This window comes from Pyrus communis, chromosome 15, assembly GCF_041283825.1.
Source record: "Pyrus communis isolate YQ-2024b chromosome 15, ASM4128382v1, whole genome shotgun sequence".
NCBI lineage: Eukaryota > Viridiplantae > Streptophyta > Magnoliopsida > Rosales > Rosaceae > Pyrus > Pyrus communis.
Genome location: NC_142579.1, coordinates 22,016,894 through 22,088,982, shown reverse-complemented (window position 1 = coordinate 22,088,982; position 72,089 = coordinate 22,016,894). Strand labels below are relative to the sequence as shown.

The window sequence follows — 72,089 nt, the reverse complement described above, 5'->3', positions numbered from 1 at the left end:
TGAATGTTGGGTTCACACTACTCATGACCCGATTACTGGTATTGAGATGGATAAGCGAGAAATGTGGAGTAAAATTATGAAAGCATTTTGCGATGTACATGGAAAAGACGCCAGAAGTAGTCAAGGTCTTCAAGGTCGTTGGAAAAAAACTCAACGCCTCCTTTATTTGTTGGAAAAACGCCATCTATCATGCTTCCGGTAATTTGCATAGTGGGATAAGTTTAGCGGATCAGGTGACAATATTTTTATTTATTTATATGCATTCCACCCGTATCAGTATTTTAATTTATTTATTTGTGTTACACCCGCATTTTATAATACTGTCTTATCCGACATTTATAGACACTACAAGCACAAGCATTCTACAATGCGAAGAACCAGAACAAATCATTTAACAGATGGGAATGTTGGCAAATTGTCAAAGATTGCCCCAGATACAATATTGTGTCAACCGGTCCATAAATTGTCATGCACGACATAGGTCTATACAATTTGCCAGAGGCAGACACGGCCAAACAAGAAGGCGACACATTTGAAGAGACATAAGTGACGCCTGAAGAATTGCCGAAGACCTAACCGACTCGTCAGTCCCTTGGGCCTCAAGGTAAAAAGGCATCAAAGAAAAAAGGTAGTTCTTCCAAAAATTACTACACTAAATATATGGATGAACTTGCTCACCAATGTGAACTGAACATAGCGCGAGAAGAGGCTAAAGATGAGGAAAAAGCTGCTGCTATGGCAGCAATATTAGCAGCTACTAAGAGACGTGATGCGGCGTCTGAGAGACAAAGAGAAATAGTTAATCGAGAGAACAAGATAATTAGAGAAGCACTTAATCGAGAAAATGAGATGCTTAGAGAAAAAAGGATGGCTCAAGAAGATCGTGACAGTATGAACTAGCCTCTAGTAGGACTGTCTCCAAATTCAAAATATTTTTAGACTTCAGAAAAAAGAGATGTGGTATGAATGAGGCGTGCAAGAGATGCGAAAACAAGTTGAGGGGGTTCTAGCTACACAGATCCTAACAACGAAGATCCTAGCACCACATATCCTAGCTCCACAGACTTTGTATAATTTCGTATTTATTTTTAGTACTTTATGTAATTTCATCTTTATTTTTAGTACTTTATGTAATTTATTATTTATTTTTATTAATAGATGTAATTTCTTATTTATTATTACTACTTTGTGTAATTTCTTATTTATTTTTAAAAATTTATGTAATTTCAAATTTATTTTTGGAACTTTATTTAAACACATCAAATAAGATAGCGACATGAGGCACGTCGGGTTTGGTTGAAAATCTTAGCAGAAATCTATTAACAAAATAGTACGTTCGAATAATGACACGTGGCGTGACGAGATTAGTTAAAAATCTTATCCAAAATAAAAACTATTTTTTTATTTATTATTTTAAAAAAAATTAATAATATTTTAAATGGGCTGGGTGCCAGCGCATTTTGTAAGGGTGGAGATCGTTTATGCCATCACATTTTTTAGACTTTGTGCCAACGCATTTTTTAGGGGTGGAGATGCATTTGGCCTATTACTGTTTATTAGGGTCTATCACTGTTCACTGAGTGGATTAAATAGGCTGGGTGCTGACGCATTTTTTTAGGGGTGGAGTTGCTCCGAAAGAAGGTTTCAGCTTTTTGGCTCAGAAGATCCCGATATATCGCAGTAGAGAGAGAAGAAGATTGAGAGATGAGTCGATGGCTTGGGTCACGGCAACGAGAGGGAGGATAACTCTTGAGTCTTTGAGAAACAAAGAGAAAAGTTAAGTGAATGAGCTTTCTCAAATGTGTTTAATATTTTACCCTATTTCTTCTTTTTTATTTTGGCAATTCTATTCACTGTTGGAAATGTGAGGAACCACTTTTGTCACCGAGAATACATATATGTGACCCACCTTGAAATTCCTCACATATCATATTTCATTAAGGCGCTATTGTTCCCTGCCATATATTTTAGTAAGGAGTTCAAAAAATTTGTGCCTCCACTTTTTCATCAAAACAATTATAGGTGACGCTTATGATATTCGTCACTTAATTCTAGAATATGTGACGTATGTATCGTCATTTAAGTGTTCTCTAATTTCTTTCCTAGCAAACTAGTCATGTGTGACGTATCTAAACAATTTGTCACATATAGAAAAAATTTGTGACAAATTTTTGGGCACCACATAAAATTTGGTCACATGTTCTATGTTTTCTTGTAGTGATTTATTCTCTCAACAAGCTCATTACAACAAGATGGATAAAGGTTCGTATCAAGACAACCAAGGGTGAACGTACCTTCAACCATTATGACCATGGGCTCATGCCTCGCTCTTTCAAAATGGGGGATTAGGTACTGAAGGAAAGGCTATTTATAAGAAGACATACATATTACAAATGTTTTGACCTTCAACCGTTTGGGATCCTTTGTAACACAAGCCATTTAGCAAATATTTCACAAAGAGGGAATTCAGATAATATCGTCTTAGTCTTTTACATTCCTAACACTGGAACACTTGGTCCACGTTGACCTACCTCTATACTCTTAACTCAGAGCTTCAACATACGTATTTAGTTTCACACATAGTGAATGAAACTAAAGTAGTACAACCAACATGATTCATATATCCAAACAATGAATTTCTTCATGCATAGCAAAACATTCAAAAGCAATACGCATGTCATCAATATCACTCATGTCATAAACATTCTCAAGAAGATGAGCTCTATCATTCGGTTCAAAATCCCGAAGGCTCTTCCAGTGTATCTCCAGAGTCTATGGTCGGAAGGATTTCTTGTTCGGCGGGCGGTTTGGAAGAGGCGTACAAAAAAAAAAAAAAAAAAAAAAAAAGGAAAATGGTGCAGTGAACTGTGCTATAGATGGAAGGTGCATGTTTCTTAATTTTGGGGAAGCATGGACATTCAGCTTGCCATGGAATTTACATGGGCTTTAGACCCTTTAATTTGTTTATCTCTTCTTTCGGATTCCAGCCCAGTCTTAAACCCTTTTCTATATTGACTTTGGACCTAGCAGATAAAACAAAGAAGGTTTTGGGCTGCCACTTTGGTCCCTCGGTTACTCAACAAAAACCAAGCCATCTTCCTCGGCTATATATCCTTCTTGGAGACTTGTGGGGATTCCTATTGAATGCTACTACATCTTGATACTTAGAAGTTTCACAATTACTCAGTGATTTGAGTTTTGCAAGTCCCCAGCCAAGAAGCTTTCTTCACTCAGGAACTTGGGAAGCATTGTTTGTACCATACTTGACCAATTCGAAAACTACTGAGCACTGATCAACTTCATACCTTCAGAGACCCACTGAAAGGTTCATGCTAAGGCATCCTTACCGAAGCACAAGAGTTTCTCTCCCACATTGATCGCAGACGAAAGCCGGACTCTTCTCAACTATAAAAGAAGATCATTCTCCTACTATGAAGCCCTAATGTCATTATTAAACTTAAACTCACCATTAAAACTCACGAATGATGATTATGCTTGAACCTGTGTATTGTATATACTCTTCACTATTAATGAAAACTCCTTTATCCCATGGACATAACCCAATTTAGAGTGAACCACGTACATCTTGTGTTTGCTTACCTATCCCTATCTCTTTACATATTATCCTCACTATATGACCGGAGCAAACCTTGCAAAGTCACAAATTTGACACTTTACGTTAATTTTGTGCATCAACATACGGCATTGTTAAACTTTATTAGTATGCAATATTGGTCAAACCACTCCATAAAAGTTGACCCATAAGAGCAATACATTCAGTACAGGATAACATCATCTCATATATACACATTTAAAAAACCGAACAATCTAGCCATATAAAAGATTAGTTTATTAGCTATCTTTAATCATGCAAACAAGATGCACCACTTCTGGGCATGAACTTCAAATATAAATTTGTGTGCCATTATCTTTTACACAAAATAATAATAATTATAATTAAAAAAATTAAAAAATTAAAAAAATTAAAAAAAAAAAAACTTGCAAGACCAATTAGAAATCTATGGAAACTTTCCAGACTTCAAGCATAAAGCTAAAACGGAACGAACCAAACGAAAAGTTCTTATAATCACTCATTTCCGGCTAAATCAAAGTGAGAAATTAATTTAAAAAGGATCAAAGATCACTGCACTCAGTGTTAATTCAGAGTATATATACATACAGTCAAGTTCCTGATAGATTTGGAGATTTTATCATTAATAGCCTAAACTTGACCCTTATTTTCATAAATGTCAGGTTTTATAAAAAATTTCAAATATGACAGAACACTCATGCAAAAGTACCCAAATACCGTCAAAATTTGACCCTCAAATGCAAAAGCTGCTCTCTGTGTTGTGTCATTAAATGCGAAGCCATTGTTCTACCATCCAGGGAAGAATTTCATGCTGAAAAAAAAAACCCAGAACCTTGTAGGATTCATAATATTTCTTATTTATTTTTAAGAACAGTTAAAATACAAACTACAATTGAGCTAAAATTGTGAAAAGGATATGGATTTGTTTATCAGATGAAAAGTTCTTCATAGGTGTTGCTCAAATGAAAATAGTGTTTGATGTCTTGAGATGAAATTGATTTTTCCACTTTTGTGCTTTCAAAGGGAAAGGTAGAGATACATGTTTATAAAAGGAGAATCAATGATCTTGATTAAGAGTATATTATCAGTAAAAATAATTACAATTGAAACAAAATAAATAGGAATTTTGAGAGAGAGAAGTTGAAGACAATTCAATAAATGTGGGCAAAGCATCGCTTTATAAAATTGTATCCATGGTAATTTCAAGAAGACGACCTTTGAATTTGGAAGTTTGCTTGGCAATTGGTGTGCGACTTCACTGTTTTCTCCTCCCTCTTTGGGTTTTGGTTTTGGGTGTAATTGGGTTAAATTATGAGGGTGTTTGTGTCTGTTTAAATGATTTTTTTTTCCTATATTTGAAAGTTTTGATAAAAACTAACATTTTTGAAATTAAGGATTAAATTTTGGTTATTAATGATAATAATATGTAATCAAATCATCAATCATGGAAAACAAGTACGAAATAAATCAAACCCTAAATTCTTATGGAAAATCATAAGAGTTCTTAACCATGCTCTATACCACATGTAAACATAAAACTAGATAAAGTCATAAGACCCAATTCATGAGCCAAGATCTTGAATTCCATGATTTTCACAAACGATTAATGCGGAATACGTAAATTATATACCTCAATAATTAGCCATCAAATGTCATCTACAATCTCTATCTTGAGTCATCCGTAGAAGAGCCGTCGGTATGGAGATAATTAGGTTTTCTCTCTCTAGCCTTATTTGCACGTTGAAACCCCAATACTTGTTATTCATTCATATACACATTATATAGGTATGTGCACTATTATTGGCAAAAAGTGGACCCATTTCCTAATGAAGCCCATCATCAATTATCACCCATCACAATAATAAAATAGAAAATGTTATAAACATTGTATTAATAAAAAATGTTATAAACATTATATTAAAGTATGATTGTGTAAATCCTAAATTAGATTTGATACTAGTTATTCTTCCCTATTAGGACTTGTATTCCTTGGAGGAGAAGGATTCTTCCTCCCTTATTACTATAAATAAAAGCATTGCATAGGGAGAATAACACATCTTCTACATAACCCTACAAACACATCTCTCTCCCTCCTCTCTCTCTCTCTCTCTCTCTGTGTCATGCCCCCTCTCTCCCTTGTTAGATTAAAATAAGCCACAACATGTTCCTACCATTGCACTTACGAATCTGATGTGGAAGTTTTCTGCACCAAACTAGTTCATCAATATCATTACGCAAATAAGCCACAACATGTTCCTACCATTGCGCTTACAAAACTGATGTGGAAGTTTTCTGCAACAAACTAGTTCATCAATATCATTACGCAATCAAGTTCTTCCAAAACAACGTATTTTATCTCAATATTTTTGCAACCCTTATAGCATGAACATTCACCATAATGCATGACCCAACTTTACATTTTTAAAATTTTAGATTCTACATAAATTGTGTATACATTATATCCATTATTGTTGAATTATGTGAATTGCATTAAATACATGTCCATGCATTGAATTATATGTTGAATATGCATGAAATTAAATTAATTATAATCTAGAATTAATAAAGAAAAAAATTAGAGTTTTCAAAAAACCTATCCCATCGCCATCATGCCGCGCGCCGCTGGCTTCAGGCGAGTCGCATCGAGCCACCAGCACCAAGCCTGCAACCTACACGGCTGCACCAAACCACAAGACCACAAGCTCCAAGTATGAAACCCAAAACCCGGACGCCTTCCATGGCATCCCCACCATCACAAGTGGGCTAGCAGCCCAACCTTGCCCCTGGGTCATCGTCCCGACCACCTGAAGATCGTCTCCCAATGAATTTTGATTGAGATTCTTCGAATCTCATCAGATTTTTTTTTTGAAATTTTGATTTCAATTTCTAAGGTTTTTGGTTGAAACGTTGAGATTTCCCTATCTTCATTCACATTCGTGATCCCCATTGATTCACGAACTCATCCCCAAGGTTTTTCTCTAGAAAGATGGTCGCCTGAAGCGGTGGCGTTGGTCCTCTTCTCCTGGGAATAAACCCAGTAACGACTGGTATGTTTGGATACCCATGGCTTCTTAGGCCAAACTATGACCTTGGCCCCACAATGCAAAACAAAACAAAAAAAAAACAAAGTTTTTTTCTCCTTCTGGGCTCATTTGCAGTAAGCCACTGCATTGGCTCAGTCCATGTGACACCAGCCCATAAGGCTACGGTGTCCCCATGCACGGCACCACACCAGATCCTAGCTCGTAGCCGATGACTTGGTGCACGTGCACCGTGATACACCTAATCACAGCCTCTCATGGTTATGATGTTCTAATGTGCTGCGACGCATAAGATTACGTCCCCCAGGTATACATATGCTACGAAGCACTAGAGCACACCTCTGTATAAGGCTTGCAGCCCTAGCATGCTCCTCGCCGCACCAAACTATAGCTCTTTTTGTGCCTTTGTTCTTAGGCCTGCTACCCGTACCTATCTCAACCCAATTTTTAGGCCTAGGCCACAAGGCCATAACTAATCAGCCCACTCGCGGGCTTTGGCCCATTGTTTTTGGGCCCTTAGTTTTAATTGCCTATTTTTTTAGGCACTTTGGGTTTTATAATTTTTCACCCATACTTTAATTTTGGCCCGAAGTCCAAATAATTAATTCAATTATAATTATAGACACTGAAGATCCATTTGCATATTTCTTGTTGCATATTTCTATATATATTTGTGTTTGTTTGTAGGAACATATGAACTTGAAGTTCATAATTCTTTCGAAATCCAAAGTTTTTCGAAACATGCCTTGTTTGAAAACCTGTAGTTTTCCTTAAAAACATCACTCATGAAAACCCGAAGCTTTTTCATGCAAACTTTAAACCAACAAAATGTCTATTAGAACTTGAATGTTCTACTACTATGTGAATGGATTGATTTATCTCTATTATATTAACCACATTGTTGTCCATTTATTTTTGCGACAAGGACATGTTGAATTTGAACAAACTCGACTTCACCGCATTAAAGGTCTTTAGAAGAAACTGCCTCAAGTGGGTCCAAGTTGTGAAGTTCCACCTCACCGCAAAGATGCGTCCCGCTATTGAAGATGAGACAGATAACCCAGTTGGCGAAGATGAGAAAGCTATTGCTATGATCTTCATCCAAAGACACATTCATGATGCACTTCAAACCAAGTAATTTACTGAGGAATATCAACGAGCACTTTGGGTCACTTTAGCTGATTGCTTCGATCACCAAAAAGACATCTTCTTGCCTGAAGCAAGACATTACTGGTAGCATCTGTGCTTCCAAGACTTTAAGTCTGTGAATGAATATAATTCTAAAGTTTGTCAAATCCGATCACTTTTCAAGTTCTATAACAAGAACTTGACCGAAGAGGATCTCCTAGATAAGACATATTCGACCTTCTTTGCTACAAATATTGTCCTGCAGCAATAATATAGGGCTCAAAAGTTCACTAAGTTTTCATATTTGATTTCCGTTTTACTTCTCGCTGAAAAACAGAATTAGTTGTTAATGAAGAATCATCAAACTTGACCTACCGGGGCAACTGTTGTGCCTGAAGCACATCATAGAACAAACCAACTCTCAAAATGCCAATATTGGCATGGCAGGGGTGGCTAGAAGCCACCCCATCAATGTAAATAGAGCCAAAGCCCATCTAAGGAAAGAAACAGAGCCTAGAAGCGTTATAACCTCGCTCTCAAGATCCTAAACTTCAAGAATAAGGGCAAAGTACCTGACACCATGGATACAAATATGTGCTACCAATGTGGTTTAAAAGACCATTGGTTTCATGTTTGCTATGCTCCCCCGAAGGTTGTAGCTGGATATCATTCTCGACATAAGAAGTTTGAATCAATGCAAGTGGATGAACTAGAGAGTACCAAGATGGAGGATTCTGATTTTCAAGAGGCAATTACCCCTATGGAAGATTAGAATATTAGACATGAACTATTTTTAGTTGAATGTTAGACCCTTGGGTGCAAATTCCCTTAAGTGGTCGAAACCCACCTTGTTTTTTGGTTTAAGTTTGAACAATTTTCCTTTATGTTTGGATTATTTGTTGGTGATTTGTTTTTGGATATTAAGTGTTTTTTTTAATTACCATCCTCAAATACTTAAATTATTTTGAATGGATATTTGTTTTTTAGAACTTTTATGCATGTGACCAATTCAAATTAATTGTTATTTCTAAATATTAGTAGTAGAAAAGTTAGTTGTCTGGCAGATCTTGCAACCACGCACACCGTTTTCCGTGAACGCATCCAGTTCACTAACTTCGTACCTAAGAATGCACCTCTGACAACCTTCTCAGGCCCATCCAACATGATCAAAGGATACGTAAGGCACATATAATGTTGTCCAGTGGCACTATCTTGACCATTGAAGAGGCATTTTATTCTCTACGTTCTAGACGAACGTTGTTGAGTTTCAAGGACATTCAAGACAATAATTACCATGGTGAAACTTATGTAGAAAGTGAAGTTGAATTCCTATGCATCACTTCCTACGAATATGGCCAAAAGCGTATTCTAGAGAAGATTAAGTGTATCCTGAGTGGTCTATTTACTAAAAGCATACGCCCTATACAGAGCCACTATGTGGCTAGCCCTACCTCAAGGACCACACACGAACTTACATTTTAGCATAATCGTTTGGGACACCCTGGACGAATGGCAATGCGATGTATCCTCAAATCATCACACGGGCATTCACTAACCCAAAATTTAGGTTCGATTCAAGGAATCGTATGTCAAACTTGCTCTATAAGAAAGCTTATCATTAAGCCTTCTTATGACAAGATTCGCTCGAATCCTCCTACTTTTTTTTACAAAGGATTCAGGGGGACATTTGTGGACTGATTCACCCTCCCTACAACCAATTTAGATATTTTATGGTATTGGTTGATGCTTCCACACATTGGTCGCACATGTGCTTGTTGTTCATAAGGAACGATGCCTTTTCCAAACTGTTGGCTCAGTTATCAAGCTAAGGGCTTACCATCCTGATCATCCAATCAAATATATTCGATATGATAATGCTGGAGAATTCACATCTAAAACTTTTGATGACTATTGCATATCAGTTATGGTTGAAGTTGAACATCCAGTACCCCATGTTCACACCCAGAACTACCTAACGAAGGCATTCATTAAGCATTTACAAATGATTGCTCGATTGTTGGTCATACGTACTAAATTCCTGATCGCTGCTTGAGGCAATGCAATATTGCATGCAACCATGTTGGTCCGCATGAGGTCTGTTGCTACATAACCATATAGTGCCCTTCAGCTGGTTACCAGATACGAACTCGTCATATCGTATCTGCACGTTTTTGGTTGTGCGGTCTATGTGCCGATTTCACGCCCTTACGTACAGAAATGGGGCATCAGCGAATGATAGGAATATATGTCGAATATGATTCTCCTTTGATTATTTGTTACTTAGAACCTTTGATAAGCGGTCTTTTTACCGCTCATTTCGCAAATGACTTACATTGACTGGATCAAATATTTTCAAACCCCGGAACATACTCTCCATTTAGCTGAGGCATTCATTCTACGATTCGAAGCAATTTGGAAGAATGTGGTATAATAGTCTGAGTGAGTATTTGACTAGTCAGGGATATGTGAACAGCGAACTATGCCCTTGTGTGTTCATTAAAAAGTCACATTTCGATTTTGCGATTGTTGCAGTTTATGTCGATGACATAAGCCTCATCGGAACTCCTGAAGACCTCGAGAGAATTGCCGTGCACCTAAGGTTGGAATTTAAGATGAAAGATCTAGGAAAAACTCAATATTATCTCGGTCTCGAGATAGAGCACCGTTCGGATGGAATCTTAGTACATTAATCGAACTACACCCAGAAGGTGTTGCGCCGCTTTAACAAGGATAAAGTGAAGCCTTCGAGTACTCGTATGGTCGTTCGGTAACTTGATGCAAAATAAGATCACTTCCGTCCAAAGGAGGATGATGAAGAGATTTTGGAACCCGAAGTTCCTTATCTAAGTACAATAGGCGCTTTATTGTACTTAGCTCAATGCACTAGACCCGGCATCTCATTCGATGTTAATCTTTTGGCAAGAAACAGTAATGCACCAACATGCAGACACTGGATTGGTGTTAAAGACATCTTCCGTTACGTAAGGGTACTACGAATCTAGGCTTATTCTATCCTTACAAATCCTTGAGTGATGCCGCACCCCCTATCTTGAGTCAATTCCTGCCTTGTTGGTTATGCCGACTCAAGTTACTTATCTGACCCACACAAGGCGCGTTCTCAAACGGGTTATGCCTTTACCATTGGAGGCATCGTAATATCTTGAAGGTCAACTAAACAAACCTTAGTTACCACTTCGTCTAAACATGCTGAAATTCTCGCCTTACACGAAGCTACTCAGGAATGCTTCTGGCTGAGAGTAGTTATGGGCCATATTCAAAGCTCATGCAATCTTTACCGCATCGTTGACGTCTCGACGACAATTTATGAAGATAATGCAGCATGCATCGAACAGCTCAAGAATGGTTACATCAAACGAAACAACACCAAGCACATTGCACGGAAGTTCTTCTTCTCACATCAACAACAAGAGTATCAGAAGATTGAAGTCACGCAAATCCTTTTACAAGACAACCTGGTGAACCTATTCACCAAATCACTATCGAATGCAATGTTTCAAAAACTTGTTCAAGGAATAGGAATGCGTAAATTTTCTGAGTTGTAACATTGTTAGTTCTTTTTTAGAATTATTGTCAAACTCAGAAGGAGTATCCTGAAGTATATTTGCTTGATCTTAATGTAACGAGGTTTTGACAAGGCACCTACCTTAGGTTGATCATATCTCTGATGACATCTTGTAGACGTTTCTTGACTTTGTATTACTCTCGCATTTTTTCTTGGACTATGGGTTTTGTCCCTACTTAGGTTTTACCGTAGCCATTGGGTTTTTTTTGTGAGACTTAGTTCCATATGCAAGTTCCTACTTTACTTTGAGACTAGCATGTTCCCAAAATCAGTGCCAATAGTCAACTTCCTTAACTCTACATGATGCCGAATCTACTTGAGTATTTACACACTCAAGGAGGAGTGTTATAAACATTGTATTAAAGTGTGATTGTGTAAATCCCAGATTTGATTTGATACTAGTTATTCTTCCCTATTTGGACTTCTATTCCTTGGAGCAGAAGGATTCTTCCCTCTTTTATTACTATAAATAAAGGCACTGTGTAGGGGAATAACACATCCTCTACACAACCCTACAAACACATCTCTTTCCCTACTCTTTTTCTCTATTGTGCCGCCTCTATCCCTTGTCAAATTAAAATAAGCCACAACAGAAAACCTATTCCCATGATTTGACCAATGAAATTGCTTCCAAAACAACATTCAGTAAACCGAATATATCACACATAAACCATGTCATGTGGACCACATTAGAATATTGAAATATGCTTACATTCTGCAAATGCTCGATCTCACAAGAACCCTGATTGTTGTCTCGTTTGAAGATTCAGACTCAATGGCGAAGCTACCTTAGAACTAAGGTAGGCCTGGGTCGAGTCTAAAATTTTCTAGGCTCAAGCCTACTATGAAATTTTCTCTTACAAGTCTCTACTACAATCTAGCCTTTGAATTTGGCGAATATAATACCACTATCAACTTGAGTTTAATTGTATTGGTCAATTCAAATCAATTTCAGTCCAACAAAGAAATACAATGGCTTTAGTTATTGGCATCAAAGATTCAAAACTAACGTTCTCTAGTGATATTAGTTAATTTGTTCTTTCTTTTTTACTTATAGGATATGAAAAAATTTCTCATCGCTTGCTGACTATTATTTTGCTTAATTTCTCATCTTCCTCTGTTATATAATCTATGAAATTGAGTGAGAAAAAAAGATTCAGGTGTCCAAATTAGCACAACAAAACCCTTCAAATTCTCTCATACTTTATGTTTCTAAAAAGATGTTCTCTTGGTCACACATGGAGAAAAGTAATTTATTGTCACTCAACCTTGAATCTGATGTCAAGAATAAATTTAAATGGATCTGCTTCTAATGTTTTATTCTCAACCTTTGATATCAAATTCAATCGTAGACTCACTCTGTAACCTATATCCTTAATCATCAGAGTGACCAAAAGAATGAGAATATGTTTCTATATATTCCAATTATCAAAATGAAATTTCCTTTATCCAATCTAAATTGTGCCCCTTGTAACATAAATTCTTGGCTTGCCATTGTTCAGAGTCTCAACCAAAAGAGACAATGAAGACAAATAGCACAGCAAGGAGACAGAGTTGCCGCAGAGGATTCCAACGTGACAACTATCTCGGAAGCCGGCACTAAATTAAATACCCAATTTCTCAGGGTTTTTAAAGTTTTTTGCTGAATTTCTACTTCCCGAGTTTTAAATATTAAAAAAAATATATAATAATGTTAAGAAAATTAAATTTGTAGACAAAATTTGCAAACTAAATTATTTTTCACCAATAACAATGAGCACGTTTATCAACATTTAAGTAATAATTCAATCATCAACTTCTATATCATTTAATTTAGCAAATTTCGTTTAAAAATTTAATCTCACTACCCTAAAAATATTTCATTCCGCTAGCTTTGAATTTGAACAACCACTCCCTCAATCATCCAGCCTTATGGGCTTTATCGTGTACCCAAGTGCATATGCTGGTGGTGGTGATGGCTACGAAGGTAGCGGTTATCGCGACGGCAGTTGTTGTGGCTACAGAGAGAGGAGGTGAGGACGTCATACTTTCTATGATCAAGGTTCCGTGTAAATATGGAGAAGCAGATGAGGAGAGAAGATGAGCGTGAGGAAAGAGAGAGAATAGTGGGATAAATTTTCATTTGTTTTCGTTTTTTTTTAGTTAGTGCAATGTCGGTACAGTCTGGTGGCCTGTGGCACCCAAGAAACTCCCTTTTGGTGAAGTAAATATTCAAATTATAATTTACTAATGCGTGTCATGTAACTGTAAATTTTCATGCATTCCTACGGACAAAAACGTGTATGTCATGCAAATGCAATGTAATATTACACAAGTGCATGCATGTATGTACTACAATGGTGGCAGAATTCCTTCAATATTAAAACTGTACTGTTGGGTAGCATGTATGTACTACAATGGTGGCAGAATTCCTTTAATATTAAAAACTGTACTGTTGAGTAGGTAGGACATAGCTTCTTTGATCGTTTGATGAGTACCGTAAGCAAGTAGGTAGCTTATGGAGTTGGTGCTTCCTTGGGTTAGGGCATCAAAGACCAGACAACGCCAAGTTCTCCAAGTGGGTTGAAACTTGGAGGGAGCCATGCGGTGACTTGGGAAAATAATTTATATTGAACGAGTTCATCGTCACCACGTAGCGTTTTTTGTTTAATAATATAATATCAAGTACAAATTTTTTTCCACATAATAATATATTAAATTTGTTTGTAATACTATATAATAATGAACTCATTTCATGTAAGTTGCACTCAAAATTGAGCCACTAGTAGAACCCGTTCATAATGTTGGGGACGGAGAAGGTTCCATGGGCTCCACTATAAATGCGGCCAGACACAACTTTTCAGCACCGAAAGAAAACCCCCCATTTTCCAATGGCTTTTTAACCAAAATAGTCCCTTAGATTTGCATAACATATCACTTTGGTAAACTTGAAGCGTTCAAAACTTCTTCAATACTCAATGAAATCGAGTGATTCAAAAATGAAAATCATACTTCTCGACGAGACAAAGAGAATGGTACCTTTAACGATAGCTAAATCACTGTGGTTTGGCCGAAAAACGGCTCAAAAATGGTTGTCTTGGTCCCGAGTTAGCCACTTTCGAACCATTTTCCGGCCAAACCACAGCGAATTAGCCATCTAGAAAGGTACCATTTTCTTTGTCTCATTGAGAATCATTTTGAATCACGCGATTTTGTTGAGTATTGAAGAAGTTATGAACGTTTAAATTTACCTAATTTCCGGTAAGTTTTCCAGCTTTCCCTCGGATCAGTCACCTTTCAGGCCATTTTCCAATCATCTCTGGCAACTGTTGGGATTCCAAATATGTATAATCTTGTTCTACATTTTCCTATCTTCATTTTGATATATTCTGGGTTGAATTTGGTTAAGAAACGATTGAGTTACGAAGTTTTGAAAATTGCCCAAACTTCTGGCCAAGAGCTCCGGGACACTTGACGGAGTTTTTAACAGAATGACCAAAATAATGGATGGTGGACAATCTCAGGGACCATTTCTATTGATTTTCAATCTCAGAGACCAAAATGATGTGTTATACAAATCTCAAAGACTATTTTAGCTAAAAATCATTTTCCAACCTTCCCGAGTCCTGCCGTCTCCTCGCTAGTGACTCAATCACTTACTCCTTTTTTTCCTTTTCTTTTCTTTTTTTCATTTCTTTTATTTATTTAAAAATATAATTAGGTTAACTTGAAAAAGATATGAGGAAAAAGAATTGTAAATTGGTGGCTGACGTCAAATATTCCCTCTAAAGAAGCCATATTTGAACATTTTTAAAATATGAAAGTAAAATTTGTGGTGGTGGTGTCGAAGTGGATCCCACCCACTCCCAAGATAGGAGAAGGAGGCAATGCTGATTCATGCTCAAGTGGATGGAATTCTATAAAGAATCAACATAGAACTAAAATATCTCAATATAATTTAAATTACAGTTTACTAATATTTTTTTACACTTGTAAGTTCATGATTTCAAATTTAACTAATTTAATTATGTTAATGAGTTGAATACTTAATTAGTGTGTTAACTTACTGAGTGGCTTATCTCAAAGTATCCGCACTTTAAAATAGAATAAGATCATGTGTTATTAACTCTTTTTATTAAATTTTCCAAATATAGAGTGTCAATGCATTGGAGGAGCAAACATTAAACTCAAACTTCATATTTGAGTGTTAACAATTTGGTTATGTGCACTGCATTGGACTCAAAACTCAAATCTCATTTTTCTAGATTGAATAACATTTTTACTGGTTAGCATAAGCTTCACCTTGCGCTCAAATCTCATATTGAAATCCAAATTTGAGTCTCACTTTGCCTTAATACTCAAATATAAGTTTTAAGTCTCACATGTATTGGAGATGTTTTGCCTTCTATTTAGACTCAAATATAAAATATCACGTATAATATGACATTATTTCATAGGGAAATTCGTCTATGCTACGTAGTATTAAATGTTAAGGGCATTGGATGACACATCGCAACCCGGAATGTGGTGGGGGCCTGGGCCGGGATGTGACAGTTTGGTATCAGAGCCAATCCCTAGCCGAAAGTGTGCCGACAAGGACGTCGGGCGCCTAAGGGGGGTGGATTGTTACATCCCACATTGCCTAGGGGAGTGGATCTTGTAAGTCTTATATGTATATTCTCATCTCTACCTAGCACAAAACCTTTTGGGAGCTCACTGGCTTCGAGTTCTTTAGGAACTCTGAAGTTAAGCAAGTTCGCGTGAGAGCAATCCCAGGATGGGTGACCCCTGGAAAGTTTTCGTGTGAGTTCCCAGAAAAAAAAATCGTGATGGTGTGGTAGGGGCCGAAAGCGGACAAAATCGTATTACGATGGAGTCGAGTCCGGGATGTGGTGGGGGCTCGGGTCAGGATGTGACATTGGATGACCGAAATTGTTTTTTAATTTTAAACAACAATATTATTGAAATTAAAGTGTGGAGAAGGGACTAAGCCTCACAATGGACTAGTAATAATGTGGTTCAAATTCGCGTTTGGTGAGAATCAAAATTAAGACCTCTCACTTACAAGTGATAAAAAAAAAACTCTATTAGATTATTGCTTTTTATTCGTCTTATGATTTTAAGTCATCCAATACTCGCATCATTTAAGGCTACATAGCACCAAAGTGAAACTCTATATCATTATAATTTTATGTTTATTATTAAGGGATGTGATATCCACATACCTCATTTTACTTCTCACACACCTCTTGATAATTTTTGTCCGTTGATCTTCTTCAATTCATTCGATCTAACGGTCGAAAATTAAAAAAATGTGTGAAAAGTAAAATGATGTACGTGGATATCATATCCTTATTATTAATATAGTAAATAATAAGACAGCCAAAATCGACGCTGACATGGTCCGTCTATCTTGGCTTGCCATTGGGTGAAAGAGACGCACAAACTGCAAGTCTTGTAAGCAGTGGGTCCCCCCAAACACAACCCTTTTGATTCCTTCTCCATCTCTACAGTTTAGTTTCTGAGTTTCTCTCTCTGCATCCATTCCATTAAAATTACCAAATATATTTGATTTCTCTCTACTATAGGTGCATTATTGCTCATATCATTAAGTATGGTATTTGCTTGGTATACAACTCATTATTTGACACATGTTAAGTAAGTTAATTTTTTTTTTTTAAAATTAGAAAATGTTTATTTACTATTAAAGTGAACTAGAGTTAGTTGAAATGACATATGTCGGATGATGAGCTGTATGGTAAGCATGCACCATAGTTATAATGATGAGCAAAATGTTTCCATAATATAAGTGTTTTGATTTTTTTTCAAATATTCAACTACTTATATTATAACAATTAGTATACCAGATCGCATTCCCCACCCACCCTACGCCCAAATAGCTTACTTTAATTTTTTTAATGCCTTGTTCCTTACCATCCTAAAGTAGTGGTAATACTCATATTGCGTTAAATTATTTAAAATTTAAAATTTTATGTAATAGATAAATCAAATTAAACTCATTCAGAAGTAATCAATAGTTTCACTCGTCATTTTTATAGTTTGTGTTTCAACATTCATGTTTTACTGTTCATGTTTTACTGCAACAGTTCCACCCTTGTAAGTAGATAAATTAAATTAAAATCACCCTATTAAATTTTACCCTTCATTTTTCACTACAATAGTTCCACTCTCGTCACTTGTATAGTTTGACACATGTATTATCTGGTAACATAATATGCTAGATTAAGGGTGGGCATTTTAAATAGAAAACTAAAACCAAAACATGAACCAAATTGGACCGTACCTAACGGTTCGGTTTTGCAATTGCAAAACGGAACTGCAATGTAGGAAACGATTAGGTTTTGGTTTTGGCTTTTGAAAACCGCACAGCAAATGTTAATAAACATTTAATTAAATGTCCATGTTAAATGTTCTGTTTTAATTGGTTGTTTGTTATGAGTCCATACGATGTGTTATGAGTCTATACACATCGTATGAACTAAATCACACTAGAATATTATTATTCGTACTTTCTTTCTTTAGCCTTCGACATAATATCATCACCCATCAGTTGGGGTGGGCACTTGAATGCATTGTCCTACACTAGACATGTAATCAAAGGGTAAATGTTCCACACAAAGGACGTTGAGAAATCGACACAAAATGCATTGTAAATTGGATCATCAGGCACTTGAATGCATTATCCCACACTAGATTTGTAACCTTTAGGAGCACTCTCTGTGATGTCCAGATTGGGAGATGCTTATTAATATGTTATAATTTATGATGTCTTTCATTCCAAGTTCTGATATATGATCCTACTAGAAATTATTGTTCTTTTAGATGAGTTTGCTACACTTGATCTTAGCCAAAAGGCCAAGAAAGTTATTCTTCTTTGTTGATTGCATTCATGTAAAGCTTGAGGTAACAAGCATTTCAAATATTAAATTGTACATTTTTGCTTAAAAATTGAACAGAAATCATTTGAAACTACACCGAACCGAACAGAACTACAAAAAGTTTTGGTTTCAGTTTCGGTTTCATTCAAAACCGCACTTAAACCGAGCCGTGCCCATCCCTATGCTAGGCTGTCTATCAAGTAGTTAAGTAATGTTTATGAGCACATTGACTTGCGATTTTAAAAATCATGCGCAATGATAATGTTGTGTCGGAATTAAGGCTCTCATTTCTTTTCTTTTTTTCCTTAAGTGATTGTTGTAGTATAGAATAAAATAAAATAAAAATCTTTTGTCTACTATTTTTGTAATGTTAGGAGATTTTGTGGTTTCAAGATCTAGGCTTTGAGTTGAATGCTCCAAGAGGACCTGAGAATGTAGGAGTTTTTTTTTTTTTTTTTTTTTTTTTTTTTTTCCCTCCACCTTTATTTGCGACAAATGAAACTAAAAAAAAGTGTGGGTGCCACTCCAACTCCGTAATTCAATACCCGGCTCTGATCAACTAACATTATGTTTGGATGAGGGAAATAAACATGGAATTTTGGTAAAAGTTAGAATTTATAAATTGATAGGCACAAATTCTTTTGTTTGGATTCATAAACATAGAAATTTAGAATTTCCGTGTGGAAAAAAAACTTGGAATTTGGGACCTCCAAATCCCAAGTTCAAATTCCATGTAAATAGGTGTCATTTCTCAATTTCTATGATTGAGAGTTTAAAAATAACGAATTCCGTATTCAATAACATTGTTATTTTAGGTTAACCAAACAAGAAAATTTACAAATTCTAGAAAATAAAATATCGTCATTTTTAAATTTCTTAGTAATCTTAAATTTCTTCAACCAAACATAAAAGGAACTAGTTGAATCCATTCATTTTTCATTCCCGATTAATGACTGTCCAATTCGAAATGAGTAAGCATGTTGACGCTTCTAAATTCTTGACAATCTGCAATTCAAACTATTTTATTTTCTCTGCACTCACACGTTACATAAACTTGCATAGGTTAAACATGTAAGTGCTTAAATTCTAACCTTCTATGCACGAGATGAATTGTATTCGTGAATATTATGAGTCTCTTCAACCCACTATCGCTCCAAGATTTCGCTAATTATATTAGTGGAGCAAAGAGAGGTTGAAATCAAAGGAGAGACCTAGAAGGGTTGGTAAAATTCAAGGGTAGTAATTAATGGGTAGTAGGGTTTGGTCTAACTCATTATATGCAGGCTTTGTTTCGGGGTTGTTTCCCCATTGTTTTTTTGGTACCGTGAGAGTTTCTCTCGGCTTTCCATGTTCTCTTTGGGCTTTGCCCTGTTAATATAAATATTTATTTAACAAAAAAAAAAAAAAATCTGAAAATAGAAGCCAAATTGGATACAAAAACTACACAAAATTGTAAAAACAAGAAGAAGATATAAATACCATTAATTATTTATATATTTATTAATGTCACACAAACTCTCAATTTTCTCTCTCTTTTTTAACTCTATAAACAGTAACAACAACAAAGAAGAAGAGAGAAATCCTCCGTCGGAGATCATCAAAAACTCGCCGGACATGGATTCCGGGAAAACCCCCAAAGAGATGAAACTAGGGATATTACAGAAGAGAGAGAGAGTATATAGCCGCGTCGGATTCACCAACAAAAAATTGGCGGAAGGGGGAAAATTCCTCAGGGGAACAAGTTGAGTAGCTTTCTCTCCGTTCCGACGGCGTAAGAGTACGGGTGTTGATCTTCGAACCCACTCTCGAAGCACGTGGTGACGCCGGACTCATCCGAGTTCATGGACGGGGTTCCGGGTCGTCGGGTCTCCGGTTTGGGCATGGGTTTGAAAGACGGGGTCGGGGTCAACCGGAGATCCAGATCCGCGTGTTGCTGGAGCTGAAGTAACTTGGTGAAGGACTCGTCGGCCGCGGCGGATCGCTTGCGTTTCGGCGAGGAGGCCCTGGCGGACCGGGAGCTGGTGAACCGGGAGGAGGAACCGGAGTTGTGACTCAGATCTCGAAGCCTCCACATCTCCGTAGAGATAGTGACGCCGCCGACATCGGCCTCGGAGGCCTCGTCGGGAGTGGACGCTCCGCCGAGGAGCTCGGGAATCGGCCGGAGCGTACCGCCGCGGAGGACGGTCTCAACGGCAGCCTGGCAAACGTGCCAGTTGCCGGTCCAGAGCAGCCCAACTGCTCCGTTGACCGGGTTGATCGTACGGCCGCAGGCTTCAAATAACAGGGACTGAAACAGAACTGAAAACAAACAAAAATCAGAAACAAAAAAATGGGAAAACTAGTCGTGAAAACGAAGGGTACAATCGGAATAATCACGAACCCGGACGTTGGGAATCGGGGACGGCGGAGATGAAGGACATGAGGCCGGCACGGCCGAAGAACTTGGCGACGAAGACAGTGGCGTGGCCTTGGGCTTCGGGGGTTTCGATCCACTGGAGGCAGGGGCGGAGCATGCAGGAGTCGCTGCAGCCCTTTCGGAGAACTCGACAGCCGTTGCAACTCATGATAACAATCCTTGTTGTTGTGGAAATGAATCAGTCAGAATTACATGAGATTGCTTTCAGTCCAAGCAAAGGAAGGAGAGAGAGAGAGAGAGCGCAGGGGAAAATTAAGCTAAGCTGGCCAAGGAGGCCTGGGGAGGGTGATATAAATAGAGGAGAGAGACGGAGATGGGTGTGTTGAGAAGTGGGAGTGTTTGGGTCTGGGTGTGGAGACTGGAGAGAGAGATGAGGAGATTCCAAGGAGTTGGGCGAGAGCGGCTCCGTGTTTCCGCGCAGGATGTTCCTCCACCGTTGGATTCTTTGCTTTTGACTGTGGGAACACTGGATAGTGGAATGTGGATTATATTTGATGGGATTGGATATGGGGTAATAGCTACAAGCTGCTTTCCTTTTCATCTCATTTATTTTGCCCCTTTGTGGCCCTTTGCTCCCTGGCTTTTCGTTTTTTAATCTTCCACTTGCATTGGAGGGTTGCGTTGCGTCACTCACAAAATAAATCAAATCATATAAGAATGTATGGTAAATTTGGTTTAGATGCTTTCGTTTTGGAGTGAACTTAGGAAGATCACATCTTTATATTATATTTGGGTACAATATGAAGTCACAAGTGATGTATATTACAAATATTTAAGAAAATAAATTCATTAGTTGATGTGACATATATACATAAGAAGTCTTTAAGAAAAAATATCGAATTAGTTGTTGGGCTCACACCACATCAAACTTTAACGATCTAAATTGTCCCTTTTGCAAGTTGCATCATATAGATCATCCTTACAAAATATTAGCCAAATCGGAAATGTTTGAGGTATTTAATTGAGTTCAAGGATATTGATCAACACTTTGTTCTCTAATAAATATTAAAATTTCATCATGATAATTAAATAGGCAAATTGTTGCAGATTGAATTGAATGTTTTTCAAGGATGATTTATGATTGAGACTTACGAAATAGACGGTTTGGATCGTTAAAATTTGATGTAGAGTGGGCTGCACAATGAGTCCCCACTTTTTTTTTAATAGAGATTCCTTCTCTTAAATGGCTTGTATATACATAACTTTCCACATCATATAATACACAAATATGATACTAAAACATAGTCTTTCTAACATTTTTCTTTGTTTTAACAGTTACAGTGTGGTCATCTTCCACTCGTTATTGTCAACATACACAACTAAAAGAAAATTGCTCAGCTTTTTACTTGCAAAACATAGTTTTAGTCATTACCTATGAATCATACAAATAATTGTAAATTGCATTTTTCAATCAGAAAGCAAGACATTTTACTCAGAAAGCGAGACATTTTATACAAACACACAAATAACTAGCTTAAAACATAAAATAAAAGTTTAGATTGCATGTCAAATTATGATTTGCAATCAGAAAGCAAGACATTTTACTCAAATCTTTATAATATTATTTATATATATATATATATATATATATAAGCATATGTAGGGCTAATATTTAAGCATACTAATACTATAGCCATTCGTTGGTAAGGGAAAATGATTATATATTGCCTATCTATAAAGTAATACTATATGGCATTTGACAGTGGGGAGGGGAAAGGTCCAATAAGGGAATATGGTAATGTTTTATAAAGGGATTAACCATTGAGGGCTTTGCTTAGGATTTCGAGGAGTTTTTGAAAGCTTAAATGAGTGAAAGAATAATGGGGATGAGGTTCTGAGCCTGAGGTGCAATCAAATTTAACCATGTAAGCCATTGCCTGGGTGGGGGTGGTATGGGGGACAAGTCAGCACTCAGGGTTCGTCTTCATTTTTTATTTTTAATTATGTTTTTTTATTGATTAATGTTGGAAATACATATATATTGTCCATATTTTGTGTCACGCTACCAAACATGGAGTAACATGGAAGGAGGTGCATATGTTTTAGATTCTCTCAAGATTTTTTAACCTTTTCTTTCATCCACATTTTTAAAAGTCATGTTGTTCTTATTTAACCTAATATAATTAATCAAGCGGATTTGGGCATCGCTAATTAAGTATTTTATGGAAGCACATCGATTGTCTCAACAATAAACTTACGCATAACGATAGAGTGTGAAAATGCCCCATAAATTGATATAAATGCTGAGAAAAAAACACCAAATTTTATGCATGTTCACTTTTCTCTTTAGGTTGAATATTGATCGTTCATGATGTTTATATCATCGCTCCAATTTTCCTTAAATATTAAGTTCATCACACTGTCATTTTTAGGTGTAGAGTTTTATCTTAAAGAACCTAATTACTCAAGGCTTACACTTATTCCATAATTTATAATAATTACGAATAAATAATCAAAACAAACTTTCAATTTTGTATGTTCACTTATATGTTGTCTTGTAATTCACTTTTGTTCTCTTGGAATCGCGGTGCCTTCTTACATCATCGCCGCAGCCTCTAAAAAGGAACAGCATCATATATAATAATAATTCTCTCCTTAAAATATTAAGAATAAAAATGGTTCATTTCATTTGGAAGAAGAAAGCATCTAATTGACTTGTGAATGACGGAAAATTTAGTCCTTCACGGTTTAAACAAGTAGTTACAATACTTGGGATTATAAAAGCTGAATAATGCAAGAGTTCCGCTTCTTTAATTACTCTGAGTTGGTTGTGTTCCAGAACAGGATCTCACGACAGTGTTAGTGATAAAATAATATACAATTAATATCACTTAGATATTTTGTGAGAAAATCAATACCTAGCAATAGGTGGTTAAGTTAGAACAATATCGATGATATTGATGGTAGACATGCATGGACCTACAATGTCATATCCCGACTCAGGCCCCCACCACATACCAGGCTCGACTCTACCGTAGCACAATATTGTCTGCTTTGGACCACTACCACGCCCTCACGGTTTTGTTTCTAAGAACTCACACGAGGATCTCACGTCAGTGTTAGTGATAAAATAATATACAATTAATATATGAAAATTTTCACCCCTAGTATCACTTAGACATTTTGTGAGAAAACCAATACCTAGTAATAGGTGGTTAAGTTGGAACAATATCGATGATATTGATGGTAGGCATGCATGGACCTACAATGTCACATCCCGACTCGGGCCCCCACCACATCCCGGCTCGACTCCACCGTAGCACGATATTGTCTGCTTTGGGCCCCTACCATGCCCTCACGGTTTTGTTTCTAGGAACTCACATGAGAGCTTCCCAGTAGGTCACCTATCATGGGATTGCTTTGGGCCCCTACCATGCCCTCACGGTTTTGTTTCTAGGAACTCACATGAGAGCTTCCCAGTAGGTCACCTATCATGGGATTGCTCTCGTGCACTACTCGCTTAACTTCGGAGTTCCGATGGAACCTGAAACTAGTGAGCTCCCAAAATGCCTTGTGCTAAGTAGAGATGAGAATATACATATAGGCTTATAGGATTCACTCCCTTGGGCGATGTGGGATCTTACAATCCACCCCCCTTAGGGGCCCGACGTCCTCGTCGGCACATTTTCAACCAAGGATTGGCTCTGATACCAAATTGTCGCATCCCGACTCGGGCCCCCACCACATCCCCAGCTCGACTCTACCGTAGCACGATATTGTCCGCTTTGGGCCCCGACCACGCCCTCACGGTTTTGTTTCTAGAAACTCACACGAGAACTTCCTAATGGGTCACCTATGATGGGATTGCTCTCACGCAAACTTGCTTAACTTTGGAGTTCCTACGGAGCCTGAAGCCAATGAGCTCCTAAAAGGCCTCGTGCTAGGTAGAGATGGGAATATACATATAAGGCTTATAGGATTCACTCCCCTAGGTGATGTGGGATGTTACAATCCACCCCCTTAGGGGCCCCACTTCTTCGTCGACACACATCCGGCCAAGGTTGGCTCTGATACCAAATTGTCACATCCCCGGCTCGACTCTACCGTAGCATGATATTGTCCGCTTTGGGCCCCTACCACGCCCTCATGATTTTGTTTCTAGGAACTCACAAGAGAACTTTCCAGTTGGTCACCCATCATGGGATGGCTCTCGAGCGCTACTCGCTTAACTTCGGAGTTCTGATGGAACTCGAAGCCAGTGAGCTCTCAAAAGGCCTCGTGCTAGGTAAAGATGGGAAAATACATATAAGGCTTACAGGATCCACTCCCCTAAACGATGTGGGATCTTACAGTGTGATGGTGGGTGGTGAAACTCACCGAAACGGCGAAATCGCCGTCAATACTCCATGGGTCAGCTACACAGTTTTACATGGTTTTGGACCTAAAACCCTTCAATCTTGGGTGAGAAAGGTAGTGGGGAGGTAGTGGAAGAGATTGCAAGAAGTAAATGGTGGTTGTTCAACAGAAAAATTGCAAAAAGGGGCCGAAATCAAACCAGGTTGAAACCGGGTTTTGTTGGGGCTGCACAGGTCAACAGGCCCACAGGTCCCAGGATCAAAACTTGGCCCTGATACCAAATTGTCACATCTGGACCCGAGCCCCCATCACATCCCGGGCTCGACTTCACCATAGCACGATATTGTCCACTTTGGCCTCTACCACGCCCTCACGGTTCTGTTTCTAGGAACTCACATGAGAAATTCCCAGTGGGTCACCCATCATGGGATTGCTCTCGTGCGCTACTCGCTTAACTTCAGAGTTCTGATGGAACCCGAAGCCAGTGAGCTCCCAAAAGGCCTCATGCTAGGTAGAGATAAGAATATACATATAAGGCTTATAGGATCCACTCCTCTGGGCGATGTGGGATCTTACATACAAAGCTTATCAAGTTGCACGCTCGTCTTTCTAAAATCTTGGCATTAACTTGAGACATAACGAACCCTCGTATCCATAACAAAACTTTCCAGTAGAATTAATATTTTTTTGTTTTTTTTATAATTGGTCAAATTCAACGAAAAAAAATTTGGCTCCTTTAGATTGAGTTCCTCCTCAATATACATTGTGACTTGTTTTACGAAATTTTATATTTATGATTGGAACCGTTCATATTATAAATCACTTATAAAGCTTATTTTTGTAAAAATCAATTTAAAATGAGATCGATTAGTTAGTCAACTACAACAAATAGATAAACGACTCGTAATGCTTTTATCTTATTTGACCATTTGTTTTGGAAATTATTATTAGCACTCCAAAAATCTCATTATATATTCCTCACAAGTATATTTTTCTTTTTAATTATAGAATGTTTGGAGTGCAAAATGAAATTTTTGAAATTTCAATAACAATTTCTTTTGTTTTTATACAGTTTAATGATTAAAAGATTTCATATTTCATTTTTATTAATTATTTGTAAAAATGATATTTACATAGTCCTTTATAATATGAATAATTTTGATCATATATAAGCATAAAATTTCATGAATCATAACCACGGCATCTTAAGAAGGAACCCCTCCTCATCACCAGAGCAGCAAAGTTAATTCTAAATTTCAAATTACAACTAAATTCGCCCATAAGAAAAGTGCAAAAACTTTCATTGAGACTTGGATACACGGTACGGGGAAAATTTTCATTATGATCGGAACACAAGTAGTATATCACATGTTTCTATAAGTATTAGAAAATTGTATTTTTTAAGTTATTAACTTTTTAATGCATACATCTCACTATTTTTATAATAATATATGATATACCATCTCATATTCTGATTACACTGAAAAATTTCTTCATCCCATAGCTTTGGTCCTTTGGGCATCACAACAGCACAAACCACAATTTATTTAGTATCTTTATGGCACAAAATCCAGTTCTAGTTACCAACAAAATGATCAATTTAATTTTGTCCTGAATCGAGATACGTATCTTTTTATGAAACATTTTTCTGCACAAAATATCTGCAGTGTTCTTGAAAACTCTGCATAACTGAGCTGGTAATTAATAAATAGTCCATTATGAATATAAAATTATTAGAAAGATTATATTTTCAAACCATGTTTGCGAATCGTGTAATACAGTAAGTGATGTGTACATTTTTTTATTAATTATCTAATTGAATGTAATCATGATAAAAAAATATGATATTTTTGTCATTTAATATTATGATCTAATGATATTCTTTCACTTGTAAGTAAGAGATTTTAAGTTCGATACTCGCCAAAATCGAATTTGAACCATATTTTTGTTAATCCATTGTGAAGCTAAACTCATTATTTCCTTTAACCTAGATAATATTATTTATAAAAAAATAAAAAAATGATATTTCTATCATTACTATGATGAATAAGAGTATGATTAGCCTAAAAAAGTGGCACCAGATGGTTCTAGTAGTACTGCAGGCATAAGGCAACTGCACAAGGCATGCATTTTCCATAAGGAACTACCTAAACGACCAACGGAGGCGGATTTTCTACCTTCCCATTTCCAGTAACTTTCCGTGTATTCTTGTTTGTGTGGTAAAGGTTAAGTCACGTTAACATTTTATATTACTATTCATTTTTGTCTTATTATCTTTATAAAAAAAAATTATAAAATATTAACATGGCTTAATCGTGACCACACAAAACAAAAGGGCACGAAAAATGGAAGGGCAAAGAATCTGCCTCCATAAGGAATACCCTTTACACCATATAAATACATTTTTTGAACAAACGATATTATCTACACTAAGAGAGAGGAGGTGAGCATACCCTCACAATAGGCGAACAATAATGTGATTCAAATTCATCTTTGGTAAAAATCGAACCTAAAACCTCATTTACAAGTAAAAATAAATACCACTAAACTCTTTACTAAGTAGCACCATATACGGATACTGAGATGTTCATTACACCTACAATTTCCGACCGATATTGCATTGCATCAAAGGAATGAAATTTAAGTACTAGTGTTTGATGACGTCAATTGTTGGGACACATCTCAAAAAGCGTTTGATTTATTTGGTTTCTCTCAATCTCCAATTGATCTTACTCGGTGTAAGAATGGTTTTAATCAAAACGTTTTGTCGAAGTGCATTGCATCATAGGAGACGAACAATAAATGGTGCTCAAGTCACTCGTCTTGTCAAACTCCTCTCACAAACAAACCGCTAGCCTCACTTAATGTGATTACTGACATAATCAAACGATCCTGATGAAATGCTTTGCATAATTAGTGAAAATAAAAGGTATAGATGGCCGATAACAAATTATTCATAACATCTCATAAAAATATAAAATTTTTCTCACTCAATGTATAAGAACTGTCTTAGTGAACAAACCTCGTGGGGCGGTTTCTCTCACGCCAAAGGTATCAATCATCAATGACAGTCACCTATAGCTGGAAAAATTTGGAGGCTGGGGCACACGAGATGTCTTAATTTAAACACTGCTTGATAAACGAGTCATTCTTTCTTTAATAAGTGTTAAAAGAAAGGAAGCGATTAAGAAAAGTGAAACAAAAATGAGAGCGTCTTAAACAGTGATTTCAGATATAAATCCATCCAATCGTTATTGGTAAGGGTGAAAGAAAGCGCTGTTGAAAAGAGAAGAATTAGGAGGAAATAGTAGGAGTGTCCTACTCTGGTGAGACGTGGCGTTCTTATCCCTAGCGCCAGGCACGTCGCCCTCCAACTTGCAGGTGCTGACAATTTTCAACCAAACCACAACGTGTTCAAACACAAGATTATCACAAATAAATAAAAGCAATCACTTCATATTTTGCCTTTGTAACGTGAGATAACTTGTTTAAAACGAAGGAAAATGATTCTGGTCGGATTCTTTTTTTTACGAATTCTAAAGATCTGACAAATATATTCGTTTATCATATATCGTGCTATCAATTTTCATTAGGTACTATTTATAATTAAATTTTAAATAATTTCTGATCGCACGATATACGATGAACAGATACAATTGCTGGATCCTTAGGATTCTCAGAAAATGAATCTGACGAGGATCCTTTTCCGAAAATGAATTCACTATTTCATAGAATCTCAATTTAATAATATATTATTATTGTATATACAATTTTACACTTTATAATATATTACTGATTTAAAACGTTAAAATCTTACACTTAACAATATATTATTAGTCTGAAACATCTCATTACAATAAATGCGTACTACGTAATCTATCTATATAAAATGTGTTGTTTTGGGCAATTGATTGACTTTCCTCCTCTCCTGAGCCATGCGCATGGAATAGGAGGTCACTTTCGAGCCTGACGTATATTACTCCTGCACTGCAACATTGCAAACAACACACGTAACTCAAGCCTTGAGGAAGCAAAGGCTTGACCCAAAACAAAGCAAACAAAAATAAGAGGAGGTAGAGGTTAGCGAGAAGGTTAACAGGTTATGCTACTTTTTAACAAGTCAAGAAAATTATTATACCTGAATGTCAATGTGATGGTATTTGGTCACATATGAAAGTTCTGCATTTCACGATGCACTTTTGTATTTATGTATCACTTGATCCTATCTATGTAAGTACAAACTTTAATGAAATGACTAGACTCCTTTGGATGGAGGTCAGACATCGGATACAAAATAATTTTAGCGTAACAAATTATCGTGCAATTTAATTTACCATGTGACGGTGATGTTATCTTAAAATAATGTCCCGTTTGCATGAATTCTTTTTCTCTCCTATGAGTCGAAAGAATCTACATGTTAATTTGGGTACCTGAAATTAAACCCTTTTAACTCAAATTAGACTTTTGGTGGTATAAGACATTTTGAGTTATCGACTTAAAGATATAACAGCAAATTCAAGCTTATGCTACCATGCATTTGATAATTTAATATTTGTCATCAGTTTATGAAAACTTAATGCATTGGGTTCTTTAAATTTGGATTTTGGAGAAATGTTTGAGCGTAAAGGCTACAACATTATGTGATACCATTAAGATTAGGATTAAAGGAGCCAATTAACCTTTTTCTTATTGTTTTATCCATGCGAAAGCAATGGCGGGTCCAGAAATTTAGACGTTGGGAATCTTAATGTTAAAGGTCCAAGTTTTTTGATAGAAACATTGCACGAACCATGTTGAACTTATGCCAATAGATATTGACATATGTTGAAGCAATATGATGATCGTTATCAAGAGAATTTGCTGGGTGCTCTCGACGCAAATTGTTGAGTACTGCCAAGATATGTCTAGCATGTATTACATCAAATGCTTGGTGTGCACAAAAAGAACTCATATCAAATATTCGAAGGGTTTTCAAAAATCCTCACAAGTATATTTTTTGGACACCGGATGATCCTAAAACCATCTTGGTCCCAATATGCATCTACTAATGTGCGAAAATGAGAAGAATGAATTGAACAGAAGATCTTACATATGGTAAATGCCTTTAATAATTTGAGTTACAAACTCTTTGACTTCACGTATTCACAATAAGTAAGAAACTACAAACTACTAAACGCCTGCTGCCACAATTAAAAGGCATTAAAATTCATATGTTCAGTAGAATCACAAAAAAATTGACACGTGGTAAAGAAAGTATTTCAGTCGGAAACAGCATACTAAATCATTTAGTTACTATAACATTCTTAATCTTCATTTGTTCAACAATTGCTAGCTGAACTTATGCTGCCATGCATTTGGTAATTTTATATTTAGAAAATTTCATTTTAATCCTTAAAAAGGATGAGTTTTAGACTATAATCTTGTGCAAGATTAAAATCCAATTTTAGTCCCTAGTACATTTAATCATCTCATTTATTAGTTATATTTTGATGTTTTATTTTAATGTACTAATTACATTTAAATTTAATTTTTATTTCATTCATCATAATATATTTTAATGTCTACATTTAGGCAATTCATTTTTTATAATATATGTTCCGATAACAATTTGTATGTTCTTCATTTAGGTACATTAATACATTTGAATATTTCGGTATATCCATTGATATAAACATATAGGTACATTAATTCAGTATAATACATTTCGGTATGTACATTTTGGTACACACATTTGAGTATTGACTTTTAGCAATTACTATATTTTGGTACATACATTTTGGTACGTACATTGTGGTACATACATTTCGGTATTGACATTTAGGTACATTAATTCAATATAATACATTTCAGTACATACATTTAGGTTCATTATAATATATTTCGGTACAAAAAAGTCAATTTTATATATTTCGGCATAATCATTTTTGTACACTTATGTATTTATATATTTTTGTATCACAAATTTCTTTTAATATTTTCTCATTTATGTTCATTTATAATTAAAGAATTAAAAATGTGCATATTAATAAAATTAAAATTTAATGTGGAGAGATTAAATAAAAATACACATTAAATAACAAAAATTGAATACACATTTTGATAAAAGTACATTTTAAGGAATTATATTGAATATGTAATCTAGCACCAGATTTTTTTTAAATTTTAATCTTTTGTAAGGACTAATGTTGAAAAACCCCTTTTATATTTTTCATCAGTTTATGAAAACTTAATGCATTGGGTTCTTTAAATTTGGATTTTGGAGAAATGTTTGAGGGCAAAAGGCTACAACATTATGTGATACTATTAAGATTAGGATTAGAGGAGCCAATTAACCTTTTTTTTTAATTGTTTTATCCAGGCGAAAGAATTGGCAGATTCAGAAATTTGGACATTAAGGATCTTAGTGTTAAAGGTCTAAGTTTTTTAATAAAAATATTGCGCGAACCATGTAGCACATATGTCAACAGATATTGACATATGCCTAAGCAATATGATGATTGTTATTGAGATAATTTGCTGGGTGCTCTCGATACAATCTGTTGAGTACTGCTGAGATAAGCCTAACATACATTACATCAAACGCTAAATGGACACAAAAAGGACCCATATCAAAAATTTGAAGGGCTCTTGAAAGACCTTCACAAGTATATTTTTTGAACACCGAATGATCCTAAAATCACCTTGATCTCAATGTGCATCTGCTAGTTTGCGAAAGTGAGGAGGATGAATTGAAAATAAGGTCTTAAATGCGGTAAATGCCCTTAATAATTTGAATTACAAACCTTTGACCTCACTTATTCACAATAAGTAAGAAACTACAAACTACCACAATAGTTGATAATCAAAGTTGTCATAATAGTGGGGTCAACTGCAAAATAGTGAAGAAGTTGGATCAATGGCTTTGCAGGTAGGAACAATGTAAGGATATGAAGGTAAAAAAAGGATCATATCAATGAAATCAAAGTTGCCATACTTGTGGGGTCAGCCGCAAAAAAGTGCAGAAGTTGTATCAATGGCTTTGCAGGTAAGAACAATGTGAGGATGTGAAGGTAAAAAAATCTCATATTAATGTAAGGAATAACTTTGTAAGGGCTTTTAAGAGGTTTGATTACTCCTCATATTACTAATTAGTTTTATGGTAGAACCCTAATTTTCTTTATGGTATTAGAGCAGGTTGGCCATAAAGCCAACGGCCACACGTGCTTTGCGTCATCCCATTTATATTGTCTACTTGTTAGGCTTGAAAATTCACCATACGTGAAGGGTCGTGTGAAAATGTGAGGACAAAATCCTTTATTAGTGAGAGACCAAACAATTCAAAAGCTTGTAAGAAGTTGAATTGCTCTCTATATTTTCCATTAATTTTAAAATGAAACTCCAACTTGCTTCAGACAGAAGGAGCAGTAGACTCTGGTCAGTCACAACAAAACAAAAAGTACTGCTTAATTATAACAAATAATTTGGTGAATTATTTACTTTGCATGGGTAGATAGACAAGGTATTTGGAAAAATAAATTCAAGTCCGTACACATACCAAATATTCTTGCTACCAATGTAATATACCATTGTCAAGCTTAGCAGAGCATGAAACATATGTCAAGGGGGTGAGAGATTTGGTGTCACGCTTTACTTTGAGGTCAAACTAAACACGCATAGGTCATCTCTAATCGATCTGGCTAGAAGGTTATAGGGCTAAAAATAGTCCGAAATGACACAATAATCGTCTTCAATTGAGGGCTAGGCCAAAGGGTCCGTGGGCCCCACCGAGCCAACAACACCAAATCAGGCCAACCGGTTGGCCCAAATGAGCCAGCCAGACAGCCCCGGGCCTACTCAAATGTTCAAATCCAACTACTACCTGGCATTAGCATGACACTAGCTAGCAACGGCTAACCGACGCCAGGTTACCGTTGGATTTGAAATTTTTTTTTTTCCAGACAAAATTTAAAAAAGTATAATAATAAAATTATATTTTCTTTCATATAAATACCTAAGTCATTCCTACACCATTTCTTACATAATTTTCAACATTCCATACTATCTTACTTCATTTTATTTCAATTCTTCACATTCTATTCTCATACCTCTTCCAATAATCTTTTCTTCAATTTTTTCAATTTTTCAAATGGCCACATCTACAATGACAGGTAAGGCTTGGACCCGAAAAGAAGATGAAGCTATTTGCAGGACTTATAGATGGGTCTCAGAAAATAGTGTGAGTGGGAGTTCTCAAACAAGTGAAGGTGTTTGGACTCATACGTCCAAAAAGTACAATGAGTTCTACAAATGCACCTCTCCACGGAATTCGCGAAACCACGAGAGTTGTTCTTCAAGATGGAAAAAAGCATCTTCATCCAAGTTTGAATAAATGGCATCAAGCAATGTTAAAGGCCGCAAGCAGACATGAAAGCGAAGCCAATTACTGCGATGAAGTAAGTGTTTTCACAACTTATTTTAAATATTTAATTATATTACATTTAATTTCATAAATTAATTTCCTTTAATTTTTGTAATTATATTTTCTAGGTACGCCAAGTGGAGGAATTGTATATGAAGGACAACTCCAAACCCTTTAGTCATCACGGTTGTTGGGAAATTTGTAAAGTGTGGATGTTATTTGAAGATCCACCTCAACAAAGAGTTGGTCCTATGCCATTCGGAAATGCATCCTCAAATGCAGATGGGGATGAAGATGGATCTCCTCCATTCAAGAAATAAGGGTAGAAAATCCGTCTTCGGGTGAAGGTTCCATACCTAAGGCTATGAGACGAAACAAGGCCTGAAAATTGAAGGAAAAGGGCAAGGCAAAGGATGATTACACCTTTCAACAGAAAATGGTCGCCTCATTGCGATTAATGGCGGAGCAAAATGCCTTTGCCACGGAAGAAAAGAACCGTGGGCACGAAGAACGGGCAAAACAAATACAAGAAGAGATGGATGATAGGAGCATGCAAATGAACACTTCGGATTACACTCCAATGAGTAAGACATATTTTGATAGAAAAAAAGGGAAATTATGGCCCAACGAGAATTGTTTACATCCAACTACACTCCTACAATGGCAGATGATGATGATGATGATGATGATGATTATAGTCTTTAAATTTAAGTTGTTGAAATCTTTAATATTTAAGTTGTAATTTTTAAATTTAAGTTGTTGTAGTCTTTAAATTGAAATAATAAATTATGTTTGGCCTATGGCCCCTTGGCCCCCGGGATTGGAGATGGTATGAAATATGGTATGACACTGTTCATTAAAATATAATTCCTTGAATGGCTATAAGGCTAAAGAGATCCCTCTGGCCCTTCTTCGGTTGGAGATGACCTTAAGTCCTTGAGTTTAGTAGGTCATACCCCACTCCTATATGATGGGTGATAAACACAAATTCTCAAAACTTGAATGCAGTCTACTATTTTTTTTTTTAATAACTAAATGATAGTGTTCACACTGAGTGAGAGATCTGGCAAACTAGATACACAACGGGCCAACCATAAGAATTCACCAAACTTACCATCCACAATAATCAAACTTATAATATCTCACTTACAAGTGAAAAACAATACTACTAAAATCGTAGTACTAAGTAGCGAATGCAATTTACCATTAAGTCTTATCTAATATTTCACGTATTAATAAGTTGTAATAGACACAATAAATAAACCATTTTATTATATATCACTCACTCGGATAAGAGGCATGCACCATGCAAAAACTCTAAACAAAAATTAAATAATTTGATGTAATAGAATTTGAGGATGACAATGCTCCTGAAGATGATGTAACATGTCCAATATTAAGATGAGATTCTTCGTCTAATTAATCATGCCAGTAATCCCAATTCTCAGTAGTTTACACATCATAGTCCAAATTCCTAACGAAATAATTACAAAAACAGCTGTTGGAAGTTGGGACCAGCCATCAAAGTAAAAGAGAGCAACAATTTCTCTCTATAAGAACAAACCAAAGCTCATGTCATCATAAACAAAATAGCACCAATATCCTTAAGATTCCGATTTGTGGGGTCCGCTAAGAAGTTAACTTGAGTTAGCAAATTCCCGTCCGGACCCGGAAATTCATGAACGAACCAACGTCTAACACACATAATCGAATTTAACAATTAATCGCGCACTAAAAAATTCGAGAGTTTCGTTTTAGATGTTAAATCAAAGTGTACGACGTTTGTATGTAAATGAAGATCACTAACAAAATTAACCAAGTAGAGTGCAGGGGATTATTCTTTAACTAGTGGCTCAACTTTTTCCACACTACTATGAGCACAAATATTCAAAAGAAACTGTGACAAAATCTCTATCAGTTCCAAGTGGTCCATCCACTTAAAGGAAAAAAAGAAATGTAATGACAAATAAGTGGTTCCTATCATGGCTGTCAAATTTCAATCTTGATATGAAATTTGAAAAGTTTCATATAATTTCATCCACAACAAGGAATCTTGCATCTAATTTCACCTTAACTTTCCCAATCGCATTCAACAGAGATCAGAAGAGCGAAACTCGGAGAGACTCGTTGAGTCATGGCCTTTTATGGACCGAGACTGGTTGTGCCTATAGACGTGAAGAAGAAGCCATGGGAACAGAAGCTTCCTCTTCACAACCGGTGGCACCCGGACATACCACCAGTGGCAGAAGTGGCAGCTGGAGAGGTTTTTCGGGTCGAGATGGTGGATTTCAGTGGTGGTGGGATTACCAAAGAGTACACTGCAGAGGACATCAAACATTCCAATCCCTCCATTGTAAGTTCCCCTTCATATTCACGTGTGTTTTGTAGCTTTTCCACTTCTACTGAGTTCCATGTAGTTTGGAAGAGCAATACCAAAAACCAAGTTCCGCAAGGTTCGAAAAAGCGAAAAAAATGACATGAATTGTATGTGCAGAGTATCATGCAGTTCTACCTTTCCAACCAAACATCCTCAAACATTATGATTCCAGATCTACATGTTTCTGGGGAAATAAATTTAAATGCTGGATTTGTCAGTCAAGTAAAAAAATAGCAAACTGTTGTGTTGTATTTGTCCTATGCTGAAAACTCGAAAGGTAGTTGGGGACCGACCTTTGGAAAAATATATCACCCCATTTGTCATCCAGCGATTGTAAGGATACCATCGTCCTTCCTCTTTCCTACAATAGATGCTATTGAGTTGACCTAATTGTATAAAACCTACATCCCTATGCTCCCTGTTCTTCCACTAGTTCATCTATGGCTCCCCGGACTCCGAGACTAGTCGTGCCAGTAGACCTGAGCAGAAAACCGTGGCAGCAAAAGCTACCGCTTCACAACCGTTGGCACCCTGACATACCCCCCGTGGCTGAGGTTAAAACCGGTGAGGTCTTTAGAATTGAGATGGTAGACTGGACTGGAGGTACTATTAAAGATGATGACTCTGCGCTAGATATAAAGTCCATAGACCTCTCAACAGTAAGTACGGATTGTATCCTATGTTAGAAAAACTAAAACCGTTTAGTTTTAAACAATATAGTCACATAACAGGTAAAACATGGTACATATAGGATCGAGTTAAGATCTTGAGTCTACAAATTATCAAGATCATCAGTCACTACTTGTATATAATGTAATCAATAGTATGAAGAACAAGAACATCTAGAATGGTAAATTAATGTAAAAGTAATATGTTTCAAACTTGTGCAGGTTCATTACCTCAGTGGGCCGATTAGAATTTCGGATACTGATGGAATTCCAGCACAGCCAGGTGATCTTCTGGTGGTTGAGATATGCAACTTGGGTCCTCTCCCAGGAGATGAATGGGGTTTCACTGCGACATTTGACAGAGAAAATGGAGGGGGTTTTCTGACTGACCATTTTCCTTCTGCAACCAAAGCTATCTGGTATTTCGAAGGGATATATGCCTACTCGCCTCACATACCAGGTGAAACCTCAACCTATTTCCTTTTCTCGTGCCAGTAACCTTGTTAAAAGATTCAGTAGGGCACTCCTGTCACTAACATGGTATTGTATATGCATGTCAGGAGTGAGATTCCCAGGGCTAACCCACCCTGGAATAGTTGGAACAGCACCATCAATGGAACTTCTGAAAATATGGAATGAAAGGGAGAGGGAACTTGAAGAAAATGGACTCAAGACTATGAAATTATGTGAGGTTTTGCATCAACGACCATTGGCTAACCTACCATCAACAAAAGGTTGCGTCCTTGGAGGGGTATGCGACATTGAAAACTACTTAATTTAGGCTATCAAAATAACAATGAACCTCTAACACGACTAAATTTTTATAATTGCTTTGCTGCATACTACAAGAATTGTAAAACTCTGCAGCCAACTGCACAGAGACAATATCACAATAACCATGCTGTCTTGTTATACTAACACGTCCTGGTTATACATAGATCAAAGAGGGCACTCCTGAATGGGAAAAGATCGCCATGGAGGCTGCAAGAACCATTCCAGGAAGAGAAAATGGAGGCAATTGTGACATAAAAAATCTTAGTCGTGGTTCAAAGGTATACCTTCCAGTATTCGTTGAAGGAGCAAATCTTAGTACTGGTGACATGCACTTTTCCCAGGGTGATGGAGAAATTGCATTCTGCGGGGCAATTGAGATGAGCGGATTCCTGGAGCTCAAGTAAATATTTCACATCTCATCTCTTAAACTTTTACTACAGCCAAACTAGAGGCTTCATGAGAAAAGGCAGGAGCTGGTTATAATAGCTAAACTTTCTACTTTCACATTCAAATTTGGCATAAAACAAAATGTGACACATACAGATAAGTATACACACACATATATGTAATACAGCTCACAGTTTACCCTATATGATCCTATTATTAGGTGCGAAATTATAAGGGGAGGAATGAAAGAATACCTTACACCAATGGGGCCCACACCTCTTCACGTAAACCCAATCTTTGAGATAGGCCCGGTCGAGCCAAGATTCTCAGAGTGGTTGGTATTTGAGGGCATCAGTGTTGATGAGAGTGGGAAGCAGCATTACCTAGATGCAACTGTAGCGTACAAGCGTGCAGTACTCAATGCTATTGACTACCTCTCTAAATTTGGATACTCCAAAGAACAGGTTTTCGACTTCTTTCCTTATCACATAACCAATTCCCAACAACTCACAATCACAAGCATACACTGAGACAACGAAAGATTCATATTATTGTAGTCTTCCTTACTGATCTAGTATCTGTCACGTATCAGAGCTACCTTCTGTTGTCATGCTGCCCGTGTGAGGGAAGAATTTCCGGTATAGTTGACTCTCCCAATGCTGTTGCAACCCTAGCAATCCCAACAGCTATCTTTGACCAGGTAATTATATCTGGCCAAGTCTCCTAAAGATTTATATTACCCTATACTAATACTACCACTTTACCATCCACAAAATGTTTCCAGTTTCAACAGGTTGCTATTTTACACTACCTACTCAAACGACTGAAGTTACAATAGCTACATATCTAGATGCTTAATGAAATAGCTTATATTCTATTCATGCATACTACATACAAATATAAATAAGAGTCCTCTCCTGAATTTTTTCACAGTAAATTCATGTTTCAAGGAGCAAAAATGAGCTTGTCTAGTCAAAACAAAAGCAATCACAAAATATAAGAACTTAATTACACAGTACACTTATATTTTACTTTAACTTGGATGATCCCTCAACCTTAATGCTCAAGCAGAAAGGTCTAAGCTATCCGTAGAAGTCGTAATTGATGAAAAACTTTTTCATATGCACACCAAGGTAACTAACCCAAGGCTACAAGCATAATGGAGGCAATGTGCTTTCCTACAACAAAGCTCACAATAAATTACTCATAAACAGAAATGATTTGTTGTAAAGCCTATTGATATGTTTAAATTACTTTCCCTAAATGCACAGGATATTCGCCCAAAAGCAAACAAGGTGCCTGTCGGTCCCCAGATAGTGAGGAAACCAGATGTCCTAAAATGTACTTATGATGGAAATTTGCCAACGACAAGGAACCCTAGCTCTGCAACATAATTGAGTGCTCAGTAAATAAACGCCATTTCGGCCTTTATTTTTCATTCCTACTAAGTTATGCAGGTATTGGGATATATAGAAAGTAGAACTGAATTGTCAAAGCAAATCATCTACATTCTATGTAAGCAGTGCAGGTACATTGTAATAGGGTAAAAAGATCATGAACAAATCATGCAGCAAAAAGTTCAACCCATGTCAGTTCACGTTTGAATAATGAAAAACTATTATAGCAGCAGCAGGTAAATGCTTAGACTGGACCTCGAAAATCTGAACAAGGCACTAATACATAAAATATGCTTGCGTCATCGGTCTGATGTCAAGCATGCTATTGCTGCTCCTCATCAGCTGAGTCTTCTTACCCATCCACTACTTAAATTGGCAATAATTTGAGAGTTGATTTTCACTAATCATCTTCTAAACTGCCAATATATATCAAGATTGAACTAATCTTCACAAGGTAGATCAGAGCCATGATACAAGTTTATACATGGATGGTAATTTTTAATGCATATAAACCAATTTGAGGAACAGACACACGTAGAGTGCAGGAGTAGTGTTTACTATTGGACTTCAAGTGAGAATCAGTGGGTTCATAAGATAAAAATAAGCAAAAATCATGCACCAATTTGAACCAGATCTCTTATCCTGCAATGCAATTCTCTGATCACAAAAACTACTAAACGCCTGCTGCCACATTCACAAGGCATTAAAATTCTTATGTTCAGTAAAATCACAACAAAAATTGACACGTAGTAAAGAAAGTATTTCAGTCGGAAACTACATACTAAATCATTTAGTTACGATAACATTCTTGATCTTCATTTGTTCAACAATTACTAGCTGAACTATGCAAAATTATAGAAGCCGCAACACTTCGAATAGGAAATAGGATGTCAGCAATAGTTTCATACTAATCCAAAGACTAACTAGAAACTTCAAAGCCAAAATTTTTCCATCCTCCCAATGACATAGATAGCAAAGGTGTACGCTGAGATATAGTGCACTCAATAATATATAGAGAGGGTTCGATGGTGTTGCAGAGCAGGACACTGAATGCCAAAAGACCAAAGCCAAAGGTCTAACTCAATACTCAGCACCTGAAAAAAAAACCCCACTAGTAAATCAAAGGGATTGGTTAGAGATGATAAAGAAACGAAAACTGATGCAGGATACAGTTTCAAGTGCAAAGGCACAACATGGTCCAACAACAGTTCACTTTGGTGAGAACAGAACACATACAGACAAAAGAAAAAATCTGAATGTTTTATTACTTAAATGCAGCCACAAGAAGAATTTAAATGTTCACATACAAAAAATTACAGACTACAACCACGACTGAAAATAACCATACCTGCTTCCCTGATTTCATACTGATCAACTCCTTCATTTTCTCGACAGCATATATGGAGCAAGCTCGCAGTTCAACTTCCTCCTCACTGCCTGCAACTATTTGACTATTAGCCTTGATAGCGCTGGCAAGGGTTGCACTATACTTCAGCACACCCAGCTGTTGAAGCACGGCTGGAACAATATAGTCCGCCATAATAGTGATTGAGCCAATGTCATAAAATTCTCCATATCCTTGGCCTCCAAATGCACCCCATAAGTCTGCTGCAAATATCTGAGCTCTTTTATACAAAAATACTTGGTGGCCCTTGTATACTGAGTGGTCTCGGAAACCTAGAAAGTTTAATTAGTTACAATAAATATGCCTGTTTCCTTGGGAATAACCCCTACAAACTCTGCAGCTATCAAAAATGACTTTAAACCCTAAAATGTACCAGGAAAGTGACGAGTAACTAGAGCTACAAGCTTAACAGCTGACTTTCCACATGACTCCACAAGATTGGATGCCTTGCCATCAAAGCTTCTCTCCAGTTCAAACCCAACCTAGGCCACAATAGTTAACAATATTTTGAATATTTGACAGGGATACATCATTTTCCTAAAACGGTATGTGTATTTTCAATTGAGGTGGGATGATTCTTTAAATAAAAAAATAATCAATAACATCAACGTATATTGTCTCCTGCTTAGACTGATAAATTCAAGAGAAATTAATAGTTACAGACCCAGAGTAATAAAAAAAAAAATCAAACAAAAAGAAACTTGAAGGGTATTTCTTAAGAGAATAAGAGAAAATGTAAGAATAAAAGCTTCCGTAAATGTAAAGGTAAATTTTACCTCATGTAACAAACGAACTCTCTCGTCCTCCAAGGGTAGTGACCTTGGCCATTTCAACAGCTCCCGTAGTTCAGGACCTTATAACATAAACCTCTTTAATCAAATTACTATCAAGTAGAAGAGTGTCACCTAAGTCAGAGTTTAGAACTTTTAAACTGCCAAACTTGTTCACAAGAGCACAGCTTCACATCCAAAAATTTAACATTCTGTAGAGGCAGTCATTTTCCTTCTACCAATTGGAACAAAGGAGTACACTTGATAGATATATCACAATTGGTGTGTACATGTGAAAATACATCTTTATAGACATGGAGATATGTGTTCAAGAAGATGAGTACCGGTGTATTTCTGCAGACGATCAGCATCAAACACAGATTTGTCATTTTGTATTGCTGCCTTCAGACCGGCAGCCAAATTGTCGTAATTTAAGTCCTTATCTGTCAAGAAAAAGAAAAAATTATAAAGAAACAATTTTAGCTTAGAAAACATAGTGAATAAAGTGCATTTGCTAACATTGATATGAATATAATCTCTTCAATCCATAAAATAATTGATCACTTTCCGCCAGCAACTGGCATAGGGTTCCACGAGCGACCATATGAAAACCGCTCTACAACAACCACGCAGCAGCAGACATACACACATTGAAGTATTGGTTTGACTGTCATGAAAAGTTCAAATCTTGATAAAACTGGCAAGCACATTTATAGAGAACATTTTTTCTAACCGAATTTCGCAACTTGGCTCGGTAAAGAAAAGAATGGGAAGGGCAAAAGTATAATACCCAAAACATTTTTTCGTAAATAAGTTTATTTTTTCCTTGTTCTCTAATCTAATAAGGTGCTCTGTTTCACTGACCATTATTCTTGAATTATTCTAATAACAAAAACAAAATTTGAGCTACAAAATACAAGAAAATACACTAAAATTTGAGCTCCAACAAAACAAATTAAAATTTTGAAAAAATGGATACATACCAGGCCAAAAGCAGAAATTCAAAGCGTCCAACACAAAGAGGTACTGAACGGTGAGAGGTCCATTGTCGAAATAGTGTATCCCTTCGAAATCCCATTCCACCTTCGGAATTGTATCTATCGTCTCCGCCACTTTCTCAATACCTATAAAAAAAAAAAAATTTAAAAAATTAAAACCCAATTAAAATAATCAATAACCAACACTAGAGAAACATTGACAAAGTGCGGAGAGACCTGAAGAATCGACGAGGACATGAGAAGAATGGCTTGCGACCCAAGCAGAGCTTGCCCTAACATCGTCCATGGCTGCTTCCACACGGCGGCTCTGCGTTCAAAGTTCAAACCCTAGAGAGAGAGAGCGGGACTCGTGCCTGGTTCCAAGTTTCCCGCTTTTGCTGGTGTCTTTTATTTCTTTGCCCTTCCCAGGATAATCATTAATAATTAATTAGAGTTAAATGCCCTCTCTGATGATGATTTTATTTCGTTTTTTTTTTTAATTAATTAATTAATTATGTTGTTTCTTTCCATTTTAGCAGTTGTGGAATTCCATTCCGCCGGCCGGAGACTTTTCCGTGTATACTATAGCCACAGAACGGGTCACGTGGGAAAGACCTGCACTTTCTCCCTGCACACTTTTTTAATGAGCTCGTACGGCCTAGGATGAGATAAAAAGGTGCACGCTTTTCCTCATGTCACCCCTCTGAATTTTTTGTGTGTTTTTGGGTCGGATATCTGGAGTAGAATTCTCTCTTCCCTTAGAGCAGCTCCAGTAGGAGCTTTTGCCCGATGGACAGGCTTCAGCACAGGGCCTGATTGCCCGAGGGAGGAAGTCCAGCGTAGGCTGGCGAGGGAGCCCGAGCAGGCTTGAGCGCCAGGGCGGTGGATTCATGCCAGCCCGAGAGCCTAAGGTGGTTTTGACGTCAGCTGACGTCAGACGCCTTTTTTTAATTTTTTTTTTTGTCAGGTTCTGGACCGGTGAGGCCGAAAACGAGGAAATTGCAGTTGGGTGCACAGAGGTGGGTGAGGTCGGAGGATATGGAGGTGAGTTCCGGCGGGGACATGTGGGGTGCTGACGGCGGGCGAGAGGGGGGGGTATGGATGTGGGGGTGAAGGAGGAGGTGGGGAGGGTTTGGTGAATGGTGGTGCTAATGAGAGTGAGGGTGAATGCGAGGGTGAAGAAGGTGAAGAAGAAGAGGAGCCACAGGCGGTGGCTTCCGCCGTTTGTCGATTACTTTGTGTTCGTTTCAACAGAGAGAGATGCTGCTTTTCTTTGTCTTTTTTTAATTATCTTGGTATTATTTTATGAATAAAAAAAATATTAATATTTTATTACCTATTGTCAGGGTTATTGAAGTGCAACGGTGGAGATGCAAAAGACGATTACTGTTCATTAAAAGCAGTTACTGTTCACTAGGTGGATAGCATAGTGTATTGCCTGGGGGGCCTTTCCCACAGTGGAACTGCTCTTATTACTCATCTCCTTCTTTCCCCATTTTTCTTTTTGTTTTTTTTCTGTATACAAAATTTAAACAAAAATGTTAACATAACTTAATAATAACCGTTTATATAAAGAGAGAAAATGAGAGAGAATCCTACTCCCGAATCTCCGCATGTGTGTGAGAAATTGAATGAATGTGTGACTAGTGCATTTTCTGGTCATGTGTGAGTGGTCCGATAGTTGAATATTGGTTGTGTACTGCTACTGACCCAGAATTGAGAGGTTTTGTGTGGTCCATTTGTTTTTGTCTTATGGTCAAGGGCTCCATTTGTTGTTATTGTCCAAGGATGGGCTGGCTAGTTGGATTTAGGTGGTTTCGATTTCTCATAAATTAATTATGTCAATAGACCCAAATTTCATACGTTAGATAAATTACATTTTATTTCAGATTTTTGCTCAATTTTACAAATGATTAGCCCATTAATCTAGTCAAAGGGGTAAGATTAGGGGTGGAAAAAATTCCCAAAAATCCCGAACCGAACCGAAAAAATCCCGATCCCAAATCAAAAATTTCCCAAACCGAAATTCCCGAAATTTTCAGGATGCTATCCCGAACCGATCCCAAAATTTCGGTATGGGATTCGGGATTGGCTTCTCGATATTTCGGGAATCCCATACCGAACCGAAAATATATAATATTAATTATTACATATATATTATTCTTTTATAATTGATGCTAGTAGTTTCTAATTCATGCTCTGCAACCTGGAATGCCCTACACCTTGCATATTTTTCATGTTTTGTTCGATATTCATGTGGATTTTATTATTGCTGCTGCCATGGCTGATGATTTTAGAAGGCTTGATTCTTTTGTCTCTCAACAAATTGCAAAAAGGGTTTAATTAATTTGAATTTTGATTATGATAAAAATAGTCAGGCATGCCAGTGTTCAATTAAATGGTAGTGTGAATGAAATGTGTTCTTGAATTATATATTTGAAGAACAATTCATAATTTCATATTTCAATTTGGGATTCCCGATTTGTCCCAAAATCCCGAAAATATTTCGGGATTCCCGAAATTTGGGATTCCCGAAAATTTGGTTTGGGATTGGTCTTCAAATTCCCGTCCCGAAAAATTTTGGTTTGGGATTCGGGATACTAGTTTCGGTATGGTATCCCATACCAAACCACCCCTAGGTAAGATCATTAATCAAGGACTAATCACATTAATCGTTATAGCCCCACATAGTTGCTCATGGTCTGTGAGCATCAATTGCAATTGTTTTTATTAAAGGGGGAATTAAATATGTGTTTTAATTCAAGCAGTTCTAATCACTCAATGTCTCACTCATTAAAACCTAACCAATCTCATACCGAATTTTTTTTTTTTTTTTTTTTTTAAATTTTAACAAAGGGGTCCAAAAACAAAGAAAAACATCAGCCCATGGAACTTACCCAAATAGCCTGAGTCCTAACAACCCTGAAAATGTCATCCACAAGTAAATCAACAATCGATGGAGAAAGGTCATCCAACATAATCCAACTCTTATCCCAAAAATAAAATAAAATAAACTCAGCTTTACCAAAACATCAGCCCACAATATTCCTTTCCCTTTATAAATTAAATTAAATTATTTTAATTAATTATATCAACGTTTAGGCGTTCAATTTGGGCCTAAAATATTTTCGGGTATTCAGGACCCATTGGGCTTGTATTAAGTCAGAAATGACAAAAAGGGCCAAAGGACCCAACTAAACACTAATGACGAAAAGGTGTGATGAACTTAGAGTTCATAGTCTTTTTTTTTCTTTTTTCTTTTTGTGGAAAATTAGAGTTCATATTCTTTGGTGACAAGGAGAACAAGCAAATGTGGAGGATAGAAGGAGCGAGCTCAATGAGAACTTTGAAGGCTCTCTCTCTCATTTTCTCAACTCTCGCTCTCATTTTCTCACAAACATAAAATCCAAGTATAAATTGTCATTTTCTCGTTTCTTCTTATCAAATTTTAAGGCTGTATTTGGTATGCGGAAAGAAATTCATGGGAAATGATTTCCCATGGCTTTCCCTATGGGAAGGAAAATGCAAAATTCTTCTCTCATGTTTGGTAGCAGTGGGAAAGTAGGAAATATCACTTTCTGAAATATAATGGGCATTTTAATTGTCAATGAAGACTTATTTGTCATAAAAAGAGATCAATTAATGGTTGTTTTTCTCTAGGGGAAGGGAAGTGAATATCAAACGGATGAATAGATTCACTCCCTCTTATTTCTTATGGGCCAGAAAATTATTTCTCAAGCCTGAACTTACCAAACATCGGAAAGGCAACACTTCCCATTCTTCAGCTATCTTTCCCACATACCAAACGCAACTTAAATGTTTTGAGTGTGCCTAAGAAGTGTGTTGTAATACTGAGCTACTAAGACTTAGTTTATTAATAAGAACTAGCAGAGAGCACACATTTGTGTGTGTGAACAAAATAGGTATATGATTGTTATTTTCTTTAAAAAATGAGGGTAAAATATGAAAAATAGGGATATGATTGTCATTTTGTCAAAAGGTACAAAATTAAAGCCTCTTCAACTGCCCACCTCCTCCCACATTCTTCTCAAGCGCAACTGCTTCAGTTCATTCAAACTATCGAAAAAACATCATGATTTCACTTACGTGTATGATGGTGGGACAATTTCTCTTAATAAATGCATATTTTTTATCTTTTGTAAATATTTCGATATAAAATTACTATTTTACCCTACTTATGTAAATATTGTGTATCAAAAAATGAGGGCAAAATAGGAAAAAAAGGAGAAAATTTTCAATAGATACAAAATTACTATTTTGCCCTCCTCATGTCAACATTGTGTATTCAAAAGTAAGGGCAAAATTGGAAGAAAAGCGGACAAAAAGTTGACAAGCCCTCTTCTCTTAATAGAATAGAATAGATAAGTTGTAATATTTAGATGGTTCTATTTTCATCATGTCTCACGTCTTAGTTGTGATACTTTGTTATGTAGTTAAGGCATGATTCACACCCTAATTTGAGAATATCCTTTTAAGGGTTAGGTTGTGACAAGATTGTCATTTAAATTTTAATTCTCATGCCATGAAAGTCAATATTTTCCCTTTAAGAAGAACAATGGGAAACATGAAGAACAAGGTTTTGTTATGAAATACTTTATATCGTCATTTTTTTCCAAAACTAAGTGATTTAGAATTTCGTAGCGAGACTTGTATATTGGCAAAGAGTCATCATGTATGAAGATTTTTTAATCTATCTTGACCTGTGAAATCTTTAAGATACAACTGAGCAAGATGAAGTAGCTTTCTTTGTTAAAAGTTACAAATCAACCATTCAAATTCAAACATGCCAAGCAATATGACACTCATTTTGTCTTGAACTTGAACTACCCAAACCAATAGATGGTGCTATTGGCTTTGGCATGAAATTTTTTTCCCATAATTCTTATTTCTACACAACACAATTAATTAAAACATAAAAACATATACCAATTAACCAATATACAAAAACTGTATCCATATTCCAATAAATTAAACGAGTTACAAACATAAAACATATTAATAATCATATCAATAACAGACTATTATATATATATATATACACATAATTTGGCCAAAACAGCTTCGTTTTGGGCTAAGTCATTTAAAAAAGTCATTTCTTTTTTCGTGGTCGTCTTCCATGTGAAGATGCCGTTGTAGAGTTAGAACAAAGAGCCAAAGGCCTAGTCGTCAACTTCGAGGGGTCTCCAAAAAATTTCAAGCAAGGGTTTCAAGATCGCCAATGGGTCATAGGGCTGTCTAGATCTCTTTATAAATTCGCTTCTAATGACATGATCTTCGTTAATTTGGTCGTGAATAAAACAACTTCTATAGCACAAATTTCAAAACTTCTCAAACTAATTTTATATTTTCACAAGACGATATCATAAATTGTTCTATTTAATAAGAAAATTTTAATTGAGTGCAACACGAGGGTTAAATTTCCAATACTAAGAGGAGAAGGTTACTCAAAGAGTGGGTGGTGATAGTCTTCCTCTTTTACTTGTACTCCGCCACCCAATCGAAGACTTGATGCATCGAGTCAACAAAGACTTTAAATTTCCACTACACTGTCAAATATTCTGCATTCATAAAATCGAAAGTACCGAGTTTTGAAATCCCTTCATGATAAATTCCTTTCATAGTAGCATAACGTTATGTCTACGTACCACATAAAAGCAAAATTATTAATTTAAATATTTCAGTTAGAAGAGTATTATTGTGAGAGTTCATCCATCATCCTTACTCATCACTGAGTCATTAGGCAATCAAAACTATTAATAAATCTACATAAATAGCTGTACCAAAATCCCATTTATTAAAATTAAAATGTGGAATTTAATCACATAATTTGAATGAGCAGCGCTATCCACATATTATTTTTACTTCTTACATATCTTTTAATTTTCGACTGTTGGACTGAGTAAATTTAAAAAGATCAACGACAAAAAATTAACGAGGTGTGCGAGAGGTCAAATTAAATGTGTGAATAACACTTATATGCACAAATTTTTTTACTTTTCATCTTTTTGTATTTTGATTTATTCGATTTAATGATCGAAATTTGAGAAGTGTGTGTAAAAAGTAAAAAAAGGTGTCTATACCAGAGAGAGAGAGAGAGAGAGAGAGAGAGAGAGAGAGAGAGAGAGAGAGAGAGAGAGAGAGAGAGAGAGAGAGAGAGAGAGAGAGAGAGAGAGGGGCAAAGGACTGGGCATCTGTCCTACTTTTTGTATTGGGCGATTTGATTGATGGTCATAAGGCCCTCCTTGCAATTCACCGTCTCCCACCACCACAGCCTTCTCTGCCTCTTCCTCGCGCGCCCCCACCCTCCGTCTCCTCTCTCCTTCTCCTCCCACTTCTTCCACCAGCTCCCGCCGCCTTTCGTCCGCTGCATAGCATCCTCGGCGACTCCGCTCCCTCACCGCCATACTTCCTTTCACCGCCCCTCGAGGCCACTTCATCCTTATCACGAAACCCTGGCGCAGAAGATCTGTAAAGCGATTCGCCGCCCTGGCGCCCCCTCCAAGGCTAGGACTTACGCCGATGTCAACGTGGTCCGACCCAAGGATTACTGGGACTACGAGTCCCTCACCGTCCAATGGGGGTAACGAACTGATGAAATTCTCTGTTTTTTGTTTGGATTGAGAGAAAGTGGAGGAAAATTTGGTTTAGGTTGGTGGGAAAATTGAATTTTGAGGGATAAATGTTTTTGCTTTTTTGAATTAATCGGGATTATTGTACAGGGAGCAGGATGATTACGAGGTGGTGAAGAAGGTTGGGAGAGGAAAATACAGTGAGGTGTTTGAGGGGGTTCACTGTAACGATAACGAAAAATGTGTTATCAAGATTCTCAAACCTGTTAAAAAGAAGAAGGTGAGTTCTAAATTACATTCCTTTACCTTCTTATCTGTATAACGAAACGATTGACATTTCATTGTTCTTATCAGTTGGGTAATTCTATTTGTTTGTTTCTGGTTATCATGTCTGCCTGGTTTATATTTCATGTAATCGCAGATTATTTACTAGTATACAGCTAATGTTTTCATAGGATTAGTTACCTACAGTGGGAAGTTAGTATATTTTCTGTTCTTTCATTTGTTGGATAGCTAATGAATGAGGATAAGAATAGAGTGAAATCCTATCATGATATTTTTCCTGAAGTTTCGGTGCAACCTATCCACTGGAAAACCGAAAAAAGACTTTGATTTGGAGGTTTAACCAACCCCAAGAAACAATTTTGACTGCACCTGGCTTATGAAGTAAAAGTTCTCTTCTGTACAAGAACTTTGTATTGAATCACTACCGTGACACTTACCTTTCTGTTTGGTTCTATATTCAGATTAAGAGGGAGATAAAAATATTGCAGAATCTTTGTGGAGGACCAAATATCGTGAAGTTGCTTGATATTGTCAGAGACCAGCAATCAAAGACCCCTAGTCTTATATTTGAATATGTGAATAATACAGATTTTAAAGTCCTTTATCCGACGCTCTCAGACTTTGACATACGATATTACATCTATGAACTTCTCAAGGTAAGCTTGCTGTTTTGGTTCTGCAATTTCTAAAATGACGAGTTGTGAGACTTTAATTCCCTTAGAAGAAGCATGAATTAGATGTCCATAATGATGTAAGGTTTAAACTGAGTTAATTGTTTACATCTGCAAGGTTTGAAAGGTCAGTTTCTTTTCAAGGCCTAAAAAAGATCGATTTCTTTCTCTTTGGGCTTGGTAGTGATGGGTTGGGACTGGTAACTTCACTGCATTTTTCTTCTGTGCAATTTTTGTTTCTCACTTTACACTAGAAATAAGTTTGGGTTGTAGTACGGATCTAGGATTTATTTGACTGGCTGCTACTTAGTTTATGTTCTTTTTGGGAATGGCCTAGGTAATATGCTGACCTTTATGCATCTCCACCAGGGTTGGAAACAAGGTGGGATGGTCTAGCTTAGGCATCTCTGTTTCCATTCTCAATCCTCATCCCCACAATTGCCTTGTTTTTTTAAAGAATACAGAAATTCCTCACCCTGCCCTGCGAGAATATTAACCCCTCCTCACTGCCACCCCTTCCTAATTTTTTTTTTTTTGGCTATTAGATAATAAAAATGAAATACATTTTTACAACCCTAACATAATATAATACATTTTATACACAATACTTGAGTAACTATGTACATCATAAAATAGAAAAATTAATTATTGGAATTAGCATATGTGATTCGGAGTTTGCCATCCCTATCCTGCCCTGAGTGTGAGTTGGGATTTACCACCCCACTTCAGTTGCTATTTATTCCCCCAAATCTGCGACATTAGGGCAGGGCTTTGCACTCTGGGGCCTTGGGTTCACGAGATTATAGCGATCCTTAATCTTCACCCACAAATTTGGTTGGAAGAAAATATTGACAAAGGTAGATGAACTCAATAAGCAAGGAGAAAGCATATTGTCTTCAAAGTGACTAACACTAAGAGTTTCAATGAAATTTACAAGATGCGTTATACCTCTCTGCTTGTGATTATGAGAGTATTGTAAGAGAATGCTGAACGGTTATAGTTTTACTACTTAGAAGTCATGGATTGAGCCCCCTATAGGACTCAGATACAGGCAGCATCCTTTTTTAGTCTTCTTTCGTATCTTAAATGTTCTTTAGGTTGGATCTTTTTGTTGGTGAACTAAATTTAGGTTGGATCTTGAAATCCACTGTCCTTATACTAAAGTAGAAGTTCATTCAGATGCTTATTTCTCAATTATCCCAAGCATAAGGTTCTATTAATAGACACTGAAAGGTGGAACAACTCAACTCAGAGGAGTTATGTAGGACAAAACCATTGAAAAAGAAGGAAGGGAATATTCATCTCTTCATACTTGAGGCAATCGGGCCTTAATTCTATACATTCTTGAATTTAAAATTTGAGGTCTCTTATGATATCTTTTAAATATTTTCAGTTTCTGGTTGAACCAACTGGTACCAAGGGCCAGGTTGTTGTTGATGCAGTTCTATGTTCTGTGCTTAATGCTCAAAGTGTGCACTTTCATTTTCTAGCTGAAAGGTAAAGTTCCTTGGCTTGTAAGATCCGCTAACTCGGTCTTTTATTGATCTCTTTGTAGGCTTTAGATTATTGCCACTCACAAGGTATTATGCATCGAGATGTGAAGCCCCATAATGTTATGATTGATCATGAGCAGCGGAAGCTTCGCCTTATAGATTGGGGCCTTGCCGAGTTTTATCATCCTGAGAAGGAATATAATGTTCGGGTCGCTTCAAGGTTATTTTCATTTGATCTTCTACTTCACAAAACACATCAAGATTTGTCACATTCCATATATTGTTATCTGAAACTTCCATAACTTTATTAATTTTATTGTGGGCTGACTATGTTTTAAACCTCGTGCCTCAATGCCCTTATGGGCTTCATGTAATTTTGGATTGCAATTTGCAAAGGACCTGTTCAATTCCTTGTTTGGCTATGATAAGACATTGTATGCATACTTTAAATACAGATTACAGGAAATTGTAAATCATGGATCTCATGCTGAAAAACTAATGTGTTATAGTTCTTGAGATGCCTGAAGCATGTTGCACATTGTAAATTTTGAAGCACGCGGTGATGTAAAGTTATATATGCTGAAATATAACCAGGAGTTGGACCATTATCAATAAGATACTAACTTGTTATTACCTTTCTTTTACAAAGGAGGGGTTGAAAGTTAACTGACTTGAGGTGGTATTTTGGATTAGGATGATGTGGTATGGTCTGTAGGGAAAATGTGTGACATTAGGGCAAAATCATACCTGCAATTTATTTGGGAAGTATTTGGGAACAGAGGAGCAATAGTAAAAAAGCAAACAGATGCATGATGAAGGGGACACTTTTTAGTTTATATTTGCATTATATGTGCGACATTATGCTTTAAATTGAGTTCTCATTAGCTACCTGCCGTTAGCATCAAGAGTCCTGTTTCATGTTTATGGTTTGACAACAACTCATAAATGTAAATAAGCATGAGAAACCTTTTTGCTTTAAATTTGTTTTATCCAAATTTCTTTAAATTTGTCTTATTCTCTATCCCCATCCACATTTGGTTGCAGATATTTCAAAGGTCCTGAACTTCTTGTTGATTTACAAGATTATGATTATTCTTTAGACTTGTGGAGTCTCGGTTGTATGTTTGCTGGAATGGTGAGCATTCCCATCTATTCTGTTCTATTAACTACTAAGCACCCTATAGATATCAGATACTCCTGCACTGACTATGGTTATGCTCAAGGTTCTAAACAGCACTAGGCGGTTTTTTTTCAATTGTAATTAAGTTTATTATATAATATATAAATAGATGTCTACTTATACTTAAAAGAATACATAATTGTATTGGGATACATAAATTGCAAAATAGAATGACATATAAATCATAATGTATTAGAACATTGTAAACATTGGGAACAAGGATATAATGAGTGTTCAAACAAGTATCCAACAAGTCTCTTACAATTTATTGAAAAAATAAAATGCAAATGGAAGTTATCTATTTTCTGTCTATGTAAGAGTTGCGACCTAGATGGTCAAGGCGGTCTTTCTTTTTTAAACGTCGTGGCGGTGGCCAACTGCCTAGTGCCTAGGTGGGGATTTTTAGAACACTGGTTATGCTGGTATTTTGGCCTGGAAATATCAAGTGTTGTGTAATCTTGGTTATCCCCATCCAGCCCAGAATCATCCCCTGATAAAATGCTTGCGCATTTGCTAGGGATGATGAAATATCAGAAATAGGTTTTGTGTCCCAAAATGAGTATTTTAGATGGGAAGGATGAACTTTTTTTCTTCTTACTGATCCATGGACAGTGATCTTGATCTGCTTGCCTACTTATCCATGGGTGGCAGATGGCAAGGAGGTTCAAAATTTGATACCATGTCAAAGTATGTGATGCTCTCTTCTGATGCTTATTCTTGAGCCTTGTGCTGTACAGATATTTCGTAAGGAGCCATTCTTCTATGGGCATGATAACTATGACCAGCTAGTCAAAATAGCAAAGGTATTCATTCTTATAAGAAAGTTCAGTTCTGTCGTTTCTTGTTGTATTTATTATACTCAAAACAATTAATCATATGCTTTACTCTGTTAAAAAGATTTTTATGTTGTATATGGTTTGGAGTATATTCAATCATATAACAAATGTGTGTCTGTGTGTGCTTTATCATAATTTAGTGTTGTTTTCAAAAGAAGAAAGAGCAATTGAAATCTGACGTCTTGGAATTTGCAACAGGTACTTGGGACAGATGAATTAAACGCTTATCTACACAAGTACCGCATAGAATTAGACCCACACCTTGCAGCTCTAGTTGGGAGGTAGGTGTTCTCTCATAATTTGTTTCTTATTCCTATTTACCTGCTATGCTGACGTTTTTTCCCTTAAAAATCTTTCTGATGCAGGCATAGCAGGAAACCATGGACAAAATTCATTAATGTTGATAATCAGCACTTAGCAGTTCCTGAGGTTAATTCCTGTCATTGTCTTTAATACTACTTGTATTGAGTTTTCCTTGGTCTAAATTTCTTCTGGTGTCATTTTCTGTAGGCGCTTGACTTTGTAGACAAGTTGTTGCACTATGATCACCAGGAAAGACCAACCGCAAAAGAAGCAATGGTAAAATCCTAGTTCTTCCTCAACCCAGACTATTCAAAGCACGATCCTAAGTAGGGTCTAGCGCTGCTTGGTCCCTGCCCCATAGGGCCCACAATCAGTAAACTTGTAGATTTGGACTGGCTGTTTCTACTCCTTACAGAGAGTCAGAAGCCCATATTTGTTTATTCTTCCGGTTCAACTTGTTACACTTTCACTTCTTCCTCATATGAGAGATGGTAGGAACTGAAGCTTTAGCGTTTCCTTCACATTAATGGACAGAATCATTTCAGAGGTACTACTACTTTCCAATGACAAGCGATTACCAAACAAATAGAAATTTTTATGAAGCTTTTTTCATTTTTGTTTTGGTAGCCATTGTTTACAGCACAAGGTTAGACTTCATCTCACTGTCAAACTAACCATATAATACCAACTAATCTGTGAACGACGAATGAGTAGAATGCTAGTATTATATGGTTATTTTGACATTGAGATGAAAGGTATAACCTTTTGGTGTTTGTGTGGCTAACAGAACAGGTTTATATCTTTTCCTCCAATCAAAAGAAGCTTTACATAATTTCTACTGGTTTCGTAATTGCTTGTCATTTAAAAGTAGCATCACTCGTTGAGATGATTTTGCTTTCCATTACTGGGCATAAACAATAAGCATTACAGTGCTGTCCATCTACCAAGCATGTGAGGAAAAAGTAATGGTGTACCAAATTGGAGTGGATGTTCATATCAATTGGTTCGGACTACCTGCTTAGAAAGTGCTGCCACTATGCTCATTACTGGGAAAGAACATCAGGGCTTTTCAGCAGAAGAGGAGGGGGGGGGGGGGGCATGATTTGAACAGGGCTGTAACATGGGCACTATGCTTATTGTGTTGTAATGACAAACTAACATTTTTACGTGATGCAGGCCCATCCTTATTTCTACCCGATTAGAAATGCAGAAAGCAGCCGGACTCGCACCTAGTAAATTGAGTTCTGATGCTGGTCGAATCATGCTGTGTGTCGCTCTCTCTGTAATCTTACCTCAGTTTTTATTGTGGTGGTTGAGTTCAGATGCAGGGTTTGCAAGCGTTTGCGTTGTTATAAGACTTGTTTCTTTCTGGTTCATTTTTACCTTAATACTTGAATTTCGATTTATTAGATTTTTGCGGGACTTGCTTGTTTAACTTGTCATGTGTGGCTCAAACTTGTGTATGCATTTGTAATCTGATTTCAGGCTGGATTGTGTAATTTGATTTACTCAATTCCTCTTCAATCAATGAAAAGATTTTCGTTGTGATGATTTACATGCCTACCCCCTTGAGGTTAGCAGTCTCTTCTCTTGACTAATTTTAACTGGTGATGTTTGGTTTAAGTCTCCAAAGTGTTAACAGTATCGAACGACTCTTGAAAATCTACCGTTTTATTGTAACTTCTGGGACCTGACCTAGACCTTGAACATCGTACCAAACGGGCTGGTCTGGTTTTTCTTGCCAACACCAATCTTATACGCCGTACACCATTCACTGATCTATTGAATTGGATTGGTTGTTAGAGCAAATCGAATTGAATTTTGATCTCTTTATTGTTGTTTAAGTTTACATATTAATTCTTAGTTTCCACGTTTTTTAAAAATTGAGTACTGAAATCTTGTTTAGTAATTATTTTTAGTTAAAAATGAAGATAAGAACTAAAGACTTGAAGCAAAATTTTGAAAACTCAAGAAAGTCGTTGAGTTTCATTTTTTTAAATACTGAAAACTGAAAGCAGTTATGAAATTAGATTTCAGTTTTCAAAAACGTGAAAACAAACTAAAAACTGAAAAACAAAATGATATTTTATCAAACAGCCCCTTCATTATCGCTCATTCGTACAGGATGTAACTATGTCATTATTTTGGCTGTAAGTAATGAACACCTTGTCACAATGTCATTGAAATTTTTTTGGTATCAAAAGACGTAATGTTCACTGGGTAATTCTTAAAGTACATGAAACATGTACAGGATAACAGGAAAAACAACAGCAACAATTCCCAAGTGTGAAACTAATATGGATACAAGCTTTATAAACAAGTCCTCACAGGTATAGCCTAAATTATAAGTACCACGACCAACTTTCTCTAGCTAAGAAAAATTGTACATCAAGATTCAAGAAGGTGGGGGTGGATGGATATTGGGAGAACTCGGTTGGGCTGGTAGATATAGAAAAAAATATAAATTTTGATAAAAGGATTGAGTCCAAAGGGATATAACAAGGAAATTATGGGAATTCATATTTATAATTTACTGGTTTTAGAATAAAATTAAGACGAAGAATTTTGGGAGAAGGATTGGATTGAAAAAGTAATGGAGAAACTTAGATCTAAGCATGCCATAGACTAAATCTTAGTGCCCACAAAGAGACGGTTATTCACCACAATGGACTAGTTAACTCAAAAGGAGTAAAACAGCTAGAAGTAGGAAAAGTAGGGGAGGAGGACTAACTCAAGGGAGTGTTAATCCCTTTGCTCCTCCTCTATGGTGACTTTTTTCTTGGCCCTCTTTGGAGGCTAGGGTTTTGAATTAAAAGCAGCCTCTGCAGGTCACCTTGTCACTATGTTCCAAAAAGGTTCTATGAGCCACCTGGTACTACGATTTAGTAATATTCCTCTTCACTTGTAAGTGAGAGATCTTAGATACCATTCTCGCCAACCAAAGGCGAATTTGAACCATATTATTGTTAGCTCATTATGAGGCTTAGCTCACTTCCCCACTCTCATATTGTAGATAATATCATTTGTTCAGAAAAGCAAAAAACAAGCAAAAAAAAAAAAAAAAAAAAAAAAAAAAAAAGGTTCTATGAATTCTATATGTATTAAACCGTGCATAATTAACATTTATACGTACTAAGCCATCACATTGACATTTATACCGTAGTATTCAATGTCAATATATCACCCGAGGGTATTATATCATTATTTACGTACGTAAATCCTCACATCGTCACTTGTACCTATTCATTAACACATAATCAACTTATCATCATCTCTTTTCCAAAAAATAAGTTTAATATGTGCACTTATCAAACTGCCACTGTATTGCTCGTACTTGTGATATTTATTCTTTACCACCTTTCAGTCTTCCAAATTTTTTAACTACGACCTGGACCTTGCTATGATACTCCCCCCCTTCAGATAATGGATTATGGAAAGTTGCCAAAGATGGAGAGTTCTAACAGACATGGAAAATATCCTTTGAAAATATTATCAACGACGGAAATTAAAAAGTCTGTGTACCTGCAACTTGGAAGAAGCAAATTAATTCATTACGTAGGCAAATGGCTATTTTTCTTTCGATTGTGCAACATAATGGTCATCCTTGTCATTTGGGGAAACCGTTTCCATAAAATACTTGTTGACCTCTATTTATACATACATATTTGTATACATTACAATCAGTTCTGCTTGCACAGGCATTCTTATATACAGTTGTTAACTGTGAATCGTTTTATCTAGAACCATAAAGTACGTGTATTCAGTATAATGCTGCCCTGTATATACATGATGAGAGAAACTAATATTGTAGTCCAATTTATATACGTGTAATTTGCACATCTATGGCAGGTTCAATGGTCATTCTATACTCAACATCATGTATTATAAATGATCTTTGTAGTCAACTTCGTCATATATAGTAGTTTAAATGATCTGTCCAATTTAATTATATACGTGTAATATGCTTCGAGATATTAATATATTGTAGAGTTTTTAGCTTTTAAATTCTTGATTAAATATAATAATAACTAAGATTTAACAGTAAAAAATTTCAGAATATAAGAGACTCTAAAAAGTAATAAGTTAGATCTTCATTGCCTTTTATTTTTAACTAAAACCTAATCATTTAAAAGCTTAACATATTTGATAATCCAAAGCACCATCGAAAATCCCTTCCTATTAATTCTAAAGACATTTTGGTTAAACTTGAAAAAGAAAGGGAAAAATAAATAGAGGGGGATGATTATTGATCCTGAAAAGACAAAGATCCCTCCAATATTCTCCACTAAGTAATAGAAAGTGAAGGGACATCATCATATGTCTAATCCAAATTTAGATTGAGGGGCATCTGTAACAACCCGTTCTGGAAATTACAAAACAGAAGGGTATTTTCTTTTGGTCTTAATTGGTGTGCTCAAGGGGCCCACCCTTGATTTTGTCCCCTGGGCCCAAATCCCTCATCTTTTTCTCTTCCCTCACAACTCTCTCATCTCTCTCCCTCACTCTCGGCCCTCTCATTTCTCTCTCAAAAACCAACCCTCCTAGAGGGTTTTCACTAAAACAACAACCTAGACTACACCACAACCTTCGCTCATTGTCCCTACGAGTTCTTGAACCAAGAAAATAGAAGAAAAACCATTTGAAAACTCACCCCCGAGCTACAAAGGTAAGCCTCGAAATTGGTCCCTATCATTGTAGATCATGTCTAGGTTCATGCTTAGTAGGTTTTTGGATGGTTTTGGTGGTGTACGAACTTGGAAAAGCTCAAGGAAAGTCAATGTGAAAATCTGGAAATTTTCAGGTCGTGGTCGTTTGGCCATCTTTCAAGCCATTTTTCGGCCATCACTCGGTCCCCACTTGGTATGAATCTCTTCTCCACATTCCTAACTACATTTTGGCTTTGAATCACTTGATTTGGTTGAGTAACGAAGAAGTTATGTGCATTTGAAGTGGTGCCTGGAAACCGGCCAATTCATTGGCCTGAAAACGGGTCAACCCGACCCAAGTCCTTTGAACCTAGCCCAAAACCCACGGGCCTCCAGCCCAACCCATGACCCTTGTGACCCAAACCCATGGACCTTGTAACTCGGCTCTAACCTGGGCCCAACCTTTAAACCTATTAACCTTTTAACCGAATGCCCAACCTACCTAAACCTAACCCTAACCCAAGTCCAAATCCTTAGCCCTAAACCCGGTGACCCGACCCATTTGACCGACCTGTTAACTTCGGTCAACACTGACCGTTGATCGTTGTCCGATCAATGTTGACTTTTGGGTTGACTTTTTTGGGTTTTGTCCGGGACCCCTCCTAGGCTAATTTCGACGTCTTGAATTCGTTTTTGACGTTTGTTTTCCCAAATTTAATTGTTTGAATATAGTTTTATTAATTGGACCCTTTATGTGCTTAAGTACAAATATTAGTGGCGATTCTGTCATTCCTATTTCATAGAGCTCTTTGACGACGGAGTATCTGTGAGTGGACCCCTTTTAAAATGCATGTTTTAATAGTAGAAATACATACATGAAAAACAAGATCTAATGATTATTTTTTATGAAACGTTTTATGAGTATATTAGAATTACACTTTATGATTATCAAGCTTTATTGAGAATATTTTGGAATATCATACTTTATCGAACTATTGTTCTTTGTAGTATATATGATAGATGACTAAGGACTATTTATGAACATGTTTTTACACTTCTTTATAGTATATATGATGGATGACTATATACTATAAGATGTTTTTGAGATATATGTACTTATGTTGGAAAGATTATATTCAATGTTTTGTGCGTATCTAGTGGTCACTATTCTGGCTTCGGGCCGAGTGATATATACATTGGCTTCGAACCGAGAAATATAGTACCTACAGACGATTTATTACCACTAGTTAGCACATTATATATGAGATATGTTTTATGAAGGTTTTATGGCATGCTAGGGTTTTCGGAAAACCTACTACATATTATGCTATTGAGTTTTCATAAAACTTTGGGGATTAGTATGTTGATAACTGTTTCAATATTCCCACTCAACCCGAGCGACTCTGGCACTGCAAAACTCGTTAGGGAATTGGTGCCGAACCTCGCCGGAGGCATCCCCTTTGAAATTGTCAGCCTTTCCATTTTCTGCGAAACCCAAAGGAAAACATGAAGAAGATAAGCTTTACATTTTTATTATTTTATTATCATTATTTAATTGTTTTATCACATCACAGTTACTATGCCATGTGACATAATCTGCTAATGCTAACACCACATATTATATGCGTCCATGCTTATCATTATAATGTGTGCCCATTCAGGACTTAGAATGGAGGCGTATAATCCCAGCGTCAAGGCACTCTCGCATCGACATTCCCGCTCCTGTGTTCATTCAATTTTATATTATTTCTTTTTAGTGTTCCAGATTAGTTGTATGGTTTAAACATGTTCCTCAATTACATAACATTATATTTATTATTTCTCATGCATCCTAACATGGCTTTGTCACCTTCGAGTGTCAGCCAACACATGCCTACCCTAGTGTGTCGGAGAATATCAGGGTTGGCCATATCAGTTTGGTATCAGAGCATGGTTGTTCAGAGTATACTTAGGACCTTCTGTTACTTCAGCAGTGTGTCGGTCATGACATCATCTGGATGTCACGACTTCCGGATTTGTTGTCTTTTGGCACAATTGTGCAACCCTTATATTGCATGAATAGTAACATCTTATGGAAGAAGAAGAAACTCGTGTTGAGATTGTACCTCATCGGTGATGAATTGGATTGTTGGACGACTTTCAACATATTATGATACTCTGTAGCATGCGTTCCCTAGGAATTGTGGGTAAAGTCGGATCTACATAGAAGTTTTGGGGAAAGGAAAATCTTATTGGTATGAGTTGGTTAAGACCAATAGAAGACCCGAGACGATGATGTCACTCTGCGACATGCATTCCCTAGGAATGGCGGGTAGAGTCGTATATATGATGAAACAGAAAAATTTAAGTGGTCTAAGTTTGGAGATCTAAAATGGTGATGTACTTTGCGACATGTGTTCCCTTGGAATGGCGGGCAAAGTCAAATCTATATGGAAATTGCTCAAAACATTTGAAGTGCGTGTTGGAGAAAGCAAGTAAGAGCTAGTTGTTACGAAGCTTAGTAAGTGGTGGTTTGGTGGGATCGAACTAGTGTCCTTAGACTCGTTCTCGCTAAGGAAATTCATGTGGATCTTTAGAATAAGTCATCGGTGATTGTTCTATAATTAACCTTCTCGTTTACTCCAATCACAAGGTCAAGTTCGCTAAACCTCGATTGTTAGTTGCACAACAAATTCTTTGAGCATTGTCTTCATTTAGTTAAATCCTTTTCTTGGGAAACTCCTCGATATCAGATGTTATTCTCATCAATTTCCAAAAAGGGGTTGCGACCAATGGAAATTGAAATTCCTCACAAGAGTTGTGAAGTATGAATTATCCTTGGACTTATTTTGACCCTCAAATTCTTGAGTGTCCTTTTAGCCTTCTCGACATGGTTTTTCACTCAATTCGTAAGGAATTCACGAGGGATCAACTCGGTTGAAATGTACACCCAGTTCATATCGATTCAGACAGGAACGTTAAGAGCATAATCTTTTCACAAGCTTACTAGACTTACCAGAAAGAGTTCTACGTGGGTGTGAGGTTTGAGCCGTCTTTTAGTAAGAAATTGATGAAAGTTGTAGTGCAGGTAGTCAGCGACTTGCATCACCAATCACTATCTTCATGCAAAAATGAATAGTCACCTCTCATTATCTTGCTACAATTTATAAACATCATATCGTACTCTAGTAGTTCTTTTCCAACGATGTGTTCGTCTTAATGCATCTTTCCACTGCTTCATTCAAGACCTTTTTGTTCGTGAGTATGTGGATGTCAAGACACTTCTAGCAGATCTATTTGGTGCACTCTGGAACGATACGACAACGTGATTGAGGTGAGAATCGGACGATCTTTGCACACTCTTAAGTGCGGGGAAAAATGGTATTTTGGCATCCTTGGGAACTTCTCACTTACATATCAAGACAACAAAGTGTTGTCGATATTGCGGGCTGCAAACTGTGATATCGATAGCTTATTCATTGGGTTCATTAAGCAAATGGGCAGGTAGTGTTGGAAATGTGCCCTAAAACCAATCATATGATGATACTTTATGGACATTTCACATGTTAAACTAATCTAGTTTAATATTAAGGGCAAACATTGTTGTTTGAGCCGTCTCATATAAATGTTATATGCTTAAACGATAAGTCCAAGGAATATGTGATTGGAAGAATGCGATCTAAAAGAAGTTAGATTCATGAGACCATTCTTTCGTTGACACATCCTAAACGTTCCTGATCATAGGATTGTCAATTGGGCATTGACAGTCCGTTAAGATCAGTACGTGCTATGTCTTCTCTCAGGGAGAGTGACTAGTCTCGAGTCATTGGTGTGTGTGACATCAAGACAAGTACGTAGGTGCTCAATAGAGAATGAGTTCACTGAACACGATCAACGAAGAGTTCTCATATTCATGTCACATGAGAACTCATGGTTGGGATAATGCAAATTAGTCTTTTGACCTGAGGCATCACAGTTGTCTTGTGGTTAGGTCCTTAATCTTTGATTATGTCAAAGTCACTCCATCAGGAGGGTGTCCATGGCATCGTTGGGGTTAAGCCACTTAGCCATGGAGGCAAGTGAATGCGCAACAAGGGATCTCTAACCTTCAAACTGTTTGAGGGAGAATACTCTATGATATGATTAAGAATCTTTGGCCAAAGTATGAATGAGATTTAGGAATGTGTTCCAAATCACATTCAAGGTAATCATATAAGCACAAGACTCACATTGGATAGTAGACATGAATAAACTATCAAACCAAACAATGTGGTCAAGAGTATTGTATTAGAGAAAGACCGTATTGCATTTGTAATCCTGAAACTGAATAGGTTCTCCACCTCTTCTGATTAGCTTGGGTAACCATGACATGCTGCTAGGCGTCAACCATGGTTTGTGGAAGCCCTAAAAGTGTATTATCACTAACGGGAGAATTGAAAGTAAGTTCCAATTCACAATCGATTTGAAAGAGTTTGAATCGCCCACTGCCTCGCTAAAAGGAACCTAATGGATCGTACACCGTGTAAGGTAGAGATTGAAGATTCAACGGAGATGAGTAAGAATAATTAAATGGTTTAATTATTTATGGCAAGGATGAATTAATATGATTATTAATCAAACGAATAAGTTCGTTAAAAGACCTCGGGATAGTTTTGGACCTTAAGGCCCAATGGGCTTCGAACGTCAAGTCCATTGACTTAAGTTGTGTGACAACTTAATGAATAATGATTCACAAAGGCCCAAATAGCCCAATAAATCCCATGTTAAAGAAGGAGTGGTTTTGGACTTATTTACAAGTTTGCCACTCAAATGAATTAAGGAATAAGTATGACTTTATAGCCAAAATTCATTAAGGGTAATTTTTGGGGAAAGGATGAGAACACAAGCTCTCCTTTCTCTCTAAAATTTCAGCCACCTTGGAGGGATCATCTAGCAATCAAACTCCTCCAAGGTCACTCATTTCTTCTACAATATGCCTTGGTGTGGAGACTTAGAGGTTTTCAATTTTGGGAACTTGGAGAAACCTTTTCATCCATCCAAATCCATGGATCTAAGATGCAAGGAATGAAGGCCCTCTCTTTGGGTGATTAGCCTTTGCTTATGCAAAGAGGAATCTACAAAGGTATTGATTTCTCAACTCACTTTGTTTTGAGTTGAGTCTTGGTTCACCTATCTACTAGGCTTTGAAGTTCATGGGTTAAGTTTTGTTTTTGAGTGCATATAAACATGATTTCGCCTTTTAATTGTTAATTGCATGTTGTTGATGTTGCTCAAATGAACTTGTTTTTCACAAATCTTCCTTCAAGTGGTATCAGAGCCTAAGTCTAGTAGTTGGTGAATCCTTTTGGGTTTTGTAGTTCATAGTTTGTGATTTGAATGTTGTAATTGTTACAAGCTTTATTCTTGCTTCTTTGAATGTAAATTTTGTTAGAAAATTTGCCATCTCAAATGTTGTAGATGTAGTTCATATGAGCATGAATTTTGGAGCTAAAATTTGGTGCCATGTTTTTGGGGAAATTCGGCCAAATCCAAAGGGTGGATTTTTGGGTTCTTGTTTGACTTGTTAAAAGTGTTTTAAAGTGACTTTTGGAACCCCTATGTACCCTAGTATGGTTGTATGTTATTTCCCTTAAGTTTGAGTGGTTTTGGTATGTTTTTGGGTGAAGAATGTTCATGGAGCTCTTATGGGTTTTCATGGATGTTCTTCATTGTTCTTGATATGTTCTTGCCAAGAACAAAAGGTTTGGTGTTTTGATTCAAAGTTTTGATTTATTTCATAAAGTTTTTGTTTTGAAATATTTCTTATGTTTAAATATATTAGATATTTATTTTGAAAAATTAAAGAAATTTTAGTGGGTTGGTGTGTAATGATTTATTCCATTACACACACCCACTTACAAAAAAAACTTTGAAATTTTTATACACTTTGTTTCAAAGTGGCCACCCTACTCAATTAGGGTCCTTGTGGGGCTTTTATGCAATTATATAAAGTTTTGATACTTTTGTGTATTTGCATTTTGACCCAAAAATTTACGTTTTTACGTAAAGGTCCAAAATCACTAAAAGGACAAATTGTTTTGCTCCTTTAATGAAGTTTTATTTTTTGTGGAAATTTTTGGGTTCTAGTTGTAATTACATGAAGTAGTGGACTTTTGTGTTTTTACAAAGTGACCCCAAAAGTTTAAGTTTTTGCAAAATAGCCCAAAAGTTGAGGTTAATTGCACTATGGCCCAAACAAGTTGAGGTCATAGCATTTTGGCCCAAATTAGGTAGAGAACAAAAATTGTTTTGTCTCTTTAAATAAGAATTGGATTTTCATTTCATTTAGCTCCATTTAAATCAATTCTATGGATACAAAAACCAAATGAAAATGTTGCATTCAAGTTTAATTAGTTAAAGCGTTAATTAATTAAAGAAAGGGTGATTATGAACCTAAGCCTACTATAATTGAGCTATGTGAAAGGCCGTTTCAAATTTGTTTGAACCATGGGAATGTGTAGATTAAATTTTGGTTGTAATTTGATATGATCAATTGTTGTAAAAGAGCATAAGCTCTTCTTTACTTTAAAGTAATTTGATTTGATCAATTGTTGTAAAAGAGCATAAGCTCTTATTTACTTTGAAGTACTCCTTTCTTGTTTTATTCGATATGCATGAAATTGGAGTAGTTGGGTCCAACGCCCAATAAGACAACACGCCTTAATGTGATTAAACGCGTAACTAAAATCAATCACCATCCCTAGACCGAGATTCAACACTAGGCTCGTGTTGAATCGAATCAAAGGTTCATAGTCATCCTAAGGCCCTAAGGCAACTATATAGTCCATCAATGAATGCAAATCTTATGTTAGTAGTACCATATAGTCTTGCTTTAAAAACCGTTTTAAAAGCATAGTGGGAGTATTATATACTACTAAATCAATCATATGGACCAATAGTTGTAATAGGACCAAAATGTTTTAATTGGATTAAAATGTATGTTTATATGTGATGAGACCTAAAACCCTCAACAAACCATTATTAAGTTGATAAGCGAGAGATGCTTTGAATATCTCTTCGTGGCCTTCCACCGTGGTGGGCTCCAATCGTTTGTGACTTGTACACCGGCTTCACCCTATCATGGGGGAGTACAAAGTGCATGCTTACATTCAGGAGGAGTCTATACGCATATGATGAGGTGAGTGTAGGCAACGAGGATGGCCAACATCATATCATTGTGAGGCTATTCTTGAACCCCTTCATGAACTAAGCATGGTGGGAATAACTTAACTAAGTGCAATAGTGCCAACATCGTATCATCGTGAGGCAACATTCTCTAGAGGCCAAACAAGATGGGTAATTACAAACGTTGTAAATGAGTAAAGCGTTATTCTCTCATCATTATTTTTGCTAACCAACATCGTATCATCGTGAGGTGGGCTTGGTAATGGTGAGTCTCCCATACCCCGCTAAGAGTTCAATTAAACTCTCGAATTCCGATGAGGGATATGGAATTTGCCAAAAATAGTGGGTGGTGCTATTTGATTTAAAGACCCGAATCAAATGGCTTAAAATCAATCAATTTATATTCGTTATGTATTTGTTTACCAATATGTTTGCAAACGCTATCCAAAACTTGACAAAGAAAAGCCGAATGCTTTAATTTCCGGACTTAGTTCTACAATCCCATAGATTGTCTTTAATGGCTTGTAGATGTAACTAAGTAGTCTCATCCTCACAATCTTCCTATTGATAATGTATCATTGGAAGAATATGTTAGATAAGTCTAACATGAGAAGGACAACACTTTTAATGTCATAATTCTTCAAATACAAATTGTTGTATGAAGAAATAAGAGTTGCTTTGAACAACCCTTAATCAACACAAACTTTAGTGCTTGTTTCTTTGTTACATAAACAAGGAACTTTTGAAGTAAGCACAAGGGCATGGACACTTTATGTGCCATGATTCTTCACTTACATAATGTTGTATGAAGAAATGAGAGTTGCCTTGAACAACTCTTGAAGGTTTGTTATTATGTTTAGAACATAATGGTTGGTTGACAAAATAGTCCATTTATATGGACTTATGATGATTTTGAATCATTGAGTGTTGAAGTGTTAAACCACTTAACGAGACGGAAACTAGGCAAGGACTTCACCTTTGTGTCCCTATCCTATAGTGAACAATAACCGCACGCTCTCCAAATCGTTTGATGTGTATAACACATTTGAAATAAGTTTCAAGAGAGATAGTGGGAGTTTAGGGACCATGACTATTGTAGTCAAAAGGGAAGTCAAATGAAGAAGGCAAAATAACTCCAAGGGAACAAACTTTCTTTATGAAAGGATGGACATTGGAAGGGGTATTTGCAAGAAATGTCTTGGAAGTGTCAAGAACACACCTTTTTAAGGTGTTGTAAAATGTTCTTGAAAAGTTCATAACAGTTGGTTCTTCTACTTGAATGCATGATTCTGTATTAGTAACTATGTTTTACAATTGTTGTAAAAGTGTGCTAATAAGAAGTAGAAGATTAATGAGAGAAGAGAAAGTACTTCACATTCCAAACGTGAATCGAATATAGATCTCTGCGAAAGCGGATTGCACTTACTTCCTCATATGAACTATCAAAGAAATTGGAAAAACCAAAGATTGTCTTTACGTCCCAATTTTAAAGGAACATAATTCCGTCACAGTTGTAGAGATGGATGAATGTTTTGTTTGACAAAACATTGTTCTTTATTAATGAATGATTAGATTATGGTAATCTAATTAATTGTCTCTGTAGTAGAGATGATGTGGTAGTGTTAACTGTTTAAGAATATAACGATGCTTAAAACCCAAAAGGTTGCAAGGTAGTGACTAATCCCAACTGAGTTGTGATACCTCTAAAACATAAGTTACGAGTTGGTCATAGATGGATGCTTTGGATCGTTAGATCCGGATCCAATACCTTCTTGTTAAAATTGTATAGAGGCGAAATGTTCGGATCTTTATTCTTTTGGAAAGAAGAAAGAATCACAAAGTTGTTGAGGTTAATTCACTTAGATGTTAGTGGCACTTGTCCACAACATAATACTACTCATGTTGTATGACATTCACCGAAGATCACTCTCGGTTGGACTATAGTTTATTTTGAATAAACACAAGTCCGAATACTTCGCAAAAGGTTTCAAAGAATTCAAGAAATGTAAGTAGATGAGTAAGACGTCTAAAGTATTTACCTCCTTAGATTTGATCCAAGGAAAAAGTAACACTTTAGATTAATTTCCTTGAAAATATCAAAGAAAGTAGCATCGTAAGATAATGAATTTCTCCATTAGGAGAAGAATGAACATAAATAAGATTTTGTTCATTGGACATTATCAATTACCCATATATATATGATATATACTTCTAAGACATGTTAGTTGTAGAGATCCATCCATCATGGATCTTAGCAAGCTAGTGGGAGCTATAAGCGTCTTATGAGAAAAGATCAATTGTTTGATTTCTCATAAAGATGTAAATGAATCTTTTGTTTACTAGGTTTACAAAAGATTAGTGGGAGTTGATCATATTCCTAAATTTGAATATATATACATGATATATATTAATTTTGAAAATGAAAGGAATTCTTCATCGTTAAAGTTATGACTTTAAACATTCTATAATGATAGAATGTATATGGGAGACATAGTCTATATACATGGGATGGAAATCTATAATGATAGATTTCAAGATATAATTGGATTATATCAATCCCTAAAATAGACAAGAGATGCTAGGAAGTTTCTCATATGATGATAAACTTCAATTAGAATGACAATTCTAGTGAGACTAGGAAGTTGTTCTTCTCAAAGGGAATGTACCCTTTGACTCCCAAAGAAATAATGCGTAAATAGAATCCTTTATGCATATGCAGAAAGGTGATTTATGTATTTCATATTGTATGAAAACATTGATATAAGTTGTACCTAGAACGGTACAAGATGATATCAGTGCAAGCCCAGGATCAGAACCATGGCAACTGTCAAGTGAATCCTTAGGTATTTAAGAAATACTAAGGATGGATTCCTTAAGAATGAGGAAGAATTAGAGTAACGTAATGGAAGCGTAAATGTATTAGATTATGAATCTAATCCATCATAGAATATCTCTTCATTATGAATGAAGTGATAATGAGATATCTCTTTATTATGACTAAAGAGATATTTGGGTGGAAACGTTAAAAGTAATGACTTTAATGTGTTCCATCATGTATGCAAAATATATTGCCATATAGAAGCTTACAACATTGTTGTTTGGATGGGAAAGTTCATTTATGAACTCTCCATTCGGTTCCAACCAGAAAGTGTATGACACTAATGGGGCGATAGCTCAAGCCAGGGAATCAAGGTCTCATCAAGGTCCGAACTCAAATGAGAGACTGAACCACATGATTGAGAATCATGTATAATGGTGACGTCGTTATTCTCAAGGTTGCTTCTATGGATAACATATAGATATCCATTGTCTAGGCCTACTACTCAGCCATTTATGAAATGACTACAGAAGAGGTATCATCATATGATGACTAAGCTGATTGGCTCCAGTGCAAGTGGGAGATTGTTGGAAATGTGCCCTAAAACCAATCATATGATGATACTTTATAGACATTTCACATGTTAAACTAATCTAGTTTAATATTAAGGGCAAACATTATTGTTTGAGCCGTCTCATATAAATGTTATATGCTTAAACGATAAGTCCAAGGAATATGTGATTGGAAGAATGCGATCTAAAAGAAGTTAGATTCATGAGACCATTCTTTCGTTGACACATCCTAAACGTTCCTGATCATAGGATTGTCAATTGGGCATTGACAGTCCGTTAAGATCAGTACGTGCTATGTCTTCTCTCAGGGAGAGTGACTAGTCTCGAGTCATTGGTGTGTGTGACATCAAGACAAGTACGTAGGTGCTCAATAGAGAATGAGTTCACTGAACACGATCAACGAAGAGTTCTCATATTCATGTCACATGAGAACTCATGGTTGGGATAATGCAAATTAGTCTTTTGACCTGAGGCATCACAGTTGTCTTGTGGTTAGGTCCTTAATCTTTGATTATGTCAAAGTCACTCCATCAGGAGGGTGTCCATGGCATCGTTGGGGTTAAGCCACTTAGCCATGGAGGCAAGTGAATGCGCAACAAGGGATCTCTAACCTTCAAACTGTTTGAGGGAGAATACTCTATGATATGATTAAGAATCTTTGGCCAAAGTATGAATGAGATTTAGGAATGTGTTCCAAATCACATTCAAGGTAATCATATAAGCACAAGACTCACATTGGATAGTAGACATGAATAAACTATCAAACCAAACAATGTGGTCAAGAGTATTGTATTAGAGAAAGACCGTATTGCATTTGTAATCCTGAAACTGAATAGGTTCTCCACCTCTTCTGATTAGCTTGGGTAACCATGACATGCTGCTAGGCGTTAACCATGGTTTGTGGAAGCCCTAAAAGTGTATTATCACTAACGGGAGAATTGAAAGTAAATTCCAATTCACAATCGATTTGAAAGAGTTTGAATCGCCCACTGCCTCGCTAAAAGGAACCTAATGGATCGTACACCGTGTAAGGTAGAGATTGAAGATTCAACGGAGATGAGTAAGAATAATTAAATGGTTTAATTATTTATGGCAAGGATGAATTAATATGATTATTAATCAAACGAATAAGTTCGTTAAAAGACCTCGGGATAGTTTTGGACCTTAAGGCCCAATGGGCTTCGAACGTCAAGTCCATTGACTTAAGTTGTGTGACAAATTAATGAATAATGATTCACAAAGGCCCAAATAGCCCAATAAATCCCATGTTAAAGAAGGAGTGGTTTTGGACTTATTTACAAGTTTGCCACTCAAATGAATTAAGGAATAAGTATGACTTTATAGCCAAAATTCATTAAGGGTAATTTTTGGGGAAAGGATGAGAACACAAGCTCTCCTTTCTCTCTAAAATTTCAGCCACCTTGGAGGGATCATCTAGCAATCAAACTCCTCCAAGGTCACTCATTTCTTCTACAATATGCCTTGGTGTGGAGACTTAGAGGTTTTCAATTTTGGGAACTTGGAGAAACCTTTTCATCCATCCAAATCCATGGATCTAAGATGCAAGGAATGAAGGCCCTCTCTTTGGGTGATTAGCCTTTGCTTATGCAAAGAGGAATCTACAAAGGTATTGATTTCTCAACTCACTTTGTTTTGAGTTGAGTCTTGGTTCACCTATCTACTAGGCTTTGAAGTTCATGGGTTAAGTTTTGTTTTTGAGTGCATATAAACATGATTCCGCCTTTTAATTGTTAATTGCATGTTGTTGATGTTGCTCAAATGAACTTGTTTTTCACAAATCTTCCTTCAGGTAGACCCATCTATGGTAAATGTTACTGAGTAGTCATTGTTGGGGCTTGATGCAAAGATAACTTTTCTCGTAGTACATGACGTTATGTATGCTTGGGCGATACCCACTTTCATTTTCAGTTTTGGTTTTCAATACAAGTATTTTGTATTACCTTATATTACATTTATCTTTTCGAAGTTACAAACGTTTGGTCGAGTCTTTTTCGTCTTCAGTTTTAAGTTTAGCAAGAGTTTTCGGCCTCTATGTTATTACATATCTATTTTGACGTTATTGTATTCTACGTACTTACTTTTGACCCTATGCTATCATACATTTTTGACTTTATATCTTTATAAAGTATGTTTCTACTTTTACACGGATGGGGGAAGAAGGTGTGAGCCTGGAGGCATGAAAGATGGAATCATTGCAACCCAGTCGCGATAGTGTGGCATTTTCCCTTTTATGCAACCGCTCTGACTTGATTTCTTCGTTACATATATTTTCTTCTGCCTATCTTCGAGTATTTTTGTATTGCAAGTTATTTCAAATTTTGGGACGAAATTTTCTTAACGGGGGTAGATTATAACAACCCGTCCTGAAAATTACCGAACATAAGGGTATTTTCATAAATTTTGACTTTGGGCTAAATATTTTGAAATGGGATTGCTTTTGGTCTTAATTGGTGTGTCCAAGGGGCCCACCCTTGATTTTTTCCCCCACGCTCAAATCCCTCATCTCTCTATTTCCCCTCACAACTCTCTCTCTCTCACAACTTTCTCATCTCTCCCCCCCACTCTCGGCCTTCTCATTTCTCCCTCAAAAACCAACCCTCCTAAAGGGTTTTCACTAAAACAACAACACACAACAACAACCTAGACTACACCACAACCTTTCCTCATTGGCCCTACGAGTTCTTGAACCAAGAAAATAGAAGAAAAACCATTCAAAAACTCACCCCTGAGCTGCACTGTTCAAGGAATTTCTCTGGCGATTTCTCGCCATTTCAGACAAAGGTAAGCCTCAAAACTGGTCCCTATCATTGTAGATCATGTCTAAGTTCACGGTTAGTAAGTTTTTGGATGGTTTTGGTGGTGTAGGAACTCGGAAAAGCTCAAGGAAAGTCAATGTGCAAATGTAGAAATTTCTAGGCCGTGGTTGTTTGGCCATCTTTCAGCCCATTTTCCAGCCAACTCTAGCCACCACTCGGTCTCCACTTGGCAAGAATCTCTTCTCCACATTCCTAACTACATTTTGGCTTTTGAATCACTTGATTTGGTTGAGTAACAAATAAGTTATGGGCGTTTGAAGTGGTGCCCAGAAACCAGCCAGTTCATGGGCCTGAAAACAGGTCAACCTAACCCAAGTCCTTTGAACCTAGCCCAAAACCCATGGGCCTCCAGCCCAACCCCTGACCCTTGTGACCCAAACCCATTAGCCTTGTAACTCGGTCCTAACCTCGGCCTAACCTTTTAACGCAAAACCCAACCCACCTAAACCTAACCCTAACCCAAGTCCAAACCCTAAGCCCAAAACCCGGCTGACCCAAACCCAATGACCCGAGCAGTTTGACTGACCCGGTCTAACCTGTTGACTTTGACCATTGACTAGTCAACGTTGACTTATGGGTTGACTTTTTGGGGTTTTGTCCAGGACCCCTCCTAGGCTGACATCCTGAA

The 72,089-nt window shown here is 36.6% G+C and overlaps 4 protein-coding genes across 6 annotated transcripts; 2 read left to right on the top strand and 2 right to left on the bottom strand.

The window, feature by feature from the left end:
• Positions 1-19,694: 19,694 nt before the first annotated feature.
• Positions 19,695-21,145, bottom strand: LOC137745614 (LOB domain-containing protein 37). Its single transcript, XM_068485595.2, has 2 exons — positions 20,603-21,145; positions 19,695-20,520 (listed from the first exon to the last, which is right to left on the bottom strand). The coding sequence occupies exons 1-2, from the start codon at positions 20,784-20,786 to the stop codon at positions 19,952-19,954; spliced, it is 753 nt and encodes a 250-aa protein (XP_068341696.2). The 5' UTR covers positions 20,787-21,145; the 3' UTR covers positions 19,695-19,951.
• A 14,188-nt stretch (positions 21,146-35,333) lies between these two features.
• LOC137734553 (uncharacterized) lies at positions 35,334-39,167 on the top strand. Of its 2 annotated transcripts, none has more exons than XM_068473800.2 (7): positions 35,334-35,685; positions 36,600-36,837; positions 36,938-37,128; positions 37,316-37,551; positions 37,759-38,002; positions 38,131-38,238; positions 38,810-39,167. In XM_068473800.2, exons 1-7 carry the CDS (start codon positions 35,467-35,469, stop codon positions 38,930-38,932), a joined length of 1,359 nt encoding a protein of 452 aa, XP_068329901.2. In that variant the 5' UTR covers positions 35,334-35,466; the 3' UTR covers positions 38,933-39,167. The 2 variants fall into 2 exon arrangements, with proteins under 2 accessions (XP_068329901.2, XP_068329906.2); XM_068473805.2 differs by lacking the exon at positions 35,334-35,685 and adding an exon at positions 35,889-36,368.
• A 529-nt stretch (positions 39,168-39,696) lies between these two features.
• LOC137734568 (uncharacterized) lies at positions 39,697-42,643 on the bottom strand. Its single transcript, XM_068473809.2, has 7 exons — positions 42,325-42,643; positions 42,094-42,234; positions 41,455-41,553; positions 41,117-41,193; positions 40,714-40,822; positions 40,284-40,612; positions 39,697-40,029 (listed from the first exon to the last, which is right to left on the bottom strand). Exons 1-7 carry the CDS (start codon positions 42,392-42,394, stop codon positions 39,937-39,939), a joined length of 918 nt encoding a protein of 305 aa, XP_068329910.1. The 5' UTR covers positions 42,395-42,643; the 3' UTR covers positions 39,697-39,936.
• Positions 42,644-48,196: 5,553 nt separating this feature from the next.
• On the top strand, positions 48,197-54,996 carry LOC137743114 (casein kinase II subunit alpha). 2 transcript variants are annotated; one of them, XM_068483022.2, is made up of 10 exons: positions 48,197-48,688; positions 48,828-48,957; positions 49,424-49,618; positions 51,189-51,346; positions 52,171-52,261; positions 53,044-53,109; positions 53,341-53,423; positions 53,508-53,571; positions 53,653-53,721; positions 54,622-54,996. In XM_068483022.2, exons 1-10 carry the CDS (start codon positions 48,333-48,335, stop codon positions 54,676-54,678), a joined length of 1,269 nt encoding a protein of 422 aa, XP_068339123.2. In that variant the 5' UTR covers positions 48,197-48,332; the 3' UTR covers positions 54,679-54,996. The 2 variants fall into 2 exon arrangements, with proteins under 2 accessions (XP_068339123.2, XP_088543086.1); XM_088686960.1 differs by lacking the exon at positions 49,424-49,618 and having other exon boundaries at positions 48,242-48,688.
• The last annotated feature ends 17,093 nt before the right edge of the window (positions 54,997-72,089 follow it).

Coding starts and splice junctions, on each gene's coding strand:
- LOC137745614 (XM_068485595.2), bottom strand. CDS start 20,786: ATGAGTTGCAACGGCTGTCGAGTTCTCCGAAAGGGCTGCAGCGACTCC. Junction 20,521..20,602: donor CCCCGATTCCCAACGTCCGG/GTTCGTGATTAT, acceptor GTTTGTTTTCAG/TTCTGTTTCAGTCCCTGTTA.
- LOC137743114 (XM_068483022.2), top strand. CDS start 48,333: ATGGTCATAAGGCCCTCCTTGCAATTCACCGTCTCCCACCACCACAGC. Junction 49,619..51,188: donor ACATCTATGAACTTCTCAAG/GTAAGCTTGCTG, acceptor ATCTCTTTGTAG/GCTTTAGATTATTGCCACTC. Junction 51,347..52,170: donor AATGTTCGGGTCGCTTCAAG/GTTATTTTCATT, acceptor ATTTGGTTGCAG/ATATTTCAAAGGTCCTGAAC.
- LOC137734568 (XM_068473809.2), bottom strand. CDS start 42,394: ATGGACGATGTTAGGGCAAGCTCTGCTTGGGTCGCAAGCCATTCTTCT. Junction 42,235..42,324: donor TGTCCTCGTCGATTCTTCAG/GTCTCTCCGCAC, acceptor TTTTTTTTATAG/GTATTGAGAAAGTGGCGGAG. Junction 40,613..40,713: donor AGTTACTCGTCACTTTCCTG/GTACATTTTAGG, acceptor TAAACTTTCTAG/GTTTCCGAGACCACTCAGTA.
- LOC137734553 (XM_068473800.2), top strand. CDS start 35,467: ATGGCCTTTTATGGACCGAGACTGGTTGTGCCTATAGACGTGAAGAAG. Junction 37,129..37,315: donor AAGGTTGCGTCCTTGGAGGG/GTATGCGACATT, acceptor GGTTATACATAG/ATCAAAGAGGGCACTCCTGA. Junction 37,552..37,758: donor AGCGGATTCCTGGAGCTCAA/GTAAATATTTCA, acceptor TCCTATTATTAG/GTGCGAAATTATAAGGGGAG.